This window comes from Sceloporus undulatus, unplaced genomic scaffold, assembly GCF_019175285.1.
Source record: "Sceloporus undulatus isolate JIND9_A2432 ecotype Alabama unplaced genomic scaffold, SceUnd_v1.1 scaffold_19, whole genome shotgun sequence".
Lineage (NCBI taxonomy): Eukaryota > Metazoa > Chordata > Lepidosauria > Squamata > Phrynosomatidae > Sceloporus > Sceloporus undulatus.
In genome coordinates, this window is record NW_024802941.1 from 2,403,996 (window position 1) to 2,476,084 (window position 72,089).

The window sequence follows — 72,089 nt, forward strand, 5'->3', positions numbered from 1 at the left end:
TCACTTTATTGCACGTGAAGGTCCTAAGCCTCCAGCAAATGATGCTGTGGTGCCAAATTGCAGCATGAGCTGCTCTAGAAACCATCTATAATAGTGTTACAATCATACCTGTATTACCAATGGGAGGCAGGACCAATTTTTCTTTTTAATATTTGCTTTAACTATCATGTATATTTGCCCGTATATGAGTTACAAAGCACTCTCAGTACAGAATTACGTGTGTAGTACATATGCTAGAGAAATTATTTGGCTCGCTGTTTTCTTGCATAATATTTTACTTGTGACATTTCCTCCTGCATCTGCCATCACATGTTGTCGTCACTTGGAAGATATCAGTGCTGCAAGCTTATAAAATAGCATTCCCCATATGACTGACCAGACAATTTTAACACTTTGTTTTAATGTGGTATTTTAGAACATTGGTTTATTTCATGTCCAGTCCCACTTTATTTTTCCTTCTGGAGAATGGCCCTTGGGAATGTACCAATATGCAACTTGTCCAAAGATAATCATGTGAACAGAGACTAGATTTGTGGAAGAATTCAGATCATGGGAATAGCCAACTTCATGAATAAGTTGTTCTAATTAAATGTTTTCATGTGGTTCTGGATGCGTAACAGGCAGATCAAATTCTATGTCAGGGATGGACTTTGAGGGCTAAACCAGGCTCTTGTGAGCAGGCTCCTGGCAATACCAAGAAGCCGCTGTGGGAGGCTGCCAGTTTCTATAGAAGGAAAGGCAAGAACAAAGGCTGCTTAAATCTTCCGCCTCCTCTCTGTTTGCCTGCTCCCATTCCTCACAAAACCACTTGCCCCAATTCCTTGCTCCTTGCAAAAGACATATCCCTGCAAAAGACATGGGGAAGTATCTTTTCTGCTGCACCTGGAAAATTAAGGAAAAAAAGAACAGCAGGCAGGAAGAGGTTAAACACCTACTTTCCTCTGCCACACAGTCATCAGAAAAGGCACATGTCTCACATATCTGTGGGCTCGGAACCCTGTCTGTGCTTTAGTCTGATCTAGTTAAAGGTGGATCATTAGTCTGCCTAGTTTTATTTCAGCAGATTTGTCAGCAGATTTTAAAAGAATGTCATTGTTGATAACCCACACTGTGAAATATTAGGGTTCTCACCCAAAAATAAAGTGGAAACATATAACCTTTGTGGGAATAACCATACCTATGTTTCCTCCACTTTCTAGGGAAAGAAATACTGGTAGAGGGGCTCTTGGTATCCACTGGGGGTTGGTTCCAGGACCCCCCAGGAATAGCAAAATCCATGAATGTGTAAGTCCCATTAAATACAATGGCCTAGTAAATTTGCCATAAAATGGCAAAATCAAGGTTTGCTTTGGGGAATTTATATTTTTTAAAATGTTTTCAATCCATGGATGCTTGAATCTGTGGATAAAAAATATGTGCATTATGGAGGGACAACTGTACTTTAATACAGAGGTAGGCTAAGGCGGTAGAAAGAGAGGAAGACTGCATGCTAGATGGTTAGACTCAGTCAGAGAGGCCAAGGGCCTGATCCTGCAGGACAAGAGCAGAGTGGTTGAAGACAGGGGGTCTTGGAGACATCTCATCCACAGGGTCTCTATGAGTAAGGGCAATTAACAACAACAACAAAGGCAGGCATCGGACTTCCAGAACTTTTTTCATTTTTTGCCAAGATCCATTTATACTGACAGTTGCTGCAAAGGGCACTTGCTTAGAATTAAATAATCCTTTACTCAGTAATTTTTGAGAGCTGGAAGTTAATAGAATGTAGTCTTTCTAGGCAACCCCCCTGTCTCCATTATCTCAAACTCTTCTCAGCTGTCTCATGGTGGGAGGAAGGAATCATTTTGTTACTGATATTTTTAAACAATGGTGAGTCAGAAATCTGTGCCAATCTACTACAAATTACCCAGAGATCTGCTGGAAGAGACATAGCTCATTTCTTGCCCACCCTTGCCCTAATATATGAATCCACAACTCGACAGTCAAAACTGATTTCCTTCAGACTTTTAAAGATGCTTAAGATATCCATGGGATAAGTTATTGGAATAAAGCAACAGGTTTACAGACAGCTTTTTCAAATCTGCAACAGCAACAACACAAAGCAGTGGTGCATTTTGCAGGAGATTGCATAATTAAGCAAATTGCGCAGAACAGGGAACCAATATCAAGCTGCTTAGCAATTGAGTCCTGTAGGCTATGATGAGCAGTAATTATATAGCATGGAGACTAAATGGCTACATGCCTTTACTTTGAATGGGGAATATGATGAGCACTACTTAGACCAGATGGATGTGCAATAGATAGCTGCTCTCTGTGTTTTCCAATTAGGATCCATGCACAATTATGTCAAGTCTCTCTGACTTTAAAGCCAGATGAAGGAGCAAAATGAACATGAGGAGAAAAAAACCAGTTACTAACAGGACAATCCTTGGACTTGTGGACACTGCTTGTCTACTTCTGTGGATGTGTTTTGTCCATGCCATCTCAGTGTGAGGAAGAGAGAAATAATTACAGAAAGAATGATAGTTTTACACATTCCTAAAAATAATAAAAGGATAGATCAGGATTGGGTAGAGAGCCCAGCTTTGCATGACAATAGATGGTTTGGTATAAGTGATTTTGTTACCTTGTCCTCAAAATAAAATAAAGGGCCCAAACAGACAGACCAAGTGCTTTGGGTCACTTTGGAGGTATGCTATTTAAATGATGCGTGTGTCCTAAGAGGCTGGAAGCCGCGCCAAAGCTGCACTCTAGTCCTTAAGGACTCTTCACAAAGGTTTAAAACAAGCAGTTTTGGACAATCAGTAGAAACTGAATTTTATCATAATTTCAGATACAAATAAACAGGACACTTTTAATTTGAATAAATAACAGTTTAATTACACTGGAGAAATAAAATATGGTATGGTAGTAATACATTACAGAAGTACTATTCCGCTATAGGTAGTTTAATGGCAGAAGCTACTTTTAATGACAGTCTTACCAGTACTTGTGTACAAAGTAATATACAAGTTGCAAAGAGAAACATATTGCAGCAGTTGCAAGGATGTTAGTTACCAGCTCAAACAAACATCTAACAATACACTATACTTCAAAGAGAAAGTAATAATGTTAGATTTACAGACATTTAAAGAGATAGGTTTTCCACTTGGAAACAATGAAAATAAAAAGCTATGGAAATCCAACTTTGCTATTTTGTATTATCATAAGGAAAGACTTTTCTTTCTCTGTCATTGCATTCTCAGACCTAGAATCCTTTTTTCTGATGTTACAGCAACTTAACTGATTTTCTATTCTACAATTATAGACTTTGATTTTTGTTAGCCACAGCTTGTATAGGCCATTGCTTGTATAGCTGACATATTAAATGTTTTTTAAATTTTTATTTACATACATTCACCACAGGAAAGGTTTTTATTATACAAGAGGCATTTTGATCAGTGCAAGAAAAAAAAAACGCATAGTGATTGCACAGCATTGAGGAGGTAACATACAAATATACATTAACATGGTTGAGAATCTAACTTGCACATAATACTGTACAGATGGTCTCTGGAACAGATATACACATCACTTCAAGTTAATAAATACACAGAATTGTTAGCCACAGAGCTACTCATTTCATGAGAGTGGGTGGCTGACTATGAAGTGTATGGAGAAGCTGCTAGGCTATTACCAAGGGAACATGGACAATTGGAAAATAGCTTTATCTAAAGGAAGGTTTCTTGTTATAATCTAGATTTCTGAAATGAAGAAAATACACTTCTGTGTACTGTATATGGATGTGAGATTTGCCTTCGTGGGTCAGACTAATGCTTGAGACTAGACCTCAGTCTCCAACCGTGACCAGCTAGATGACATACTCACACGAAAAAGTCACAACAGGGCATCAGGGGAACAGGAGTTCCCTATACTTTGTCCCCAGTGCCTGATCAACCAAGGTGTACTATTTCAGGTATGCAGATAATTCACTGCAGAGTGGTTTGGTATAAGTGTAAGGGGGGGAGAGAATGAGGGCACTGAGATCTGGTGAGGTATCCAGAAAGCAGTCAGTAATCTCACCCTACACACACATAATTATGCCCTTGGGCATCTGTTGAGGGCAGCCAAGATAAAGGGATTTTCATGGCACCATGCAGGTGAGTGGCCAGCAGTGTCCTGTGCAGCTATGCACCACTGTTGATTACTTTGTATTGGGCACTGCCAGCCATGTGCTAGCAGAGCACTTGCATAGTAGCCAATGAAACATGCTCTGCTCCTACCAAATCCCTGATCACACAGTTATGGGTGCCACTCCCTCTTCTTTGTCATTCTGTGATGTGTGGAGTGTGTGTGTTGTGGCAACCACTAAAATCTTGTCCACCACACTGGCTGTTGCTGCATTTGGGTATCCTAGCTCATCATGCCATTAAATGCAACCTCTATGCTCACAGATATTATATGGCCCTAAGTCTAACTAGGACAACACACATACTAATGCAATGATTCCTACATACACCAAGCACCCTACATTGGAATAGAGAATCCTGTTTGCATAGGAGCTCTGGGTATGCCCTGGAGGACACTGGTGTGGGGCAAACATCAGGCAAAGCTTCATTTTGGTCCTTAGCCCAGGAAGAAGCAGACACCAAGAAAATTATATTTTAAAGAAATAAAACGTGGACTACAACATGCTTCAAGAGCCCAGTTAACAGTGGTGTATAGCTTTTCAGAAAATTAAAAATAAATAAATAGGTGTGCCCCACCAGTCCAGAAATGAATATGGAAGTGTCTAAGTACACTTTTAGGCCCTATATTATATATTTAAAATATTGGTTGGAACTTGGAAGGAGGATAGCCTTGCACTAATTGCATTGATTGGGAGGGAGCAGAGTGGAGTTTGTACTGAATATACCTTCCTAAGCATTTTTACAGTCTTGAGAACAAGTACTCTAAAGCATGGCTTAAGTAAAGCTAAAAGTAGAGTATCTAACAGCAGTTATATTTAGCATTCACTTTGTAGGGACTTCATAGCTAGCTGAGTTGAGAAATGGTGTTAGGACAATATCCGCAGTAATAAGAGCTTTTTAAAAATTAAAAAAACTCCAAAAAACTCACATATGTAAATGAAATATACTGATGACATTATAATATTTCACAAGATGATGTTTCTTATTAGATCAATAAGCACCATATTTAGTGCCAAGACAGCCCCATTGTCCCATAGTTTATTTTAATTACATAAAAGTTAGATCTCGGATACATAAACAGAAACCCATACAAGTAAGCACTGAAGTCACAAGAAGACATTTTTAAAAATGGCTCTGGAAATACCGTTTCATTGTCCTTTGGGTTTTCTTTACTGTAAAATGGTTTCTGATTGAATGTATTTAATTGTTAAAGGAAGTGTTTCAAAATACAAAACCCACTGTGAGCATAGCAGCAATGTGCAGAGGAATAACAAAAGATTTTTTTGGGGGGGGTTACCTTCTTCAGTGTTTGCACATAAGAAACTCAATGCAAGTGACTTATATAAAGGACTTATCTTCCTCAAGTAAATGAGAAAGGTAGGGCTGGTCAGGGATGGGCAAGGTAAGATAGGTCTCCCATTCCATGCAACAACCCAGTCTGCCATGTCTTTATATGTGAATGCTGAAGGGGACAGTGGATGTGTGACTCTGTTGTGTAAGGGTGTAGCTCTGGTGGGAACAAAATGGGAGCACTGTCACCAAATAAGGATTCTGGCACCACAATGAAATTTCCCCCCAAATTTCTAGAATTGCAGAGAGACATGAAACATCATTCACACCTAGAACACTTTGCATTCCCTTGGTAACTGTGCCTGCCCCTTTGCTTTGGGTGCCTTGAATGTACTGAAGTTTTTAAGTTACTGCAATGCTAGAAATTTGGAGACTGAAGGAACCTTCAGTTTCAGGGCAGACTCCTTATTGGGGTGAATGTTCATACTCTGTATCCCCTCATAGCTACCCCATTGCTTATAGATAGCTTTTTGAACAGCTGTTGCACCCAGGGTAGTCTTGGATTAAGGCCAAACTGCTCAGCCTCTGGAGATAACTAGTTAAAAAAAAAGAGGGGGGCAACTCTTACTAAAAAGAACAGTGAAGATAAAACAAACTAGTTCAACTGTAAATTAGAGGCATGTTCAATAGACATGTAGAAGAAGGTTGCCCACAAGTATGTGCTTATTTACTTCAGTGGAGAGCAGCTCCATCTATAATACAGCTGTCCTCATAGTTAAAGTAATGGTATATTCCTCTTGGAATTTTGCACAAATACTGGGGCACAGACAAACTAGAAATAATCCCCTTCCTCTGAACTGCCATGCCACATTCTCAAGCACAAGCAATAAACTAGTAATCTTCGGAAATTACTACACTACATTCTTATAGTGTCGCTTCCCACCTTTACTGCTCCAGCTGCCTCCTGTGGCAATCTGGGATTTGCAGTTGAGAGAGGAGCATTTACAATTCTTGGATAGCTCTTAGGCCTCACTGAACTACAAACTCCAGGATGCAACAGGAGGCAGCCAGAGCAGTAAAAGTGGAATAGTAGTACTGTTAAGAGCATAGGGCAGTAATCTCCTTTGACATACAAGTCTGACAATATGCTTACAAACAAACAGAAATGATTGACCATCTCATCTCTCTCTAGTTACTCCTGTTTCACAGGGCAGCTTAATTAGCAGTTTAGGCAATGTTCCCACCAGAACAAAGTTGTTAGATTCCTTAGGTGGCTTGGCTAGCTTGCATGGCTGAACTAAACAACTATTCTTACACTGGGTATGGGAACTGCAAGGCTTTCCAGATTTAGGCTGCTGGAATTAAAAATCCCCCAGCTTAAGCCAGTGTAATTAAGAGTGAGGAATGCTAGGAGTTACAATCCAAAACACCTGGAGGGCCACATTATTTCCACTCCTGATTTGCACCCAATACAGTGGATGGAAATTATTTCTGATTTATATAGATCACACATGAATGACTCTAAATGGAGATGGCAGAGTCACTTCCCATGTTACGTTTAATGAAGATTTCATTTATTGAAATTAGCATGGGTAGTGACAAGGACCCAGTGTTTTACCCAGGACTAACAGCTCTCTGCCTTGCTGGAGCTCCTGTTTCCATAGAACTGACGGCATGAATCAGTCAAATAAACACGTAACAAAATTAAAACTCATCTCCTGGCCTGTGCTTTTGTCTCCCCAACAGACTAAAGATTACCCAGAATCACTGGCCCAGGGCCATTCAGTGGCTAGCATCCTACTAGTAATTTATGAACATGCAAGTCCCTTTTTGGATGAGGGGCAGAAAGCTATTCTCTTGTGCCCTTCCCCTCCATAAAAATTATCTCATGCTTGTCAACTGTCAAGCCCAGGAGGGCTGCTACTCCTGACCAGAAGGAAAGGAGGGTGCTTCAGACCATGAAAATCCAGCTGCCCTAAGCTCCTAGGGGAAGTAAAAGGCAGGTGCACTCTATTTGAGAGCGCACTCTCTTTTCTGTCCACCACCTGAGCTGGGACCTGCTACTTCTCCTTAGCTTGAATTGCCTCCCCTTTCCTTGCTTTTCCTGCAGTAAGTGAAAGCAGGACAGGGGCGCTCCTGGGGCTTGAGAGTTGCCAGGCACTGGGAACATGTGGAACTGCACATGCAGCAGTTTGACTATTAGCAATGTTTACAATGTTTACTATTACTTTACAATGTACTCCCAGACTTCCATCACTCACTGCTTCTAGCATCTGCCCTCACATACTGTAGCCTTTCTTATATTATTATGCCATGTGATCCTGTAGCATCTTTGAGACTGCTTGTATGAAAGAAGTTGTAGCATAAGCTTTTGTAGTCTTGGGCTGCATTTGTATTGCAGAAATAATTTGGTTTGACACCACTTTAACTCCCATGACTCAACTGTAGTTTGTAAACTACAATTCCCATGGCAATTAAAGTGGTGTCAAACCAGACTATTTCTGCAGTGCAGATTCAGCCTTTGCATCCTTCCTCAGATGCACGGAGTGAACTGATGCCCAGGAAGAACTTTTGTAGACTATATGAATAGCCATAGAAATGCAAAACTGGTGGGTATGGTTATGAGGTGACAAGTTCAGTTTAAACTATGGTCATTTCTTTCCAATCTTCCTTTGTAGTCTTTTTGTTCAGGGACCCCTGTTCTGAGGTCAGAGATGGAATGCCCCATGAAGACTGAAGTGTTATGCAACTGATTTTTGTGTATTCCCATTCCTAATATCTGATTTATGACCTGTCCTATGGTTTTCCTTATAGTCTGATTATAAAGGTCTTTCCTGGGCCCCAGTTCACATCATGCATCTGAGGGAGTGGACCAAGTCTACAAATGCTTATGCTTACAATATTTTTCACACAATTAGCCTTAAAGGTGCTACAAGATCCCTGTGCATGCTGATATTCCAGACTAACATGTCTATGTCTCTAATTTTTTTGGTCATATTATGTATATCATATTCAAACATATATGCTTTCCTTGTAAGCCAAACCCATCTGTAAATGGAAGTGTCTTCTGATAGTAACTTTTAGCTGTGAGGTACAAATGAGAGGGAGCTTCTTATCTATGGCCCGTTACAAATGGGCGTAAAGTATGCGCTGAGCACGTACTAGGGTTAGGAAGGGGTGTCCCTTACGGACGCTCCTAACCCTAGTATGCGCTTGGTGCGTAAAAAATGGTGGCACCCGTTCTACACAGGCACTGTCATCTTGACGTAGAGGACGCTTAGCGTCTGCACATCGCGCAGCACTAATGATGTCGTGAGTGTGCCATTGGCGCCTTGCGGCGTCATTAGCGCACCGCAAAAAGAAGTGCCATTTTGGGGCTTCTTTTTTGCGGTGCCAAGGAGCGTAATGATTTGGCCACTGGGCTCCTCGGCGCAGCAAATGACGGCACCGGCAGACCGCCCATTTTGGGTGGTCTGTAACGCACCAAAGCCATAAAAAAGAAGCTCTGCACTTGTCAAATCCCTGGGGGCCACAGGACTACTCTTCCATTTTTCAGCCTCAAAAGGCTCACTTCTAGAGAGACAGTGGCCTGTTACAGACTGCCAAAATAAAGCTGCTTCGGGTCTCTTTGGAGGTATGCTGTTTAAATGATGCATGCATCCAAAGAATCTGGAAGCTGCACCAAAGCTGCACTCCAGTGCTTAGGAATGGAGTGTGGCTTTGGTGCGACCTCCGGACTCTTAGGACCCATGCATCATTTAAATAGCATGCCTCCAAAGAGACCCGAAGCAGCTTTATTTTGGCAGTCTGTAACAGGCCTAAGTGCACAAGCTCTCCTAGTCAGCTTCCTCAGAGTCTAACAACATATGACCTTAAATGTGTCACCTGCACTGATGTCAGGATTTTAAAAATATTTTGGTACTAGCAGGGAGGCAAGACACTAGATCAGTGGTTCCCAACCTGTGGGTCAGGACCCCTTTAGGGGTCGAATGAGGGGGTCACCTAAGACCATTGGAAAACGCCTATTCAATTACAGTTATAAAGTAGCAATGAAAATAATTTCATGGGTTTGGGTCACCACAACATGAAGAACTGTATTAAAGGGTCACGGCATTAGGAAGGTTGGGAACCACTGCACTAGATCTTGGAAGCTAAGCAGGGTTAGGCCTTGTTAGTACTTGGAAGGGAGACCACAAAAGAACATCAGGTGCTGTAGGTTATATTCAAAGGAAGGCAATGACAATCTATCTCTGTGCATTCCTTGTCAAGAAAACGCCATGAAATTCCTAAAGTCAACATAGGTCAACAGGTGTTGTGAAAGAATGTATACATATATACATGGAGGGAGCCTGATATATATCAGATTATACTGCAAGGAATGGGAGATTCAACTTTCTCCCTCCTTTTCTGTTCCTTCCCCTTCTCCCCACAAAACCAGGGAGTATACCGCTGCACACCGTGAACAGTGATAGATATAATGGACAAAATCCAATGGTACACAGGTGGAAATCACATGGCCCTCTAAATAGTTTTGAGCTGCAACTCTCAGCATTTCTCATCAGGCTATGATTGTTGGGAGTTGTGCTCTAGCAAGACCCGATTCCTATATCTGCAACCACTAGCCTCCAGCCACAGGAAACCCATTCATGCAATGGGGTTATATAAGTGCTGTCATAACCATTATTGCATTTAGCTCACTGACTCTCTTTACTCAGGAACCTTGGGTACCTGTGGGGGTTCCCATTCCATCTACAGTTATACTGTTTAGTTTACATTCTGTTGGACAATCAAAGTTAGCTTGGCTATTACTGGTTTGTAATTGTTTCCAATTCTATGTAGCTACTATCCACTGATCCATTCCAGAACTGCTCATGTACAGTGGTACTGTACATGAAGACTGGCGTTCACATGGCTGCTACACAGACAATTGATAGCCCTGGTTGCAGTGATTCTGCCCCCCCCCCCCAAAATTACCCAAGCATTGATTCTGGTGCTGCACATTGCTTCCAAGGGTCAACCCAGCAACAAGAACTGCATAAATGAACCCAGGAAGCAGGGATCCAGAACGAACTTCTCATGCTGCACCTTTTTGTGCATGTAGTACCTCACTGATAAAAAGAGGTCACCGAGTGGAAGTTTTTCTTCGATCAGGGTGACCCGGTTTTCACAATGAAAGGCCTGCCTCCTTATAATATAAAAACAGATTAACATTTATATGTTTCTTTAAATGGGATAGTATTTCAGTTTTCATCTCCTGCATTCTTAATTTGTCAGAGATTGTGTACATTTGGAATGTTTCTCCTGCATGTTGTTTATTTCTGGTTTAATACTAACACTTGTGGATGCCTGTTTTAAGTTTCTGGTACTTGTTCACAGTGGCATTCTTCTTCCAATCATTTTGTAAAGCCTGGGATCTAAAGACACAGAAAACTAGTTAATCATTAAGTGACACAGTACTTTTGCCTTCTTAACAAGTCTGTCTGCTATAAATAATAATGTGTATTTTTATTGTTTATAAGATGTAGACTTGAGTTGACTGACTCAACAGACTCAAGTCACTTCAGTGACTTGACTTGGACTTGGCAATAAATAATGCTCTGACTTGACTCAACTTGCGACTTGTATATTTTTAGTGACTGTCTTGCTGGCATCATTCATTTTGAGCAGCAGACAAGACCTGTCCCCAGAGCATGGAGTGTGTTTCTTGGAGGGGAACAGCAAATGTGTTAGGCAATGAGCTTGAGGTGGAAGGATCTTTCTCAAGTTTTTGAAGCTCCTCTGATGTACTGTGGGTATGGGCTGCCAACAGACCTCAACCGCATCTCAAGCCCGCTGCTTAAGGTGCTTGCTGTTCCCCTCTGAGAAACACACTCCACCTCAATTTTCTGTTAATATTTGGCTTCCAGACTTGAGACTTGATTTAAAAGTACTGTACAAGGACTTGAAACTCAACTTGACACTTGAAGGTAGAGGCTTGAGAGTTGACTTGAGACTTGGGAGTAAAAGACTTCAATACATCACTGTAAGACAGTGTTTTTTGTATGGGTTTATAAATGTTGCGTACTGTATTTTCATTACTGATTGGTTGGAAGATCTCACTTTTAGAAACAGAACTTATGTGCAAAGAATGCAACAAGAGATAGATTGAAAATGTTTTGTCACAATTTTCTTATCTTAATATTGTTGTAACCCACACTTATTTAGTATATATACACACAACACATACAAATACACAGATATCACTTAATTATATATACACACGTTAAAAAGTCTAATACTAATACTTTATCCTCTTGTTTCCGAAGACTGATATTTGGCATCCCACATTTCAAATGTATTGAAACTTGAGACTCAGGAATGCAACACATTTCAAGTATACATCACAGTGATAACTTCATGTGTTTAATAGGACACATGTTGTCTTCAGAATTCCAGTGTTGTTCGAAAAACAGTTTCCAGTTACCAGTGCCCCAATGCCTTCCCTTTGGGGCTTTGCTGATATTCATACCATTTCCAACAACAACAACAAAAACCCCAGCTAGCTGACCTTTCCTCATCTGAACCAATTTATTTTTTTCTCTTGCAAAGTTAGTGTAAGTACTCCTGTTGCTGTTATTCCCATATTTACATGAATTTAAAAACTTAATAGGGATTTCAAATGTGAGCAGAAGAAATACAAAGCCTTTCCTTTGAAGTTCACTAAAAACCACTAAGAATGTAAAAATTTCAAAATACCTCATAGGACTTCTTCAAAATACAGGAAGTTCTTTCATGGTGCGAGGAGGGTTTTACATCATCACATACTTTACATTACTTCCACACAAGTCTACCTAATCACTTTGATTAGACAATATTATTAATGGACAGTAAAACATCATACATCTCACAAGACATGGTACAAAACTTCTACAATCCAGTACTGCCGCTTTTGGGGTGGGGTAGGGTATGAAAACCTACTTACAAACAATTAATGTATTTCACACCAGAAATAAAACTACAATTACACATTATTGTTTCTGATTTGAATTTGCAGTAATTTTCAGTATGTTTATAGATTTTTCCCCCTTCCTTGATCAATGGGATACTTTTATATATGATAACAGAATTTAGCCATTACTATTCAATTAATGTTTGATCAATGGAAAACCCATTTTTGAAAATATAGGTTGAATCCTTTTAAGAAAAAAAACCTGGAAGAAGAGCTACTACCCAAGACTAAACCTCCAACAACTGAACACCACCATTGTTTGAAAGAACAGGGCAAAAAAGATACATATGAAAAAACGCACACTTCTGTAGTAATGGATTTCTCTTACTTTCTCTCGTTTTGTGCTCTCGTGATGCCGAGAGGTTTTTGTTTTACAGTGCCTCTGCAGTTGTGTCTGAGGAAACAGACATGGTCACTTTGGCAATCTTAACTGTGTTTTTAATACACCTTTCAGCAGCCTTGTGGACATTACCTGGATTGTTAGCATGTCTGTGCTGGCAGTCAGACTCCAAGCTGTTGTCAAGTGGCTGTGCTGTCCCTGCACATGGTGGAAACATGCTCCTGAAAGCATGTCTCAGGTCCTGGCTCCTGAGAGCATAGATAATGGGATTCACTGTGGAATTCAGTAGACACAGCATACTGCAGAAGGCAAAGATAGTCTTGACAAGCTTGTTCATCTTCCCAAAGACATCGTAGAGCATGATTGCAAGCAGAGGACCCCAGCAGATAATCAAAACCACAAGAATGAGGACTAAGGTTTTGGCTAACCTGATGTCCATACGTGTTTGGTCAGGCCTGGGAACCTGTTGCACTTTACCATCTTCTGAAGTATGAATGATCATGCTCTTTTGAGTGCCACGCTGAAGCATCCTAACAGCATGGCTATGAGCTTTCCAGAGTATGTACATATAAGCATAAACAATAAAAAGCAAGAGTACAGTGGTGACACCAATCCAGAACAACAGATAGTTCTCGTCAATTAGTGGAAATATGTCAGAACAAACAGAATTGAGCTTTTTGCAGTTCCAACCAAGCAGAGGGAGGACAGCTATGACAATAGCAATGGTCCACATTACACAGAATGCTACAACTGCCTTTGATCGGGTAACGATCCTTTTGTAAGATAATGGCCTATGTATAGATATGTACCTGTCTATTGCAGTGAGGAAAAGGCTGCCAACAGAGGCTGTGAATGAGGCTGTAACTCCACCTAATTTGAATAAGAAAACATTGGGACTGTCTTTTCGATGGAAAACATGGAAGTCAACAAAACTGTAGACAAAGATTACACTGCCAAGGAGGTCAGCTACTGCCAGGCTGCTGATGAAATGATAGGAAGGCCTACAGCGAAGGCTTCGGGACTGCAAGATGACAACCAAGACCAGAAGATTTTCCAGAACAGTGAAGGTGCCTAGGGTAAGGGAGAGTACTGCAATGGCCAGCTGCTGGCTAGGGTTCAGAATCATAAAGCACTCCATATCCATGAAGTTATCTCCACACTGTATATTCTCCTCATTCTCCTTGAATGTGGACAAGGTCTTGTTGTAAAAATCTGTAAGATTTATCTGATCTGCTGGGTGCACGCCCAAAACAGCATCTTCTCCTGCAGTCATTTTTGGTCGGAAATCACCTCGAAAAGAAGACAGAGGGAACTTCTGTGGGTAGTATCCTAACTTGGATGCCATGTCGCTTTTCAAATCTTCGTACTGTATATCGTTAGAACCCATGTAAAGAAGATCTGTTGTAATTGTTCTGAAGGTCGTATCTGCGAGGCCATCTAAGACTGACTTCATAACCCCAGATGTCAGTTATGTAGCCTTGTGGGGAAAGTAAGTGAAGCAATCCTGGTAGAGAGGGGAGAAGACCAAACTTAATTAAATATATGCAAAGTTGGAGAAGATATTTACCCATCTAGTTAGACTGTTTATTTATAGTACAATAATGCTCAATAATACCTTTGTCTTTCTACTTAGTGTTGAATCAGACTCCCATATTTACAACATTCATTCACCTGCAGAATGGCTAGAACATAATGCATGGCTATGGAATGAAAAGGCTGGGAAAGTAAGAGAAAAGTGTAGGAAAATATATTAATGGTAATTAATTTCCCCTAACTAGTTGTGCTGGATGCATTCTGTAAAAAATCCTCCTCTGATTCTATCTCATCTCATTCATTTTAAAATTTCATCAGACCAATGACTCCCTCAGTAGATTAAAACAACTGCAGGTCTTCAATTACAAATTTCACCATATTAAAAAATATAGAGCACCTGATGATGGCTGATCTGAAGGGGTACAGTTACACTGATTGTCCATCTCTATCATGTTGTATAGTGAGCTCTTTTTACGAGCTTAAAAATTTATACATAATTCAGTTAGAAGACCTTGTAAAAGATCATTTCATTGTATAACTCATGGGCTTTGTTGCTAATAATGAGCATGTGCCTCTGGATTCCACCCTAACATTATCACTTATATCTGAGATTATATTTTTTAAAATGCTGATATGTGAAGTGTGTGATTCATGTGTTTTCACTGAAATCTAAGCAACAAGGTTCCATTCTCTGACCAACTTGAGTCAATATGTTCTTTTTGTTAAGAGAATCAATGATGTGGTCATAATATATATTTTTATTATTATACAAATTTACAAGCTCACTAAAGGCAAATCAGAATCCTTATACAAAATATAACAGTTCTGATTCATTAAGTCCTTTCAACATTATTGTATTAGGTATTCCAAATACCCAATCTCTTACTCTTATCCCTACATTCTTTCTTATCTTCCCCCAAACTACTTGCTTTGTTACTGCCATCTTTTCTTGCAAAATTCTGTTATTGGTAACTATTCTTTCTTAATTTTCCCCCCCTATATCTTTTTGGTTCAGCCAAGAAGTTAATCTGTCCATCTCTTTCATGTCATATAATTTCATAAACTAGTCATCTATTGTTGGTAATTCCTGTTTGTCCATACTTGGGGTATCAATACTCTAGCTACCAATGTGGACATTATTAATTGTGAAATATTAGCCCCACTTAAAACTTTCCCTGATAATATTTTTGGTTCACTTAATTTCTGAAGTGATCTTTAAATGTACAAATTTTTTGAAAGTTATGTAACAACTATCTTCATTTTTATTTAACCTCCAAAAACATAAGTTAAGTAAGTACAGGCTGAGTCTCTCTTATCTGGATTTCTGAAATACAGCAAGCCCTTTGTTTCTGCTGGGGTTTGGTTCCTGCCCCCCCCCCCCCCCCCCCCCCCCGTGGATACTAAAATCCATGGATGCTCAAGTCCCATTAAATACAATGGATAGTAAAATGGAAAAATCAAGGTTTGCTTATTGGGATTTATGTATTTTTAAAAATATTTTAAAGCCATGGATGCTTGAATTCATGGATAAAATATCCATGGGTATGGAGCACTGATTGTACTCCAGAACCTAAAACTCTCTTCATGGGTCATTCATATAGGGGCATCTTTGTTTTCCGATGGTTCAATGTACACCAACTCTGTTTCATGCACAAAATTAACTATGTGTATAAGGGCTGCATGAAACAAATAAATTTTGTGTTTAGATTTGTATCCCAATTCCAACATACTTCATTACATATGTAAATTCATCTACAGGTATTCCAAAAATTAAATAATAATAATAATAATAATAATAATAATAATAATAATAATAATAATAAAGAAATCTGAAATCCAAAACACTTCTAGTCCCAAGCATTTCAGATAAGGGATACTCAACCTGTATGTTGCAGTTTCTCAACATCTGTACTCAATTACATTAAAAAATCCACTTGTGAGTGAGAAACTTGACATCATGCACAGTTGTACATTAAATCATCCCAGGTTTATATTCTGAACTTGAAACTTGGGTAAGCAACATTGGCAGGTCCCAGAGCTACAAAAAACTACTCCTTAGAAAACACTGCACCATCACTGAGTTGCAGCAGTATAGCAGCAAATTAGGCCACAATATAGTGCATTTCCAATATAAATCAAGGTACAGAACATATATGCAATTGGCCCTCCATATCTTCAAGGGTTCTGTTACAGACTTCCCCTCGCCGCACGGATACCAAATATTGCGGGACCTCAAGTCCCATTATTCTCTATGGATATGCAATGTGCACATGACAGCATTAGGATGGCCGTGTGCATCAGCACATTGAAGACAACGGGCCGGGGCCATCTGCAGATGTGCCAAACCCCGGATGCTAGGCTGTTGCTATAATGGGCCAAACGTTTAAACCACCTAGGACAGTGATTCCTAAAGTGGGTGGTACACTCCCCTGTGAATGGTGGAAAGATCCAGGGAAAAGGGGGGCGGCAGGAGAGTCTTCAATCAAATTATTGCTGTTCAAGAAAGACAAAGGGAACTAGTGACTTTTAGGACTATGGTGAAGATGAGTTAGAGCACATGGAGGTGGGGAGAGCCAGTGGCAACAAGGAGCTTTCCCATTTGGGACCTAGCTTAAGCTTTGTGAGCTTTGCCAGGACTTGACTGTCAGGCTGGTGCTGTGCTGCTGCCCCTGCTTTTTTTTTTCTTGTTGTTGGACAAGCCAAGAGAAGTAGCAGAAGAAATAATAACTGTTTGGGGTGGGAATGACTTGAAGCTGTGTGGGGAAGGCATGTCTCTGGGGAAGGAGTATCGGGGGCTGATTGCCTCTCTCAGATTGAGAGCACTCCTCACTGGGAAGCCTGTTAAGCAACCAAGAAGCCTCTTGCCCATGCTATTCTTTGCCGCAAGACTAGTACAGGTGAGAGGCTTCTTGGTCACTGCTCAGACAGTTGCTGAGCAGTGACTGAGAAGCTTCTAGTCCATGATGTTATGATTTTAATTGTACAGTTTTAACTTATGTTTATATATGTTTGCCGCCTTGGGTCCCATTTTGGGAGAAAGGCGGGATAAAAATAAAATAAAATAAATAAATAAATGCATGCCACCCTTGCAGCAAAGGCTAGTGTGAGCTAGAGGCTTCTCAGTAGCTACTAACTTTGCACCTGGTCACAGTGAGAGCAGCAACCTAGTAGTCAGACAACTGGCCTTCTTTTTACTGTAAGGCCAGCATGTTTTACTATAAGGCAAGCAAAATTTGCTTTCAGAAAACATCCATGGTGCTTGCACCTTGATTTAAAGGTGAACTTAACAAAAAAGGAAAATAACTTTTTAAATCAGGCAGGTTGTTGGCAACTGATTGGCTACCAAGGAGAAGGATATTGATTTTAGGAATGGGTGATGTACCATTTAACAGATTTATTTTTTTTTTTTTTACAAAATTGCTTTCAACTTGATTATATTTTAATTTGTAATTTGTTTATATATTAAGAAATTCATAATATGTATACTATAACTTAACACACAGTGCATTTTGGCTTGACAACAGTCAGTGGTATCATTCGGGTTGGGGTCACTTGGTGCAATAACTCATGGTGTCACCCTACTACTGATTTCCTCCCATACCACATTATACAGAATCCTTAGTAATGATTTTTGTACTGTTGCTCTTTAATGTTAATTATAATTATCATATATCACTGAATGTAATGGCATAAACAACTAGCAAAAATAAAATTATATCTTTAAATTATAGTATATGCACGGCCTAAATGTATTTACATGTACACTGTTTAATGTGGTTAAAGTGAAAATTTGGTAAGATGTAGTGTTTTTAAAGACAACTTTAAAAGAATATTTTTTAAAATTAAATTTTAATTTTTAAAAAAACAGGGACCTCTTCTTTCTCTACCCAATTCAACCTACTCTCACCATTTCTTCAGCATTTTAAAGGAATGCAGGCAAACACCACAACTCATTTCTGCCAAAAGTCAGATGTTTGGGGAGCAGTGGTGTCACCTCCCCCTTAGGGTGACACCTGGTGCAGCTCGCACACCCCGCACCCCCTTAGTGATATTCCTTGACAATAGTACATCTAGGGGTCTTTGCATACCACAAGCTGAACATGGGCCAATACTGTGCTATGGCTAAAAAAGTCAATGTGATTCTAGAGTGCATCTTGAGGGAAGTTATAATAACATTTTATTCTGCTTTGGTCAGACCTCACCTGCATTACTGTGTCCAAAGGAGGGTAAAGAAAATGGTAAAAGGTCTGCAAACCATGCCCTTGAAGAACAGCTTAGGGAGCTGCATATGTTTAGGGTGGAGAAGAGGGGACATGATAGCCAAGTTTATGTATGTGAAGGGATGTCATAACTGAAGAAGGAGCAATCTTGTTTTCTGCTATTCCAAGAGACTAGGACTAGGAACAATGGATTCAAACTACAGGAAAAGGGATTCCACCTAAACCTTAGGAAGGACCTCCTAATGGTAGGAGCTATTGGACAGTGGAATAAGCTGTCTCAGAGAGTGATGGAGTCTAATTCTTTGGAAGTTTCTATATAGAGGCTGGATGGCCATCTATCAGGGGTGCTTTGATTATGCCTTCCTGCATGGCAGAGGGTTGGGCTGGAGCCATCCACGTGCTGGAAACTATTCCAATAGAGATTTGGAATCAAGAGAGCCAAGCAAATGGAAGACCAAGAGTGGATTCACCCCCTTCCCAAAGCAGGAGATCCACCAGCCACTCCTCTTTGTACCTGCTTTTTCCTCCCTTCAAATCTTGTAGTGATCTGCCCTGAGGCCCAGTTTTGGGGAAAAGATGGGATCAGAATAAAATAAAATAAAATAAAGAACAGCAATTTGTTTTGTGTCACTTGAACAAGCCCATGTATTACCCACTCCTTAATTATATAAATAGAGAACTCCAAGAGAAATAAACCACCTGCATCATTACCTCATATCCTTATCTGCGAACTCATCCAACCCTTCCTGATGAAGCTACCAAAGATGATAGTATTTAAAAGTACTGAATTTGGAAATAGTACAATTATGAAGAGTCAGTGTATACTGGTTTGAGGAAGACATTGGGATTTCAAGGTTTGATTCCATTCCTGGCCATGGAAACCCACTGGGTGATCTTGATTAAGTCACAGTTTCTCAGAGGAAAGTAAAGGCAACTCCTCTCTGAACAAATTCTGCCAAGAAAACACTGTGAAGCACCTTGGAGTTGCCATGAGTTGTCAATGACTTGAAGGCACACAACAACAATAATCATGAAGTGAAAACATAAATAAAGAAACTCATAATCACCTGGGATCCTCTTGCCATTAATTCACTTTAGTCTCTGAACATGTAAGCACATTCTGCTAATGGGCTTTGCGTCCCTTATATAGACATTTCAGTACTTCAGACTGGGTGCCTAATAATACTGCAGGGATTGACTGTTCTTAACTACTCAGTGAAGCAAAGAACCAATTTCCTTGTTTATTGTGTCCCCATATTTTCTTATCTTGAAGCACCACATGGAAGGCTGCTTCACCCACCTGTGAATTAAAAATTCAACTCTGAGAAGAATTTCTAAATTTTCCACATGCTACATGTAGAATCATAAATCATAGTGAGCTTCTGTCACTAATAAACCAATACCATGTCACTAATAAACCCATGTATATAGCATACACACACACACCTCTTGGACTCCTGACCATACAAGCCTAAAGTTTCCCTTTTCTATTTAACCAAAATATTCAGTGCAGCTACATCAATATTTAGAAATTACTGGATTATGCTGTTAAAAAAAGGGGGGGAGGGGTACACAAGCTTTTTCTTCTAGTATTTTTGTCATGGAGTTGAGGTACAAAGCTGGCTACCCATTGATCACAGCTCAAGGATGATTATATGTAAGGACCGTACCAGAAATTCTCACATGGAAACATCTGGCATGAACTTGGAAATAAATTTGGCATGAAGGTACAAAAACTGAACCCACCTGAAATAGGAGTTTCAGTTTCTTCGCTTTCATAAATATTAAATGGAGTTGCCTTTTTTAAATAGAGGCTGGATGGCCATCTGTTGGGGATGCTGTGACTGTGTGTTCCTGCATGGCAGGGGGTTGGACTGGATGGCTCTTGTGATCTCTTCCAACTACAGTGGTACCCCGGGATACGAATTGATCGCGTTACGAAATTTCCGGGATACGAAAAAGTTAGATTGGAAAAAACTGTTCCGGGTTACGATATTTTTTTCGGGTTACGAAAAAAATATCGGCACGAAATTCAAATGCGAAGCGCGGCTAGCGGCTTTCCAGCCGCTAGCCGCGCTTCGGAAAAGCCTTTTCAGGTTGCAAAATGTATCGGGTTACGAACGCCGCGGCGGAACAAATTAATTTCGTAACCCGAGGTAGCACTGTATATGATTCTATTATTCTTCTGTTATTCTATTTCAGGTGACTTGTCACTGATACTCTAGTGGTCTTTTCTATCTTGTCCTTTCTCCAGCTTAATGTTAGCTCTGTACCTCTTTCTGGCAGTGAGCTTTTCTCATGGCAAATGCTTTAGGCATATGGTCATTTGGGGATATTCTGGGGCAGAAATAATGGCTGCCACTGGCACCTTTCTTATGGTGGTGGTGATGATGATGGACACTACTTTTCTCCAGGATGCTTTAGAAGTGTACCCAATATAGGAAATTTGAGATGAGGAAATAGTAGTCGTTCACCATCACCATTCGATGACCTTCTTCAGAGATTTCATATACTGTAGATATTAAACTGCAAAGAAAATATGACATCCTGAGGAACCCAGTAATATATGTGCTACATAACTCAATAGTTTCTTCCCAGCCCCACCTTTTGAAAGTGGCCATTTAGAAGGGTGCAGAACCAGTCAAGCACAGTGTACTCAGTTTCCAAAACTGACACTCTATTTAGAACACAGTGGTGGATAGTAAATTGCCAGTGAGCGATCCAATGGAAATAGAGTGATATTGCTCCATCCAGATTTCAGCAGTGATCCATCTGGATGATCCAGACTGATTTGATGTCAAACTCTCAGTCCCTGAAAGCCAGATGGAAAAGTATCTAAATATGTTTCACCCAACTGATGGTATCTAGTTGCCCAGTGGTGTCACCAGGTGGGTGCACGAAGTACAGATCACACCAGGAGAATCTCTGTTGGGCCCTCCTGCTGCTGCAAGGTATATATGCATTGCTACTGTGCCCATCCCTTCTTGTCTGTTGCCCTGGCTCTCTCTGTGAGGAGGAAACCAAGACATCATAGGAGGAGGGACAGCATGAGCCCCTTCCATCCCCTCCCATTGCCACCACACCTAACACCCTGGGTGGGAAGCAGGCAGATGGTTTGGCCAGCAAGTGAGGTCAGGATAGGCTCCCACTGCCTAGCAGCACTTTCCTGGTCTGGGGCAGCAGGGGAAGAAGTGGGAGAGGAGGGGTGAGTACATGTGTCTTGTGGTTTTGCCACTGCCCTGGCTATCTCCCTGAGGAGGGAACCAAGGTGATGGTGGCAGAGGAGCCAGCATGCCCCTCCTGGCTTCCCTTCTGCCCTGGCTCTCCCCCCAAGGAGGGAGTCGTGGTGGCAGCAGCAGAGGGGTGGGCGGGTGAACGCACAAGTGGGGGAGGCAAAGGAATCTGCCACCACCTGGCTGCCTTTTCCATGTCTTGCTCAGGATGAGGGACAGGCGAGCAAGGCTACCCCCCCCCGGAGCCTCCCACACTGGGTGACACCACTGTGTTTGCCCATGTTCCTTTTAATGTATCTGCAACCAGCAGTGTCAAGGTCCACAAAGAACCCCCCAAAGAAGACCATCAAGCACCTTTCTCACTTGCTCTCTCCCATTTTTAACCTCATGAATCTTATCACTAATACCTCAAATGACCCTTTTCCATTTTCCAGACTTTTTTAATCTTCAAAATTTTAATGCCATTATCTTTTACCTCTCCTAGGCGTCATTCCCACTTACAAATAAATCACTTTGCGATTTGAATCGATGGATCGGTTTGGCAGTGGGAGCAAGGTTCACACTACATTTGCCCTGATCACATTTTCTTGCGGTAAAATAAAATAAAATAATCCACTTGTGGTTCACATTGGCAAATGAATCGGTTCAATTTAAAGAGTTTTCAGCAGGATTTTCGTTTTCCTCTGCCCATCACTGCAATTGCATTTACATATTTCCATAAGAGGGTTGAAGGGAGGGTGAACACAAGTTGTTAATTTCCTCTTCCCCACCTGGCGACCCCTTATCACGTCATAGTAAATCGCTTCCGATCTGTATCTCGTACACACTGACATTGAATCAATTCTTGAAGTTGATTCTAAGCCACATCTGATTTACACTTGCACGGAATCGATTTATCTAAAAAGACGTGTCAAAAATCAGAATCAAAAACATGCGTGTTAAATGGGTCTAGCTCATGCCCCCCCCCTCTGAATCGCTTCAGCAATGTTTTTTGTACTGTTAGTCATAAATTATAATAGTGGTTTAGTAGTGACATAAACAACTAGCAAAATTAAAATTATACCTTTAAATTACATTATCATATGCATAGCCTGAATGTATTTATCTATGTACATGTAAATACATTTAGGCTGTTTTATGTGGTTAAAGTGAAAATTTGGTAAGATACGACGCTTTGAATTTTTAAAAAAAGAACACTTTTTTTTTAAAAAATTAATTTTTTAGAAACCTGGGGCCTCTTTTTTCTCTTTCCACTGAACCTCGCTCTACTCACACCATCTCTTCAGCATTTTAAAGGGACTCAGGCAAATGCCACAGCCCATTTCTGTCAAAAGGCAGATGTTTGAGGAGCAGAGGTGTCACTATTCCCTTAGGGTGCCACCTGGTGCAGTCTGTACCCGCCACACTCTTGGTAGTGGTGCCCCTGGCAGAATATTAATAATTTCATCATGTAAGAAACTCTGGAAAGGCCAAGATGTTTATTTAAAAAGCAACTGTTTAAAAAATGAAGTAAATATATTTATTACTAATCTGGTAAGAATATATTTGCAGTAATATGAAAAGTATCATGATTTGTATCTAACCTGAAACTAGCTTTCATTTCTTTGACCTGAAATGGGAATGCTTCTTTGTATGTGCATAGAGAGATCTTGTAGCACCTTTGAGACTAACTGAAATAAAGTTGGCAGCATGAGCTTTTGTAGACTTCAGTCTATTTCCTCAGATGCATATTGTATGTGTGTACACATGCATGCATACATATATGTAAGTCTGTACTTGCACAGAATGAAAGATCTTTTATATCTATAAATACTTGAGCGGTTTTGTTGAAAAAATAAAAATCAGAAAAAATCAGTGTCAATAAGATCTGTTGTGAAACTGAACTAGACAGATTTTATATTTCATTAACTGATTTATATTTCATTAATGAGAACAGTTTTTTCAATAAATGTACTTGATCAAAAGTTAATATGTTTATACCATAATACAGTTTTCAGAACAAAGAAAAAATTATCTGGGCTCTACAAATATGCAGTAAGTCAGGGTGTAATGGTTGGGGTATCACTTTTCGTTTCTGAATAAAAGTGATAGCTGTAACTACATTCACATTTAAGTGAGTAAGGGGCAAAGCAGACCAGCATAAAGAGCCAGCTTCAAGGTGGCATGGGGCGGCCACAACGCTGCCCCCAAGCTGGCGTCACACCGCCCTGCTGACCACACATTGAGCGGTGTCATGGTGTTTCTGTGGCACGGTGTTTACCCCTGCATAAAGCTCTTTCTATCTACAGGGCTCTCTCCCCAACTCTCACTATTCCAAATGCAATCTTTCTCGAAACTATAGCATTCCAGGGAAACCTGCTGAGAAAACCTGCTCTAGACATTTTGGACTTCCATTCCCCAAAGGTTCAGCCAGCATTGCTAATGGTCAAACGAGAGTGAAAGTCTGGGAACAATTATTCTAGAATGTTCAGGTTAACAGATGCCAACATGTGTGCCCACCATGCCTTTGAGCATTTATAGTAAACTGGCCTTCCATATCCATGGAGTTTTATCCATGGATTCAATCATCCATGGCTTGAAAATATTTTTTTAAAAATACAAAAAAAAATCTCCCTCCTACTATAGAGTCCTTTCCTCTTTTCCCCAACTCTGTTGATTTTATCATTATAACGTTTTATATTGTAATTTATTTAATTTTGTTTTATAATTTGGGATGGGAGGTTGGGAGGGGGATAATAGGATTTGATATATTACACATTGTTTTTACATGTTGTAACCCACCTTGATTCCCCGTGAAAAAGCAAGCTATAAATAAATCATATTATTATTATTATTATTATTATTATTATTAAATTCTAATAAGCAAACCTTGATGTTGCCATTTTGTATAAGGTATACCATTTCATTACACCATTGTATTTAATAGGACTTGAGCATCCACGGATTTTGGTATCTGGGTTGGGTGGGTCCTGGTATTCTAGTGGATACCAAGGGCCCATTGTACAGGGACTTTGGATAGGGTGGGAGGAAGGAGATTTCTATGCTCCTGTCTTCCTGTGAAGGGATGCTTATGCTGCGATACTGGATCTGACCATCAAGGTAAGATGCACATTACCCATCTTCTGGTTAATTATTCTGAATTGGTTCTTCGTGGATTCAGCTGCCTTCGGCACGTTACAGACCGCCCAAAACGGGTGGTCTTATGCCGCTGCCTGTTGCTCCGCGAGGGAGCTGCAGCAGCCAAACCGCGCGGCTCCCTTGTGGAGCAAGAAGAAGCCCCAAAATGGTGCTTCTTCTTGCGCCCCAGGGTGCGACATGCAGACGCTATGCGTCCGGCACGTAAAAATGGTGGCGCCCATGTGCATAGGGTGCCGCCATTTTTACGCCCCTGTCACATGTTAGGGGTGAGGCCGGTGTGGACTCTAGGTCCTCAGCCAACCCCTAGCACGTGACGGGGGTACCACAAGGGCCCGTTTGTAACGAGCCTTTGGTTCACTTGGATAAGGCTAACTTTAGCAGACATTAATGAACACATGTCATACGAGTTGGTTATAAAACGTGGTGGTATGGAGAGTCTATTCTTAATGTTAAACTGAGCATATAGAAAAAAGGAAGAGAAACCAACACTCTCCATGCTTCAACATGTTTAAACATTCATTTGCCTCCCCACCCTCACAGCCGAATCCCAAAATTTGAAATGTCCTGGTCTGGAGAAAACCATCTCAAGGCAACAACAACTGCACAGCTACTGTTTATTTAAATTACAACCTGCCTTTCTCCCCATACACAACTCAAGGAGGTTCACACTAAAGGTTAAAACAAAATATTTATTTATGAAATTTATATGCCACATTTCTCCCAGCACAGGTTTTAAGGCAGCTTACAGTTAAAAACACAGTATAAGGTGGCTTTAAAAAAAACCCTACTAACACAAAAGTTAAAACACAATTAAATCAAAGTTTTAAACTTTGTTTAAAGTTTAAATTTAAAACAAAATTAAAAGTTTTTTTAAAAGTACAAGTTAAAAACAGTTTTAAAACACATTTAAAACACAATAAAACAGAAAAACAACTAGAAAAAACAGCCCCAATAAAAGCTCCATCCACCACAGCATACAGCCCAAAAGGTTTATATTTAATTTAAAAAACAATTAAATAAGCTATTCTATTAAAAATGGGACTGCTTTAAATCTGTGTGAAAACATGAAAAACATAGCAACAAGGATAAAAGTACAGCACTGACACTAAAAGACCCTTCTGCAACAGAGTTAAGTAGCCTTGTCTAAATAAAAAGACCTTTGCCTGCTAGCAGACAGAAAGCAATGAGGAAGCCTATTGTGACATTGGCTTATCCAGACCAAGCTAGACTCCTGTAGAGAGGATTCCACAGATTGCGGATATTCATCCAGAAGGCCCTTACATTTCCTCACCAAGCATGTTTGTGATGATGGTGGGATCAAGAGTAAGCCCTCCCCAAGGATCTTCAAACTTAGAAAGGTTCATATGGAAAGAAACTGTTGCCTGGATGCAAGCCTATTTCATCTTTTTTTGTCCCTGCCTTGTTTTAAGAAGGGGGGAAATAGAAAAGTTACAAATAGAAGATGATGTCATTTAGCCCCTGGTAAAATCCTGGGGAAAAGGCAGAAAATTGTATGTTCAAAGCATCATCTGAATTTGGACATACTGGCTTGCCGTGGCCCCAATCCACCTTGAAGCCAGCCAAAAAAGGAGCAGAAAAAGCAAAAAAGGTGGCAAAAGGCAGTTTTTCCCACCCACCATGGCTGGAAGACAGCTTTCGTGTGACGTGTAAATGCCGCTCTGCTGGAGCACCCGGAAGCCAATCTATGTGTGGGCAGCCAGGTGGATTGAAGCTGGCTTCCAGGCGTCTGGGGGGTGTGTGTCATCTGTACACCACGCCCCCAACCGGGCATTTTATGCCAATAATAATAATAATAATAATAATACTTTTTATTTATTCCCCGCTCCTTAGTTACGAATTGCCTACCTAACTTAAATAAGCTCAGATCTGCAGAACCAGATAAACTGCATCCCAAAGTACTGAAGGAACTTGCTGAAGTACTCTCTGAACCCCTTGCCTTCATTTCTGAGAAACTGTGGAGAACAGGTGAGGTACTACTTGACTGGAAAAGCGCAATCATTGTCCCTCTTTTCAAAAAAAGGCAAAAACGAAGATCCAGGGAACTACCAACCACTCAGCCTAACTGTAATAAAAGGGAAAATATTACAACGGATTATATAGAAATTTGTCTGAAGTATCTTGATGACAATGGAGTGATCATTTGAAGCCAGCACAAATCTTGTCAAACTAAATGTGGAATAGATGGGAATACTGTAAGATGGATCCATAATTGTGTTCAAAGAGTTGTCATCAGTGGCTGGGCTTCAAACTGGAAGGAGGTCATAAATGGAGTCCCTAGGGTTCTGTCCTTGGGCCATTAATCTTCAACATTACTGTCAATGACTTATTTGATGGGGTGGAAGAAATCCTTATCAAGTTTGCAAATGACACAAAACTAGGAGGCATGGCTAACAGATTGGAAGACAGGAGCACAATTCAAAAGTATTTAGACAAACTAGAAAATTGGGGAGAAATTATGAGATTCAGTATACACAAATGCAAAATTCTACATTTAGGCCACAAAAACCAAATGCACAGATACAGGATGGGGGATACATGGCTCAGCAGTGCTACATGAGAAAAGGTCCTTGGAATTATTATTGGATCCTAAGTTGAAAATGAGTCAGCAGTGTGATGCTGTAGGAAAAAAAGGGAATGCTATTTTAACCAGCATTAATAGAAGCATAGTTTCCAAGTCGAGGAAAGTAATAGTCACCCTATATTCTGCACTGGCCAGGTCTTAACTGGAGTATAGTGCTCCATTCTGGATTCCTCATTTTAAGAAGGATATAGACAAGCTGGAGTGGGTTTAGAGAAGGGGTATGGAGGGATGTGGTAAGAGTTATTGGAGAACAAAACCTACGAGGAAAGGTTGAAGAAGTATGTTCAGCATGGTGAAGAGAAGACTGAGGAGTGATATGATTACACTGTTTAAATACCTCAAGCACTGTCAGAGGGCAAGAGCAGGACCAGGTCTAATGGTCTGAGGTTATAAGAGTACATTTCGATTAGAACTATCTTCTTGACAGTAAGAGCAATTTAGCAATGGAATCATTTGCCTAGTGAGGTGGTGTGTGTGTGTGTGTGTCTTCTTCTCTGGATGTCTTCAAAAAGAGCCTGGCCCATGAGGCACCTTCCAACTATGACTCTGTGACTTGCCCAAAGTCACCCAGTGGATTTCTGTGGCTGAATAGTGATTCGAACCCTATTCTCCAGAGTTGTAGTCCAATGTTCATTCCACTACACCATTTAAAACAGTAATTTAAAAGCAAAGAATAAAAGTTCATTTAAAGGCCATGTTTAGTTAGACCCTTGATCACTTTGTCATCATGTTCCCACTTCACGTAGCTGTTTAGGCCCTCAATGTTTAATCCCAGCCATATTGGCAATTCTCTCCCTTCACAGAACTTTCAATGCAAGCTTTCTTAGTGTGTTCCCAATGTAAACTTTAAAACTGTTAACTTAGGCTCTGTGCAGACTGGCCATTAAGGCTGGCCTGGGGGCAGAGTTGGGGTCCACATGATGCACACCCCAACTCTGCCCCCAGGGCGCCATGATGCCATGTGCTGCTTCTCATGGCATGTGGCATCATGGCGCTCCTTTGGTGCTGCATCCACATGATGAAGCACCAAAAGAGGACCTTCAAGCTGCGGTGGCACAGCTATTGTACCCTTTCCAGGGTGCAAAAAGGAGCTGCTTTTTGCAGCTCCTTTTTGCACCCTGTAAAGGCCGGATTGGGGCCACGGTGTGTGGTTGCCACAGCCCCGATCTGGCACATCTGAAGGCGGCTGCAGGCCGCCCCTTAAAAGCTGTCTGCACAGCCCCTTAGTTTTTGTTTATGGAAGGCATGCAAGAAATATTGTTTGTGTCAATTACCAAAAATAATGAGAGACTACATTTGGCAAATGGTTTGGAATGAAATCTCACCATGTCTCATTTTGACAGAAAATGTATTTTTATATCTGTGCATGATGACAGTTGATTTCATGATGTTCATGGTTTGTTTAAAATTAAGGTAGAAAAGAGTAAGTTCTGGCAGTATGGGGCATGAGATACCTACCTTAGTTTCAGCACTGGCTCAGCACTGGCAAATCCTGGTTGATGCTTTATCTTTTAAAATTAACTCAATAGCGGAATCTATACATATCTATTTAGAATTAAATTCTATTCAGTTCAATGAGGCTGATTCTATTGTAGGAGAGTAAAACATTACAGCCTTATTGTATCCAATATAGACATACCATGTATACTCGACTATAAATCGATCACATGTATAAATTGAGGGCTGGTTTGGGGGCCAAAGTTATGGATTTTGATATGACCCATGGATAAGTTGAGGATAAAATTTAGGGCCATGTAACAAAGGATGTAAAAGTTGAAGGAAAGGAAAACAATGCCAAAAAAGTTCCAAAATTCCAGGAAGCATAATTGTTTGTGCTCATATTAAAAGCTGGATTGATGAGAGAACAGAGGGAAGTCACTGTTTCCAGGACAGATTACTCTCTTGTTTTTCACCAGGGGATGGTTCCTACACACACACACACACACACCAGTATATATGAGTTAAAGTACAATACTTACATTGACCCATGGATAAGTCAAGTCAGTTTTTTGGGATCAGTTTTTTTCAGTCACTTTTTTGACTAAAAATGCTAGACTTATACTGTACATGAGTATATAGAGTACATGATTCTCAAATATATTATTATGAGAACCAGGGGCATCACTATTGGGGTCTGGGGAGTATGGACCACACCAATTGACACTTTAAGGTGGGGTGACACCATTGTTGCCCAAACATCTGCCTTTGGGAAGAAACAGGCTGTGGCTTTTGCCTGCTTCTCTAAAAAAATGCTGAAAGATGGCATGAGTGAGATGAGGCTCAGTGAGGAGAAAAGAGAAGGATGTTTGTTTTTTTTAAAAAAATGAAAATAAAAATTTAAATTCTTTTAAAAGTGTCTTTAAAAACACCACATCTTATCAAAAATTCACTTTAACCACATGACACTATATACATTTAAGCAGTATGTATGTAATAAAATTTGTATCTAATAAAATTGAAATTAGCATCTTTTGTTTCCGGAGAAGCTGGACTGCTTATGAACATTCAGTGCCACCACACCAGCTCAGCCAACTGGTTTCATCACCATAAGCATAATATGAGATAAATCTGCCTGGAATCCCGATTGTGTAAACAGAAGAAGGAATGCAACGTTTATGAAACTCGCAACACAATCTCTTCCCACACTCAGATGTAAGTCCTTTCAGTGGGAGTTTCTTTCAAATTAAACCTAAGACAACTTCTGAAGTAGCAGGTTTAAAATATGTGACAATGAATTTGTAACTAATGCCACTTGCATCCACAAATGTTCAGAATTTGTTTTTATAAAGCATATAGGCAATTACTGTATAATTAATTTCCTGACAATTAACATACAACCAATTCTAAAGGGAAATGCACCCATTTATAACACAGAGAAATGCTACTAGACAATTCAGGTCACTGGGTAGCCACCCCATGTGCACACACAATCCTCTTACTCGTTTATAATACAAGGGGAGTGTTTTACAAGATGTTTTCAATTAAACCTTTAAAAATTTATAAAAGTGACTGTTTACTTAATTGTTGTCTATGCTTATTTCTATAATAGAAGAGTTTACTGTTTAAAATATTCAGTAGCAGACAAGGTTAGGAATAAAAAAAATCAAATTTTAACGAAGTCAAAACAATTCAGCAGCAAAGCTGCAGTGAATATGATTTGCTGGTAAACTCAGGTTAAATAGAATTCCCCTATCTTTAAAGGACAAAAATCTGCTAAATTAGTGTCCTTGTTTAAAAGAAATGTCTCCAGATTCTTTACTTCATTTTTAAAAGTTTCCATCCAGAGAGTTTTGCAAAATACTATTCTGTATGCATGTGCTGTGCCAGCACCATGGTTAATGGGATCATGACAAGCAATCCCACTCTGCATTTCAATGATCCTTCCCCAACACCATATTTTTGCATTCAGCTTTTTATAGTAATTTCCAAGTTATTGTATTTGCAGAGAGAAATTTCTTTTTAAGTACTAGGAGTTCATTAGTTTAGACTTTTGGGGATGCTACCAACATTAGTTCTGTTTGCTCCTGAGAATACCATAACTGCAAATCACTGTCACTATTGGAAAATGCACCAATTAAAACAGCAGTGAAAATTTTATTAAAACTGAATCAAAACAAATCATTCAAATTTGAGTGAAAGGCATTTCATTGGAGGTTTATTTATACAGATTAGGTAAGAACACCTTGAAATTATGATAAACGACAAAAGTATTTCAAGACTCATGATTGACTGGAATAGATAGCACACATCCTCGTCACCTTTAATATGATTTACCCCTTCCCAAACCAGTTTTTTGCTAGGTGCCAAGCTTCTGTTCGCATGTCCCAGTACCATTATGTTATTTTCAAAATGGATGGCAATCAAAAGTGGAAAGACCCAACACTTGTCTTCTTTTAGAAACACATAAAGAAGGGAGAGAGAACATAGATAGCCTTTAAAAAGGTAGTGCAACCAAGTGAGCGGTAATGACTTTAGGGATCATGCTGCAGGCTCACTCCTCTGCATATCCTCTCCTGTCCCCATCTCCCTCAGACATGATTCCTTCTTGTCACCTACAGTTTATGATAGTCATAGCTTGCAATGATGTCTGAATTAGATAAGCTATAGTTAATGCTGATCACAATTTTTCCCCAAGTCATGACTTGGTATATCAATTCAACTGCAAAGTCAGGATTATCCATGTTGTTGTATTTCTGATTTCTATGAATGGTTGTGAAAGTTTGATAATGAAGAAACCTCATAAGAAGAGAAATCTACTCACTGAAATGTGGTGCTGGAAGAGAGTTCTATGGATCCCATGGACATGGACAGCCAAAAGGACCAATAAAGGGGTCCTAGAGCAAGTCAACCCTGAATTCTCCCTAGAAGACAAAATGATTAAATGAGACTACAGTGGTCCCTCCATATTCACTGACATTACAGGTGAAGGACCCCTGTGAAAGTGGGAAAACCACAAATAAAAAAGCACTATTCTTTTTACCTAACAGAATACCTCTCTAGGAACCTCCAAGTCTTCTAGTGCAACTCTATGGTCAACATTTGCCAGAAGTTCATCATAGAATCATGCTGGAGAACCGACAAATGCCTAGAGAAGTGTTTTCTTTAAGAACTTCTAGATTCTTCAGCACAACTCTATGGTCAACTTCCAGCAGAGTTCTCTGAAGAACCTAGAGATTCCTAGAGAGAACATATTAATCAAAACTGCAAATAAATCTGCAAAATTCAAAACTGCAAATGTGGAGGGCTAACTGTATTGCACCTTGGACATATCATGAGAAGACATGACACATTCAAAAAGATAATAATGTGGGCACGTCAGTAAGAAGTAATGAGGACAACCACATTACAGGTGGTCAGACTCAATCAAGGAAGCCATGGCCCTGAATTTGTGACACCTGAGCATGGCACTTGATGACCAGGGTTGGGAGTGGGGAGTCTCTCATTCATAGCATTGCCATAAACTGAAGTTTACTTGATGGAAATTAAGAACAACAACATGGTTGGAATTTGAATGTGAAATGATAAACACAATATGACTGAATCCAAACTACGGTGGATATAAAAGGGCTGGCAGAAGTGGTCTTTCCCAGCCCATGTTCCCCATCACAGCCCCTCTAGCTCCTGCACTACATGCTTCACAGAAAGTCCCAGCATGCTGGTGAAAGGAGAATCCCTCAAAACTGAGCAGAGAAAACTTCTGTCGGTAAAACTCTTCCACTGATGAGGGACAGATCCTGGATCTAATCCAGTTTGCCTGTTTCAAACACAGGCTGGTATCCTGTTGTTAGTCCCAACTGGAGAAGATCCATTCAATCATTTGGTGAATTACAAGTCAACATATAGGTAAATCCCACTGATTCCATGGGTCTAGTCTTGTCAGGACTAGGGATAGAAGGAAATTCACCAATTTGGAAGTTCCCAGCCCCTTAGGAAACCTATACAGGAAGAAATGAGATTAAGGGGGATGACAGGTTATATGTTGTCAATGCTATAATGGTGTTTTATGTATTTATATAAATAGTGGTTTTCTCTCATTTTTCTTTTTCTGTTTTCCCTTATCTGCTTCTTGTTTTCTCTTCATTTTGTTTTTGTTACGTCTATTGTGAATGTTTGTGTTACATTTTAAGGTTATGCAAATTAATAAATTATTTTAAACCAAAGTTCCTGAAACTTTGTGGAAGTTTTTGTTTGTTCATTTGTTTGTTACAATACATGATAAATTGCATAGTTTTGATCTGCACAGGAGTTTGAGAAACACAGGTCTAAGAATGGGATTTAGGACATTATGACAAAACTATGGTTGGTTATTATAAACCAAAGAAGAGAAGGGAAAGGGAGCCTATTGTACTGGTCTGGAGAGGTCAGCATAATATCTGGATTGGGTTTCTATGGCGGGTTACAGACCGCCATTAGGGACGTCCTGAGGACAACCCAGTTTGAAAAAGGGGCATCTCTTCCAGACGCCCCTAACCCTATCACGGACAGAGTCCGTGACAAATGGCGGTGGCCATTCCACACGGCCGCCGCCATATTGATGTAGCAGTTGCTGTGCGTCCACACGTCGCGCCCCGGATGTGACACCACGAGTGCACGACTAGCGCCTCACGGCGTCTCTTCCGGGGCCCAGGAAGGAGCTCAATTTCCGCGTTCCTTCCTTGGAGCGTCCGGGAGCCGCACGGTTTGCCCGCTGCAGCTCCTGGATGCTGAAAGCAGAGGCGGAGCCAGACCACCGCAATCCGGCGGTCTGTAATGCGCCTATGTTCTTCATGGAATAAACTGTTGCTTGTAAATACATATAATGACCTGAGTAGAGTTGTTAAAATGCTTTTGATGTTGCGCAGCACGTGAGGCAACACTCCAACGTTTAGCACCAGATTTTCCCCCTTCATGGCTGTAAACAGCAGCTTGTGAGCTGGAGAAACATCTCTCCCTTTCTCAATGAGCAAAGAGACTCTGGTGGGGTACAGACTGCCAGAAAGAGGTGGCCAGTGGCCGCCTCTCTTTTCTGTGTAATCGTGCTGCAGCATCCAAATTGTGCAATGCAGCTACGTAGAAACAAAAGGATCGCTAAAAAGCAGCTCCTTTTAGTGCCGCTGCAAACTGCCTACAGCAGTGCGAGAACATCACTGCTGCGCACACCCATCTGGAAGGTGCGCGGCAGTGACGTCACAGCTGTGTGTGCCATGTATATGGCGCCGCACAGCTGTGATGTCCTGGTGACATCCTAGGGTTGTGGGGTGTCTGGAAACGGCACCCCTAGGCAACCCTAGCACGTCACCAGGACGTGCTAAAGGGTCCGTATGTACAGGGCTCAGTAAATTTCTCTCAGATGAGACTTTTATTCTTAGAAGAAGTTTCACTGTGTACAACAATATATACATCCATACCATCCACCATCCACACTAGTCACAACCCTCTCTGAGGTACAATGCTCTTCACTACTCTAGAAAAAGCTCCGTGAGGCTACTAGGCCTTGCCTCTCCCTCTGCCTGAGTGGCTTCTCAGACTGGCGGCACTCTACAGGACTTTACAGAACTTGTTGACTATCTTTTTGATGTTGCTTCCTGGTTAAATGCCTAATTATTATGGCTCACAGTAACCCTTTAATGCCTGGTTACTATTAAACCCCACATTGTACATTTTCCTTGTGACTCTATACCCCAACAAGAGTTGTGGTAAGGTGAGAACTTGTTTCATTTCCCTCACATTTCCAAGTTTGCAGAGAGTAATCCAAGTAGAATATGGAATAACAAAGTTAAATGGAGAAAGGAAAGCAATATCTGTTCAAGCTGTTCTATGCCTCTATACGAAATTCACTTGCTCTAAACAACTCAACTTCACAAATGAAGTAATAAATATTTAAAATTATGCAAGTTTTCAGTCTGTAAACTTGTATCATTACTACTCTCTATGAAAGCTGAATATTTAAGATTTGGGGATTCAGACAAAAATCTGTATGATTCCAGCAATAACCAGCCAAATGCTCAGAAGCATCTGAGAAAATCTTTTGATTAAGCCATGATGATGCCAGGCTAACAATCTCTTCTTTATATCCCAGACTGCATGGCCAGAGCGCAAGACAGAGGGAGAATTCTGAGACCCGGTGTCCAAAAAATGGTCATTTTTTCCAAGCTCTATGTTCTTCATGGAGAACTTCTAGTGGACTTCTAGTGTTCCTAACATGGAAGCTGCATCATGGCTACAGTCACTTATAGATATGTCTTCAGCTGACATGAGTCACATTAAGAGCTGAATCCAATTGTTACTCCCAAATTGATACCCACTGAATCAATATAGACTTCACATAACTGATGACTTAAGTTCCCATTTATTTAATATGTGTACTCTAGTTGGCACTAACAATTGGATTTAGCTGTAGGTTAGGAACATTTTAGGCTCTGTGAAATCAATGAGACTTGCATTAGTCAAGATTAAAGAGGGAAATAAATAGCTGAGTTCTTAAAAGGATTTAGTCATAAATGAACTTTGCACTGGGGTGAATAATGAGAGACCCAACAGTTTGTAGAAGACACCAAATAAGTGAAGGTGAAGACAACTCAATAATTAGTCTGGATCCAACCCAATGAACTTATCTACTACTTTTTATAAAAATCCATCTAAAGTTAATTAATGTCATCTTCACATTCTTTGGTAATGAATCCCATAAACTAATCCTGGAGTAAAGGAATAAATATATCATTTTTCTGTCTTGAACCTACTATGACATAAGTTTATCATGAACCTTTGAATTCAAGTTTTATGTGACAAGAAGAAAAAGTTTAGAGAAAGCCTTTTGGCATTCTTAATATTTCTCTCTAGCTTCACTTATTTGTTGTTCTCCACAACAGTGGTTCCTTCACTGTTCACCCTAATGGAAATTCATTTATTACTACCAGTACATTTTTTAAAGAATTCTTCTATTTATTTCTCTCTTTTGTGAAAAGTATACATTACACATTATTATTCTCCTCTGCTTCCTGGTTTTCAAAGAGTTGCCTGAATATAATTAGCCCAGCTGTTGCTTTCAATTATATATTTTCATAGGAGTTTTTGGTAACCAAGTTAAATCATATAAACCACACAATTCCTATTATACTACTCTTTTCTCTGCCGCTCTCATTTCTCTGGTTACCTAAATATCACCAGCTGAGCTAGTGTCAGACAGGCATAAATATGTCCCTGGTACTATATGAACTTTTTGGCTTGGAATTTCAAACCATAATGATTCTATATATGATTACACACGCACACACACACACCCCTATGTTTCTTTTGAGATTTATAATTTATTTAACTAATTTGTCTTCCTACAAATATAAACTAATGCCATTTCTATCACTGACTCCATCTTGTTATGCTGGCTGGGAATAATGTAAGTTGTTGTACAGCATATCAGGGGGCATCAGGTTCATGGAAAGCTGCTCTACTTTATTATTTCTGAAGATCAGGCTCAACCCCTCCCATTGTGTTTCCAATAGCTCAGTACATCTGTCTTCTTCTTTAGAATTAGGCATTCTAATCCATCTTTATATTGAAATGTCTGTTATACGTGTTTCCCCCATATGATACTTGTCTTTTCCAATGTATTTATTGCAATTTCTACTTTATCGTAATTATTAAGATATCATTTCTACAGGATAAATAGTCTAGAACTGTATGTTCTTTTGCTTCCTGTCTGCTTTGCCTTGGAAATCAGATGAGCTCTACAATAACAGATGTTCTGCAACAGGAAAGTTCTTTCAGAAACCTTGGACACAATCCACTGCACTAGACAGGATCTCTATGAGTCTCAATGGAATCCTTTCACTTCTGCTCCTCTCCCCTGCTGAACTATGCCAGGCACATGTTGTGCTGAGCATCTGCAACCTGGCAAGCCATTACCTGTCATAGATCTGTGGGCAACTCATATAAAGTGATCCAGCTCGTGTTCATTGCACAGGTTGGAAGTTCTTTCCTTACTCTATGGTCAACCTTAAATTATACATATGTACACCATACATTTTACTCTACTACATGGACCTGACCTAATTGGCTATCACACCTATGAGTCTTTACACTCCATTTACCAGCTAGCTCAGAAACTCTTCAGTTACTGCCATAGATGTTTTTTGTAAGCAATTCAAGAGTGATTGTGATTGCATTTAAATGACTAATCCAAAGTAACTGGGGCTAAATTCATGGCTAGTTCAAATGGAATTGTCACCTTAAGGTGGTGCCTGCCAAAGTACAAGTGGCAGTAGGTGGCTTCCACATTAGTGGGGACATAGGTCAGCTTTGGCTTTTAGTCCAAACTTTAATGGAGCTATTCAACTATATCCTAGGTGAAGTGAACCTAATTAATATTTTCAATGTGAAAATAGAGATTTATTGTTAACTGCCATCAAGCAGACTTCAACCTATAGCAACCCTATGAAAGAAAGACCTCCAGAAGTCCAGATCCCGTTATCATCAACAGCCCTGCTCAGATCTTGCAGACTCCGAGCTAGGGCCTCCTTGACTGAGTCTACCCTTCTTGGATGATGCAGCAGATAGCATGTTTATCAAATGTGTAGATGACAAAAAAATTAGGATGGATATCTAACACCCATAGGACTGGATCAGAATTCAAAATGACCTTAATAGATTAGAAACCTGAGCCAAAACTAAGAAAATGAATTTCAACAGGGAGAAATGTAAGGTACTGCACTTAGGGAGAAAAAATGAAATGCATAGATACAGGTTGGGGGACACCTGGCTTAACAAGACTACATGTGAAAGTGATCTACGAGTCCTAATAGGCTATAGGCTGAACATGGAATATTGTGTCCAGTTCTGGGCATCACCAATCAAAAAGGGTGTTGAGAAGCTGGAGCATGTCCACAAGAGGGCAATCAAACTTGCGAAGGGTATGGAAACTATGTGCTATGAGGAGAAACTTAAAGAGCTGGGTATGTTTATGAGGAGAGGTTAAGAAGTGATATGATAGCCTGTTTAAAAATTTGAAGGGGGTGTTCTATTGAGGGTGGAGCAAGCTTGTTTTCTACTGCTCCAGAGAATAGGACTCAACTGTCAGGAGTATGCTGATTATGTATTACTAGCGTGGCAGGGAATTGGACTGGATGGCCCTTGTGGTCTCTTCCAACTCTACGATTCTGTGATCTGTAATATGGTCTTCCCCTTTTCCTACAGGGGAAATTGAGATATTCTAAAACAAACAAGCTAACGGTCAAATGAACAGACAGTACCTTCTCTTTAGTCATAGGGCTCAATTCTTATAAGGGTCCCTATAAGCCTCTTCAGGCTGATGCCTAAATGTTGGGATTTTATACTCTGAAGCCATGGTTTAATCAGCATGATTCATTTATTTCTTTATCTGAAGCAGGTTTCTATGCTGCCTTTAGGAGGGGACCTTTCCTCAGTGGTTTTCACAGAAAACTGGGACATCAAAAGAAATTAATAATAAATTGGTTAAATACTGCAAAGCATAAAACAAGATCTGAACAACATTCCAACCCAGCACAGCAAATCCACTAAAACAATTTAAAATGGAGGCAGTATCAATGTAAATAATTAAAAATCCAGCCCAGTAACTCTAATTGAAGAACAGAATGATTTGATATGTGCCTTGATTGACAATGCCTGTTTCAAGCACTGCCAAGCATGCTGCTTATTACTCTCCTCATTCACCAAGTGAATTTTTAACTTTCCCTTTCAACTCTCCCAGTCCAATTAATGGGATTTAAATGTGTCTGTGAGAGTATATTGTTGTTGTGTGCCTTCAAGTTGTTTCCAACTTATGGCTAAGTTTAACCTATCAAAGGATTTTCTTGGCAAGCTTTTTTTAAGAGGATGTTTGCCTTTCTTTGGCCCATTCCGGACGGGCATACAGTACGTCCTCAGGATGTACTAGGGTTAGGAAGGGGTATCACTTCCTGACGCCCCTAACCCTAGTACATACTGGGTCCGTACAAAATGGCGGCACCCGTCCACACAGGCACTGCCATCTTGACGTCACGGACGCATACGTCCGGACATCACGTGGCGCTAATGACGTCGCGAGTGCTCCATTGGCGCCTTGCGGCGTCATTAGCGTGCCGTGAAAAGAAGCGCCATTTTGGGGCTTCTTTTTGCTCCGCGAGGGAGCTGCGCGGTTTGGCCACTGCGGCTCCCTCACGGAGCAACCGGCAGCGCTGGCAGACCGCTGATTTTAGGCAGTCTGTGATGCGCCTTTCTTTCTGAGGCTGAGAGAGTATGATTTGCCCAAGGTCACCCAGTGGGTTTCCATGGCTAAGTGGGGATTTGAACCCTGGTCTCCAGAGACACAGTTCGACACTCAAACCATTACACCATGCTGGCACACTAGATGTCTATACTAGAACAAAAATTGTGACATGGTAATAAGGAACAAGCTGGGTGTCAGGTGCCCTTTGAGGTCCCCTGCCACAAATATGAAATAAGGTTAAATATGATTAGAGATATTAGGATTGCAGGTCCCATATTATTATGGTTTCTGCAATGAGCCAGAGAGAGAGAGAGAGAGAGAGATCTGGGAATGTGGTGGAGAGTACATGCATTGAAGAAGGATATCATTGGACCTATGTTTTCATGAATGCTTCTATGTTACACTGCTGTTATACTTGTTATGGTTTATTTGTTATTAATGGATCAACGTTAGAATATAGAGTTTGATTAAAGGAATGGTCTGTATTAAGCAAATATATTTAGTTAACCTAGGATGGGGCAAGGTCCTGAGAAAGGGTGATTATTTGTGAGACAGCAGGTGCAATGCTATCACAGTGAGAAGAGGGAACTATTTATGGTTCTAGGCATCTGGAGTCTGGCCTGTCTTGAGAAGATGAGAACAGAGAAAGATGTCTATGTGAAAGAATGCAATGTTTGGGGAGTTATAGTACAAACAAAGTGATTGTGGAACTGTGATGAGAAAGTTGTTTGAGTGGGAAATTCTGGTGTAACTGATAATGGTTGTGGAGATGTGACTGTGGGGTGGAATCTGACAATTGAACTGTATAAAACGGTATGTCACTCAGTGTGCCTCAGAGCTGACAATATTTCAAAGTCATAAGTTGCCTGTTATTCTATGGCTTCTTTACTTCAATAAACCGTTCTGAGAAATACTCCAGAGGTTGGTTATTGTTAAAAGAAGATCTTGCTTTACAGTGAATGAGACACTGGGTGATGGCGAAGAAAGAGTAATAGCATCAAGTTAATCAAGCCTCTCCTTTTAATGTGTGAAAAAGATGAGCCATGTTTTTTTTAAAAAATACTGGTAACTAGCTCAATTATACTCTTTAATAAATATATCTATTTTATCTAATCTTCATCAAAATACTTAAGACACAGCAGTGGGGGACTGGAGGCTTGTTTTTAAATACCAACTCCATCTTAAATACAAACTCAGAAAATCAGCTGGCTAATGTCCCCCAGAGAACCAGTGTGGCATAGTGGTTTGACCCTTAAGCCTATTACTCTAGCGACCAGGGTTCGAATCCCAGCTTGGCCATAAAACCTACTGAATGACCTTGGGCAAGTCACACTCTCTCAGCTTTAGAGGATGGAAATGGCAAACCCCCTTTGAAGCAACTTTCCAAGAAAAAAACCCATTACAGGGTCACCATAAGTCAGAAAGGACTTGAAGCACACAACAACAGCAACAAATAGACCCCCAAATTATTTGCACCCAAAATCTACAAAGCAATTACAAATTGCTTTGTGTAATTAGAGAATGCTAACCCTGCACACCTTGGGTCTCACACAGAACCCAGCTGAAGCTGATCACAGGAGTACAAATGATCACACACAGAGAACTAATGACAGAAAGATTGTTTAACAATGCCTTCAGGTTATGATACAATATCTGCTGTTTATGGTTACTGAAAAAAGACAATTTCAAAAATCCAGTACCAATCTCCTAGTGAAGTGTTAGTCTCAGTCTTCCAGTAAAGTGTCAACCTTTGGCTATTTTTGCTTTATTTCTTACTTAAAAGGAATGATTAAGAATTTCAAAGGTTTGATAATATAGTGGGCCCCTGTTATCCGTTGGTGTTTGGTTCCAGGACAACAACCCCCCCCAATGGATACTAAAAATAGTGGAAGCTCAAATCCCATGAAATATAACAGCATAATAAAATGGTGTTGCTCATGTAAAAAAAAACACCAAAGTTTGCTATTTGAAATTTATTCTTTTTAAAAATATTTTCAAGCCATGGATGCTTGAATCCATGGATAAAGAATCTGTGATACAGAGGGCCAACTGTACAGTGTACCTGTAATATATCTAGTTCTAGTAACAAATAAGGATATAAATGAAGATGACCATGGTGGTGATGGTTATATATCCTACAAATGTACTAAAATCAAAAGTTTTAAAAGTTGTTTCCATGAGCAAGAACATTTTTATTAAAAATATTTTTCAGTAGCCCCAAAAAATAGATGTTCCTAAAAGCAATGAGACACACCTTTATGATGTGCTCTGTGTTCAGCATAAATACTCTACAGTGATCTATTTTCATTCTGGATTGATACATTTTAAAAGAATAAATAAGATGTGACATAGCTGGTTAATGGTGTATACTGCATATGTATATGTATCTTCATATAAATATATATGTATATCTGTCTTCTTAGAGAAAAAGTCCAGTTGTGTTCAGCAGGGCTTACTTCTACAGTGATTGCTGCCCAATCCAGTAAATTTCTACAGAAAAATTAAACTGGGTATATTCAGTTTTGGAATAAAATGGGATATTTCCCATTTTAACTTCCACAGATTTGCTCTGATCACAGCATTATCACCAGACAAGAGCTGGTTTAATAGTTTTAATGGACTGTTCAGAGCCATGCAATTCTAATATGCAACTAGTGGTCTTAGTATGTTTTAGGAGGAATGTCAACACCAGTTATTGTTTTCTGTGATGTAGGAGTGTTCTAGTGTAGGATCAAGATGGTAGTGTGGAACACATAAAGAAGGAAACAACAGAATGTAAAAAAAATCCCCTAAATTAACATGTTGATGGCTGACTAAAGACAGTGCCTCGCTAGTCAGAGGAGTATATCACACAGAGCTTTTTGGTGCTGTTGTGGCTCAGTTCCAGTTCACTTCCGAAGTGATTGCACTTCCAATGATGCGGTTTCACATCGTAAAGTGACTGTTTTATTAGACGCCCTTGATTTCTATGGGAGCTGCTTGCGAATTGCTTCAGCAGTGTTTCTGAAGTCACCCCTCCTTTTGGTAAAAATGGGGAAAAAGTGACTTCAGAGAATTCGCTTCCAAGCTGCCTTCGATTGCACTGCAATTTGGTCTGGTGTGGAAAAGTAGTCCGATGACACCCCTCTTGGCCCCTGCGTCCTGCTCCGTCATCCTCCTCCTCCTCCTTTATGCCATCTCCTCCTCTCTGCCAACCAGCCGATCCCATCATCCCCTGCGTCCCCTTAGACCCCTATCTGCTCCCCTCCTTCAGCCTCCCACCAATCCCATCATCCCCTGCCTTCTCCTAGACCCCGATCTGTTCCCCTCCTTCAGCCTGCCACCAATCCCATCATCCCCTGCCTTCTCCTAGACCCTGATCTGCTCCCCTCCTTCAGCCTCCCATCAATCCTATCATCCCCTGACTGCTCCTGCATCCCAATCCTGGCCCCAGGGACCCCCAGCGAGCTAACCCATCATCCCCTGACTGCTCCTGCATCCCAATCCTGGCCCCAGGGACCCCTCAGGGAGCTAACCCATCATCCCCTGACTGCTCCTGCATCCCGATCCTGGCCCCAGGGACCCCTAGAGACCTTTCCCATCATCCCCTGACTGCTCCTGCATCCCGATCCTGGCCCCAGGGACCCCCAGCGAGCTATCCCATCATCCCCTGACTGATCCTGCATCCCGATCCTGGCCCCAGCAAGCTATCCCATCATCCCCTGTCTTCTCCTAGACCCCGATGAAGGATGACAGCTAAGGAGGGGGCAGGGAAGGAGGACAGCGTCCAGAGCCCCACTGAGCATGTGCAAAGGTGCCAATTCGAATTGCTGAACCCTCAAAGTATGCTCTGGTGTGGTAATACAATGTGCACTCACTCCCCTTTGCTTGAGTCCGCATCACGTGACTTGCCTGGAGTCGAACTGACTTCGCTTGCCCCTCACTTAGGAAGGACAACAGAAAGGCAACCAGGTGTGGAAAAACATGATGTTTTAACCTCAATCCGCATTGCTAGAGAGGAGTGACTGTGGATCTGGTGTGAAAAAACATCATGCTTTGCATTGCTAGAACAAGAGTGACTGCGGATCTGAGCTGCAAGCCCCCCCATGTGTGATAAGGTCTAGAATTTAATCCAACAGTTGTAAGGTTATAACCAAGGGGATGGGACAAGAAAAATAAAAGATGCTTCAGCTGGCTTAAAGAAGGCCTCCAAAAAGAATTTTTAAAGGGCAACTGGAAAGAACACAGAGTATTTGTATCCTGTAAAAACACACAAGAGTATTTGAAGCTTTGGGAAGACATTTCATATTTGTTTATTTAAACTATATTCTATCTGAAGTGTATAAATGTGACACAGTATCTTACAAATATTAAAAGCCTCAACTATAGATCTTATAGTCAAACAAGAAGGGTACACAAAAGTTTGAGTGTTGGTCTAGGACTCCAGGACACCAGGGTTCAAATCCCCACACAGTCATGGAAACCCACTGAGTGATCTTGGACACATCATAGTCTCTCAGCTAAGAGGAAGGCAGTGAGAAACCAATCTTGCCAAGAAAACCCTGGGATACGTCACCATAAATCAGAGCCAACTTAGAAGGACATAACAACAACAACAACAACAACAACAACAACAACAAAGGAGCGGTGTTCTGAGTCAGGCCAAAAGTTAATCTAGTCCAGCTTTCTGTTCCTATAGTGGCAAATCAGATACCACACAGAAAATCATAAGCAAGGCATGAATATAACCCTCTCATATTCCACAGCAGCAACTGCTATTCAAATGCATTCTGTATCTGATACTAACTAGAGGTAATTTATAGCCATCATGACTAGTGCCACTGACAACGTTAAACTTCATTAATTCATTTATCCAGATTCAGGCAAGAATAGATGGGCTCTGGAAGGAACATCAAGGTGATCCAAAGGTCTAGACTAGAAGAGTCCTAGCAGAAAGTTGGTTTCTCTGCTAGGGCAATCCTAAAAGAAGAACACAGAAGCAGCCCAGGATCAAGCAGGCTCAATATAACAAAGGACAGATCATCAAAGGAGATTTCAAGTAGTGGGTACACAGTCTTGTTCAGCAGCTCTCCCTGCCTGAGAATGAGAGTCCTAAAAGGCTAAGTTCTCAGAATCCTACCAAGGGCTCAGCTGCAGGCTATGGCAGGCATTCAGACAAAAGAGCCTTGATCATGAGGAGTCCTTTACTGAGTAGTGAACACTCTTTGCATAACTGCCAGCCCAGCCCATATTTTTAGAAGCTAGCACTATCAATGGACAGGAGAAAGCTCAGTTGCATCCTCCTCCTCTGGAGCAGAGTGTCCACCACTGCGGGAGGGGACATCCATAAGCTTTTCTCTTGAGATCCCAAGGGTTTTTGGGACCAGCTTGTAGGTTCTTTGGCCCATTGGGTTCCTCTTTGCTGTGTGGCCCAAGGAATTACAGTTTGTTCCCTGAAAAAGATTCCTCAGAGGAGGGTGGGTAGAGGCTGTCCCTGATCTGCCCCAATCCTGGTATCAATCACTACCTCTTGTGGTGGTGGATTCCAAAATTCAGCTATGCATTAGGTGAAGTAGCTCTTCCTTTTACCTATCTCAAATTCCAAATAACGATGCAAATGATGCCTTTGCCCCAGCTTAACTGCTTACCAATTAAACAGTTAAAGGTTCATTGAGGCCACAATAAACCAGTGTGTTTTATTAATACATGCTATTTTCAAAATGTTCTTCTGTTAAACAATAATGATTGGAGCATGGATAAAAATTTCATTAGACAGCAGAAATGAGATGCTGAAGGCCTAAGGATATGTTGCAGATGAAGCGATGAATGGATTTATGAATCTGTGGATGTGAGAGGAAAGGAAAAGTCAGCATGAGGGATGATGTTAGAGTCATAGACAGAAATGCAAGACCAAGCTCATAATGGAAACAGAGAGGAAATGAAATTTGCTTTTAAGACCTATAATACTTCAGCTAATTTGGGTAACAATAGCCCTGGACGTTTCCTTTTTTCTACCAAAAAGAAACAATTAAAAACCCACTGAGGTTACAAGAAATAAATGTTTTTATTTTAAGCTTTTCCTTAAAAGTATTTTTGCAGAACAGTCAACACATGTCATGCAAGCTAATAGCAAAATTACAACAATTACCATAGATTTCCTAGTCATACTTATCATGGAGGTATTTTTTGGATGAAAAGTGTTTCCAGTATATTTTCAGTGCAAAAAGGTTGGCAGTATTAAACGACCAATCCAGATTGGTGTGATTAAAGATGTGCAGATGGAAGCCTCAGCAACAACACAAATAAGTAGCTGAAGTGTTACTATTTTTTACAGGATACAAAAAGAAAGAAAGAACTGATCTGAAAGAGTATGACTACTGATGAGGGTAACTAGTAGTACTGCGTTGGTTTAGTAATAATCCAGAAGGACATGACCTAAATGTGGAGGTAAAAGTTTACAGCAGCTGAACAGAGACGAATTAGGGCATAAAATGATAAAAAGTTACACAGACACAAAATAGTATCTGGTCCATTAAGAAGGGATGTAAGGCTGGTGGAAAAGTATGTCATGCTGCTATCACCTAACCCTTGTTCACCAACAAATGTTGTTAGAGATGTCATCTTCTCTACACTTCTCCAGCTTCTAGGTCAACAAAAGATGGAACTTTAAGTGGCACCTCTTAGGTGTATGAATTTGGTTCAGCGTCAAGTGGCTAGTCGGCTTTTTAGGAGTACACATGGTGATGAATAAAACTGCCAATATTCTTTCCACTAGCCCCTAAGGAGAAAATGGCACAGCAAGTCAGAGTTCTTCATGTCAAAGTGTAAACAATCAGGCCAAAGCATAGTACAGAAAAACTGTTCTATGCATGTTTACTCAGAAGAAAGTCTTCTGTAGTTCAGTGGAAAACATTCCTAGGTAAGTTTGCACAGGATAGCAGTCTAAATGTTTCATAAATTGGCAGATATATTTCATGAGAAATATTTGTGTGAAATCCATGCACAAACATTCTTAAATGGGAGAATATAAAATTGGAGATAAGGTGAAAGGACCCCACTGAGATCACAGTTAGATTAGCTCTCAGTGCACTGTGCACAATACTAAACAGGTATTCCCCATTAGCACACTGCGTTAAAAACAGACAGACGTAGCTAAAAATAGCAATTCTTTAACTAATTTCACATACTCATCAAGAGGAGAAAAACTTTGCAAGCTTTCCTAAAATGCAGGTGTGAAAATCTACTCCATCTGCACTAAAATAGATTTTGATAGTCTTTCTTAATCAGCATCTTCTACTCCAGTCTTTCTAGTGAACATGACTAATGCAGTAAACATGACTGCTGCAGAACTAAGGTTGCCTCTGTAGGCAACCTGTAAATCCTAAGCATCACATTTTTTACTCTCAAATGATGAGTGTTCACAATCAAGATGGGGAAGAAAGTATCTAATTTGTTTATAACCAACATGACAAGAGATCAAGTGCACATGAGAACAAGCTTCCTGATCATACCACAGTTGTGTAGGAGGGTACAACGTTTCTCTTCCTAACAGCATTTTATGATAGGCTGCACTGCTGAAGTTTCCAAAACAACCATAAAAGCATGTAAGTCCTCCACTGTGGCTGCTGCTACACTGCAGAATTAATGCAGCTTGACACTGCTTTAGCTGCCATGGCTCCATCCTACGGTATCCTGGGGTGTATCATTTGCTGTGGCACCAGACCTCTCAGACAGAGAAGGCTATATATCTTACAAAACTGCAAACCCCAGAATTCCATAGCAATGAGCCATGGCAATTAGTGCCAAACTGCATTAATTCTGCAGTGTAGATGCAGTCTGTAACTGGTTACCTTAGCAATATGGCAACAAGTGAAAAAAAAATCAAATGAGTCTGATCATGCTCTCTTTTATGAATACAGCACAATAAAGACTGTTTGAAAATGCATGAAGACAAAATGTAGCTCAGCCTTCAAATGGTACCCTTTGTCAATTTAAGCAAGCAAGCTTTATAAAAAGCTCTTCCAGATAAGTACAGTTTGGGATACATTTTTGTAACATCTTCCAGTAAGTAGATATTTTGGCTACAACATTTTTTTTTAGAAATAAATGGTTCAGATCACTATTATCATCAACAATAACAACAACAACAACAACCTCTTCATTACAGTCCAGAGATTCAGCAAAAGATCACTATTATCAGTACTAACATCTCTGAATGAATGTTCTCAGAAACACAAATTATACCCACACAACTATAATCATATGCATACAGTTACAGATCCATAGCTCCTAGCAACATATCCACCCAGACTGGTCAACAGTATAGGAAAAGACAACTTACTTTCATATTGATAGCATAATGCGGTTTTAGGTCTATATTGGTACATTTGCAAAGCTGCGCTTGAGTACAAGGACTTGGTATGCAGTCCATTACAGAGAGGAAAACAACAACAGCATTGTTATCGTTAAAAGGGTCTATTTTTCTCTGGCATCTGTATCTATCTGTACAGTTGCTTGAACCTGGCCATAACTCATTGTTAGGGCAGCTGGTAACAAACATTTTAAATCCATTATCAGCTGTACAATATCCATTTTAGAAAAAAGAAGGAAGAGGGGGAAAAAATCAAGTTTTCCATTTGTGCATATGACAATGAAACTGACATGTGTGAGAACTGCACTACAACACCCCATTCTGAAAATGAACAATTTCTAAAACTAGCTATTAACAAAGAGAAGAAGAAAGGCCCACACCTAACGGGAAAAACTGAATTCCACAGATGCTCTGAAGTATGATTGATTTGCTGGAGAGAATTCATGAAATCAGTTTATCTGAAAAGAACATGAATTGCTTAGATTGGGAGGGAAAAAGACACCTATTTCTCATAAGAAATTAGTGAGATGTGTGGGAGTGAGTGGATGAAACAGACTTGTGCAGTCACAGAAGGAAAAAACAGACCCTCTAAAATGACAGGCAAAGCTAAAGAAGCATCTTTTACATCCAAGTGTTTTATCTGCTAGGTAAAGGTAAAGTAGCCCTCAAAGTTTCAGAAAGGAAGCAACGTTGGTATTTTCAATTTGATCCCAGTCTCCAGTCTTTCTTAAGTAAAGCTAGGTTTACAAAATGTTAAAAATCATACAGATGTTAGTTGGATAATTAGAAATTTGTATTCAAAAAGAGAAAAGTAAAGTATACAAGATATGGTATTAAGCCAAGCATTAACATTGCTAAGAAAGTCCTTTATCCACCTGACTCAAGACAATTATGTGAAGAACAACTACTAACAAGTTCCAAGGCAAGTTGCAGAACAATCCAACACAATTTTACTTGGAAGCTGATCATACTGATTCCAATGAATTTAGTCTCAAGTGTGTATTTAGGAATGCAATCTAATCTATAAAATCTTGGGACACCGCCCACCCCCAATATTATTTTCCCAGTGTATCTGAGAAAATGGTCTTCTACGTTTGGACAACCCCTTTTTTTTCCAGAACTCATTAGTTTTGAAATGAAATTATTTGTTCTAAAAATTCTGTTCAAGATCATTTTATTCACATTTTTTCTACATATCATTCTAATATATTCTGAAAAAATGACTCTATATGTGCCACTGCTCCAAACTCATTTCAGGTTAATGTAATTTAACATGTACATATTTGGCTTGAAACTAATTAGGCACTCATGCTCTTTCTCCTATAGTTAATTTACACTTGCTGCATAACATGAGCTGTCACCACACTAATGAGCTTTCCCCCATCTACAGTTTCTATCATGTTTAAATTTTAAAGTAATATACTATTGTCAGCTAATTGTCATGGTGTTAGCCACCTTATGACTTAAATGTTATTAAAGAAAAAACATGCTATTCTGGTCATGTTCTTCAGGTCAAAAAACAATTGTGATAACACAAACAACACATGGAGGTGAATGGTTGGTGTTTTTTATTCTAAGGACAAAGAAGAACACAAAGAGTGAGAAAGAAAACACACCCTTGTACTTAAGCTTATGGGGTTTTTTTTAAATGCACAATTATGTTTTAACATATTTAATAACCCTGAAAGAGGCGGTTTAAAATAAGGAGAGAATTAAACCATATTATAAGCTTTACTTTCCTTAAAGTAAAATTCATAGTTTTATTCAAGAAAAGGCAATAATGCTCATGCTCTAACATTATTGTATACTTTTGATTCAATCAGTTTTGGAAAAGTGGTGAAAGACAGCATTATTCCATCTGCAACTTGTTACATGCCTCGCCCAGGGAACGCTTCCCTAGTAGACTGGCTTGTGTATTTCTCAAGAAACCCTCCCAAAGAAGAGTTTGCTTGTCAAAATATCTGACACTTAGCACTACCATTTAATCACTCCATGGCTGCTGTATTTAAGGCTGGGGCTGAATCCTGAAATGTCTAGAGCACATGAAATGCTTAGGGTTTTGCTTTTCTGATACTTGACAGAACACCTCTCTGCCAAGGATAACCAAAAGACAAAAGAAAAGAAAAATGCATGGCAGCTTTTTTCTTTACTCTTCAATATCTTAGCTGTTGGAAGCGGGGGCGGGATGTGGGTGGAGAAGAGATAATACAGGAAAAATCAATAAGAATGTCTTCCATTATTAATCACCAAAGGGTTAGGATTAAAGATGAAACCCTCTATATCAGACAAAGTCCTAAGGGAACCTCGGAGGTTGACTGCTCTGAGAGGCTGTGTGTGGAGAAGAGTGGAGGCATATTAACCATAAAACGACTGGTCTTTAGCATGTGGAAAGTTGTCTTTTTTCAGATCTTAGGTTTCCCCCTCCTCATTAAAATCACATCCATTCAAAAGACTAATGACATTGAGAGAACATACATTTTGCATCCACTCAGTCTTGCCTTATTATTACACAGTCCCTCTCCCCGTATCTCTTCTGGATCATACTACTCATACTCCAAACACAAAGGTCAGGAAAGAGCAGCATATAGTTTACCATGCAGGTGAAAACCTGTTATTCATATACATGCCCCCCACAATTTTTGGTGGCTTCACTTTTTGTGGTGCAGTGTTCTGGCAGACAGAGTCCACTAATGGAGTGGGGCCATTACAAATAACAATGATTAAAAACTATCAAGCTTTATAGAAGCCATTTAAACACCACTTTGCCTCATGTAGCCTGAGGTCTCAGGTCAGTGTCCGGAAAGAGTACCCCCCCCCCATGTAATCACCAATTAATGCTTAGTTGTGAATTTGCATAACTCAATGGACATTATTTTCCCTCTTAACTTTTCTTGTTCATCAGGTGCTGTTGGCTTTTATTAGAAATTACTCTGGTTTTTACTTGCAGATCATTCTCTAAAACAGAGGCGTACATTGATTCCATAGAGTCAAGCCACAGTTGCAAAGCACAGACTGTGCATACATCTCATCTGTTCTTCTGTGCCTTCAAATTGTTTTTGACTTAGGGTGAGCCTATCATGGGGTTTTCTCAGCAAGGTTTGCCATTGCCCTCCTCTGAAGCCAAAAGAGTGTGGCTTGCCCAAAGTCACCCAGTGAGATTACACGGCTGAGCCGGGATACAAATCCTGGTCTCCAGAGTCTTAGTCCAGTGCTCAAACCACTACACCACACTGGCTCATACATCTCATACTGTACCTGAATTACTGTGAATGCTTCTCCATCCATATAACTATATAGATCATAGAGAGTGCATAGCAAACTACTGACCATGGCTAAACACAAGCAAACAATACACACACACACACACACACACACAGACACAGTGAGCAGATATGGCAGATACATAAGCCACCTGAGCTCCTCCAAAGGAAAGATTTGTAATCCCTCTCTATATACATACACACAGAGATAAAATAGGAATTGCTCCTGCATTAATCGGCACCCAAATGCCATTATTTGGCACCAACTTCGATCGGGGTTGAGGGCACTTGTCTAGATACAAGGAGACCTCTCCAAACGGGGTTGGTGGCTCTCGGGGGCAGTTGGACTGACCTCTTCTGTGTCCGGAGACTGGAAAGGACAGAGGGACCGCGAAATGTAGGACTTTGGGGGGAAATGGAGGACACGGCCAAAAGAAAGGCTGCAAATGTCAACGCATGCTTCTGAGCCATGCTCAGAGTGGAAGACACTGTGGAATCCCTCCTGGTCAGAAAAGTCAAAGCTAAAAATACTCCTAGAAATGTAAATGCATGCTTCTAGTGATGCTCAAAATGGAGGACGCTTTGGAATCCCCCCCCCCTGGCCAGAAAATCCAGGCTAAAAAGGCCCTCGTACAAAGATAAACCCAGGCCCCAAGTGGAGGACACTTAGGAATGCCTCCTAGAGAAGAAGGGTAAAATGTAGGGGTCTCCTGGAAAAAAGAGGACCTCTGGTCGTCCTGTCCGCTCCCTCCAAACCCCTCTCCCCAAAAACCCTCCACAGACATGTCCCCTTAAAGCCCCCCCACTGCCCCCGACCTGCCCAAGGGCCTCTGCAGGGCGCCAGGGCAATGCTCTCTCGCCCTCCTGCTGCCCCAAAGAGAGAGCCAGGCGGTGGGGAGTCCGGAGAGGCTTTGCTGTCCCTGGCCGGTCCTCCTTACCTTTGTTCCCCTTCACATGGCCCTCCTCCTGTCCGTCCGTCCCTTCCAGGCAGCAGCGGAGGAAGCGGAGCCAAAGGAGGGCTTTGCAAGGAGGGCGCCTGGCTCGTTGGGGCTTTGCGCTTTGCGCCTCTCTCTCTCTCTCTCTTTCTGTGGGTCTGAGGCGCCCGGCTCCTAGGCTTCAAGGCAAGGAGAGGTGGGACCCGGAGGAGGAGGAGGAGCCCCCGGAGCCAGGAGGAGGAGGAAGAGGAGGCAGGCTCAGGGGGGTTGGCCAGGCTCCCTAACCACCAAAGAGGACAACGGAGGACGCCTCCAGCCAAGTGGAGAGCAGGACCCAAAGAAGAAGAAGAAGAAGAAGAGCAGTAACAGCAATAGCTCAAAAGGCGCCTAGAGACCTCAATGCATGCTCAGGAGGGAGGACTCTTTGGGATCCCTCCTGGAAAAGCCAAGAAGAAAAAAGCCCAAAGCCCTCAGAAGTAGAAATGCCTGCCGCTTCTTAGCCATGCCTCCTGGAAAAGCAAAGCCAATGCTAAAGTCCCTCAAGAGAGATAGAAAGGCTCTGGGCTCCTGCTGGGGATGGAGGGCAGGTCCTCCTGGGCACGGAGGCCCCGGGGGGGGCCCTCCCTTGGCTCCTCAGCCACTCCGCGGGAGCCAGCAGCAGCTTCCCTGGCCCTGTGCGCCTTCTCCTCGGGGAGGCTGAGCCCAGCGCCTTCCTGCTCTGCCTGGTGGGCTGCTTCTGGGGCGCCCGGCCCGAGGTCTCCCCTTCTTAAGCGCCCCCTCCTCCTCCTCCTCCTCCTGGCCCCCGTGAGGAAGACGCAGCGCTTGCCATCACCACGTGCCCCGGGGCCTTTGTCCTCCTGGCGCTGGCAGCACGGAAAGCGCGGCCGAAGAAGGGGACCAGCGCCAAAGGAAGGGAAAGCAGCGCCAGACTTTGCGCGCGCGGCAGATTAGGCCAAGACTGAGGTGGGGGTGGCTGGGGGGCAATTGGGGGGCTGTGCACGTGCCTTTGAGGGCAAACGTCTGGACAGGGCAAGGGGAACTGGGGCAGAGGGAGAAGGACGGAGCCACCTTGCCCTCTGGCACCAGTCCAACCCCATTCTGCCATGCAGGAAATCTCAATCAAAGCAGCCCCACTGATAGATGGCCATCCAGCCTCTGTTTAAAGACTTCCAAGGAAGGAGACTCCACTAGACTCCGAAGGAGTGTCAAAACAACCCTAATGCTGAGGTGGAATCTCTTTTCCTGGAACTTGCATCCATTGTTCCGCATTCTAGTCTCTGGAGCAGCAGAAAACAAGCTTGCTTCCTCCTCAATATGACGTCCCTTGAAGTATTTAAACAGGGCTATCATATCACCTCTTAACCTTCTCTTCTCCAGGCTAAACATCCCCAGCTCCCTGAGTCTTTCCTCATAGGGCATGGTTTCCAGATCCTTCACCATTTTAGTCGCTCTCCTTTGGACACATGGCTCCAGTTAAAGAGACATCTTTACCTTCATATATCTATATCTTTGAAGATATAGCTGTGTTAGTCTGTAAAATCTGTATGCAGAGAGATCTTGTAACATCTTTGAATCATAGAATCATAGAGTTGGAGGACTCACCAAAAAAAAGAAGTTGGCAGCAGGAGCTTTCCTAACTTAAGTCTCCTTCCTCAGATGCATTTGGACCCCTTTGAAGAAATCTTGCCAAGAAAACCCCATTATAGATGCTATACATCACAATCCTGGTGGTATTTCCATAGATTGCAATGGAAGTATCCCTCACACTCCAGATATTTGACTATTGATCAGGCTAGATAGGGCTGCAGTCCAAGGTATGTGGAGGGCATCAGATTGCCCACACTGGTTCAGAAAGGTTTTATATATAAACACAACTGTTAGAAGTAGATCCATTTTTTACTTAAAGTAGGTTGATGACCCTGGGCAAGTCACACTCTCTCAGCCTCAGGGCAAGGCAATGGCAGACCTCCTCTGAAGAAATTCTGCCAAGAAAACCCCAGGATAGGTTCGCCTTAGGGTCTCCATAGGTCAGAAAGGACTTCAAGGCACACACCAACAACATGTGTGTGAATGAGAGAGAAAAAAGAGAGGCCAAGGGTGCTTCGGGGTCTTCGTTGTGTGTTTTCGCAGGCGTTGTGTGCCACACTTGGAAGGTACCAAGGCGCCTGGATGGGAATTGAGGGAGTTGGCTCCTCAAAGAGTTCGATCAGGGAAGGTTTAGGGAAAACGAAGCTCTGTACGTGGAACGATGGAGGACGAAGGGGACAGATGGGTCCAAAGAAAGCCTTTCCAAGAAACAGTGGGTGCCTTGGGAACAGGGTGACCAGATGTCATCACTGTAAAAGAGGACGAGCCACTGCAAAACGGAGGGCATTCAAGAACAACAGAAAACCTATTCTTTATTTGTTATCTTTCTAGTATCCCGCTCTGTCCCCAGAACTGGGACTCAGAAAAGGGAGGGCGTTCTCAAATCAAAGCCAAAAAGACTCCTGTCAATATAAATCCAGGCTTCTTAGTCATACTCAGAATGGAGGACGTTTTGACATATTCTTCCTGGGGAGAAGGCTGAAAGGAAGGACGTGTCCTGGAAAAGGAGGACGCCTGCTCCCCCTGCCTGCCAACCCAGGGGCCATCGGAACCGTCGCTACAATCACTTTTACAATTGCTGTCGTTGTCGCTTGCGACTTATGGCGACCCTGAGGCAAACCAAATCATGGGGGGTTTCTCGGCAAGATTTGTTCAGAGGAGGCTTGCTGTAGCCATCCCCTGAGGCTGAGAGAGTGTGATTGGCCCAAGGGGGGTTTCCATGGCCGAGCCAGGACTCGAACCCCGGGAGTCCAATGGGCAAACCACTACCCCGGGCTGGCTTTAGGGTGAGAGAAAGAGTACTTTCCAGGGAAACAAGGGGTGAGATGGTTGTGTCCCTGGGAAGCTTCGCCTGTACAATCATTGATAATAGAATGTAATTAATAGAATATAGGGCGAAATAATCAGGGGGCGCCAGTCCCGTTTTTCCCTCTCTCTCTCTCTCTCTCTCTCTCTCTCTCTCTCTCTATATATATATATATATATATATATATATATATATATATATCTTCTCCAGTTGAAAGGCAGCCTACCCCTCCTCTGACCCCTTTCTTCTTTGCCAAGCTGATGCTCTTCCCTCCATTCATTTAGGTTTAAATTATTCATCCTCCTAATGATCACCGCCTCCATCGTCTGGGCGGTCTTTCTCGTCGGAGTCGGGAGAGAATACTGTCATAATAATCTCGTTTTATTCCGCAGTCTTCCTTCCCTCACATCTTCCTTTCTCCTTCCCCTTTGAGTGGAGTGACCCCGTTTCCTCAGAGTCCGCGCTTTTTGCAGCCCCTCAAAATGGGGGAGTGCCCCCCTACTATTGCTGTGGCACACCGCACTCCCCATATATTCCTCACTTCGCCCCATACAGACACACACATTTCTCCACTGCAAAGGAGGACAAGTTCACTGCAAAATGTAGGGCATTCAAGAGGGGGAAAATATGGGGGGGGCATTCCCAAATCAAAGCTAAAAACCCGCCTATCAGTATAAACTCCCTGCGTCCCACCCTCTAATCTTGCCTTCCCTCAGGTCAGCCCTCAGCTTCCTCAAGAGGCAGGAAAGGAGGTCTCCTGCCAGTTCTATACTACATTTTCTGGTGACTTGTCCTTCTTTACAGTTAGGACGTCTGGTCACCCTATTCCCAGGGCATGACCACCAATGGATAGTGGTATTTGAGGGAGGGAGCTGGGAGACACCCAGGGTGCAACTTTGTTGTTGTTGTTGTTGTGTGCCTTCAAGTCCTTTCCAACTTAGGGATCGAAGTCAAACCTATCATAGGGTTTTCTTGGCAAGATTTCTTCAGAGTGGATTTGCCATGGAGCCTTCCCTTGAGGCTGAGAGGATATCACTTGGCCAAGGTCAACCACTGGGTATCATGGCCCAGTCACCAAAAACCTGGTCTCCAGAGTCATAGTCCAACACTCAAACCATTGTGCCACAGGGAATAAAGAGCTACAAAGTCCAAGGTGGGCAAGCTGGCCACCCTCCACCTGAGAACTAGTTCCCAAAGGCATTCTCAGATGGGAGAGCAACCAACTTGCCCACCCTGGACTTCAGTCCTCAGAGAGTTCACGGGACCTCATTTCCCGCCTGGTGAGGAAGCCTGGTTTCCACAGAGAATTTGCCCTAGCAGTGGATAGAATGATATGCATCTACACAGCTGAAATAATCCTGTTTTGACACCACTTTAGCTGCCCTAGCTCCATCTTATGGAATCCTGGGATCTGTCCTTTTACAAGGTCTTGAGTGCTGGTGCCTCAAAAACTAAAAATCTAAATCTCTGAAGAGGCCAGTCACAGATGCTGGTGAAACATCAAGAACAAACTTCTACAGCATGGCCACATAGCCTGAAAAACCCACAAAAAACTATAAAAATCCTAACATTCTGCAAAATGGAGCCCTGGCAGTGAAAGTGATGTCAAATTGCATTATTTCCACAAAGTAGATGTGTTCTATCATGAAAGTTTCCTGAAAGCCAGCATGGTGAAGTGGCTTGAAAGTTGGACTATGACTCTGGAGACAAGGGTTCAAATCCCCTCTGAGCCATGAAACCCACTGGGTGACCTTGAGCAAGCCACACTGTCTCAGCCTCAGAGGATGGCAGTGGAAAACCCCCTCTGAAGATATTTGCTAAGAAAATCCCATGATAGGTTTGACTTATGGTTGCTATAAGCCAGAAACAACTGAAAGGCACTCACCACCACCTTCCTGTTACCTCCCTCACCACTATCACTATCACCACCACCTCTCTCAATACTGATCAATAGTATAAATACAAATAGGCTGCTTTGGGGTTCCTGTATCCACTTCTGCCCCACTAGCCTATCCTGCTTGGTGTGGTCTGTTTTTTATTGATAGAATAGCCTGGGAGCACATGGTTAGCCCTATTTGCACACAACATGTTTTATAGTACTGGATTCAAAACACTTCACATATATCATCTTGATCATTCTTTACACTGCAATGCTTACAATAATCTTGTAAGTTAAATCAGTTGTACAATCAACCCTCCTTATCCATGGACTTTTCAAATCCATGGATTCAAGCATCCACAGTTTGAAAATACTTTTTTAAAAATATAACTTCCAAAAAGCAAACAGTGATTTTGCCATTTTACTAGGGCATTGTATTTAATGGGACTTGAGTATCCACATATTTTAGTATTCACAGGGCAGTGGTCATCTTAGAACCAAAACCCAGTGGATACCAAGGGCCCACTTTATGTATATTCTCTTATTGTTGGTGGGTTGGAGGTGGGGGCTTAAGGAATAGTGGTGAGCTTGCTGAATTTGTTCACTTTTTCCCATTCCCTCAAAAGCACTTCTAAATATATTTGGTTTCCCTGGCCTTTTCTTATGTTCTCATCCATTAACATGTAGTGCAGTCCTCTACATGTTTCCTTGAATGCAACTCCCACTGTGTCTGATAGGGCTTCTTCTTGGGTAAGTATATTAATTTCAAAGTCCTTTTTCTTGTTGTCTGTTCTTGCTTTCTTTATCCTTTTTCTTCTTCATTTGCCTATCCATTTTGCCTGTATTACTATTGTTAATTCTGCTTTATGCTGTGAAGGATCTTTTCCTTTAGGTGCCTAAGAAATAATGTATATTATTCCAGGAGACTCAAGGTTTAAATATGGGACCTTTAGATCCACAAACCCTTCTCTTTACTCTGCACTGGGGGGGGGGGGTCCTCTGGGCCTCGGGAAGAGTGTATTCCGCCCAGGCGGCTGGATATTTCCACTGCCCACATGGCCATTTCTCACACTTGTGGCCATTTCTCCTGCCCACGTGGGCACTTTCTCAGCCTGTGCAGGCACTTTCCTCGCCTGTGTAGTGCTTCCTTTGCCCATGCAGCCATTTCTTCTACCCACTTGGTCACTTTCCCAGCCTGCACAGGTGCTTTCCCTGCCCATGTGGGTGCTTTCCCCTCGCCCCACAAGTCAAACCAGAAGTCCCACCCAGAAATCCAGCACCCAGTAGTCCTGCTCCCTGCACTGGGTGATATCCACTGGGGGATCCCCACTGGACTTGATCTTTATCTTGGTAGGAGATCATTGGGAACCCCATATGAGCTACCTGGTAGTTTTGAAAAGAAGAGAATTGAAATATTCAGTATGACTACAGTGGTACTTTTTCTCACATTTTCCATTCCCTAAGTGTGGTGATGCTGCACAGTGATTTCATGAATAATAATGCCAATTTAGGGTTGGATCCAGCATTAAGATGGTTGGAAAAAGTACAATAGATGGATGTTTTTAGGTAGTGGCTTCATAAGCAATTACAGAACATGCAACATCCAGAGTAATTAAGTCTTACCCAAAATGCAAGGGTCCTGAGAGGGCACCCTCAATCAATATATGAAGGGGGATTTAATTAGCTCAAATGATGGCTGCAAGAGGGCTTTGGATAACTAAAGCCAGGGTTAGACCTGTATATAACAGTTCTGAAAAACTGAACTTCCAGAATGCAACTTCCAAATGTAGTTTTATTTATAACAGCAAAAGGGGAAATCAACTTTCAAACAAAAACACACACTCATACACACATACAAGAACTAATGATATAACAGGTGTTAGAAGATAGTGATTTTCAGGACTGCAAAAAGGAATATTGTACCAGTTCCAGAAGTGAAGGCTCTGATCAGGGATTCTATAAAATGAAATGGCTCAGTGACTGCCTTTAGATCCAGCAATGCTGAGGAGTCAAGGGAGATACTGACAGGGTGTCTGACTGACCTCAGTCCAGACCGAATTGGAACTGCCTGACTGGGCACATATATAGGGCAATTTCTATCTCGGGGCAATTTAGGAACTTGAATGAATTTTCTAGGTGAGAGAATGGGCAAGGAAGTTGAGAATTGCCTGGGCATCCATGCAGATGTCTCTAGACAAAGGCATATCTCTCCTGGAGGGAGATACTCTTGAACTTCTGTTTTACTTGCGAGCACAGATATTGCACATAGCATTGTTTCCATCATTGAGGGGGTTATGCAGACTTCAATCATTGGCAGTTTCCTCTGGGCTTTGAGCTAAGCGCTCCACTGCTGAGTCTTCAGGATCTCTTTATATCATCAAAATGGCTTCCTCCACATGGGACACTCTCAGGACTATGAGCCTTTTGCCAGCCCCTTCAATATTAGTTTTGTATCAAATGGAGGGACCATGTATGAAGGGGTGATCTTTGAGATAACATAATCAAAATGGGTTGTTTAAACAAGGCGTGCATTTGTTTGTGCAAGAAGAATAAAAATACTCAATATAACACTTGCTGAAGAATGAAGTAGGTTTCTGCAAGCAATAAAATGTTTGCACTTACAGAATAACACCATTGAATACAGCCTATCAATGCTAAGTTGTGGATATATCAGCCAGGTGCTGCTGGGGTTGCCATTTGTTGATGATGTATACTGGAACTGTTTGCAGTTCTTGGAGATGACCTCAGGTTTATTGAATTACAGGTTACCTTCAGCCTCAGTCCATGATTCATCAGTGCAGATATGTGACTTTATCATGAATGAGGAACAGCAGGATCCTGTGGGGCAGCTCCTAGAGACATTTCTGATCCAGCTAGATAGAGGAAAGCCAAACCTGTACAACTTTACTCCTGGCCAGTGAATTCTCACAAATTCTACAAAAGTTGGTTGTAACACAGCTAAAATGGATCTCCCCTAATAAGTGCAAGCCTATATACAGTACTGTACTGTTATTTTCCTAACCCCATTTGCAGGCTGCAAAGTCTCCCAGGAGACCCTCCCTCTAAGCCCTCAGGCCCCCAATAAAAAATTTTGGAGTACTTTTTGGCAGAAAACCAAACTGCCACAAAAGAGGGGGGACTGGGTATTTTTCAGCCTAAAGCCAGGGCAAAAAGTGACATTGCAGGCATATCCAGGGGTATCATTAGGAAGGTGCAGAGGTGCAGACTGCACTGGGTGACATCTGAGAAGGGAGGTGTCACCCTGTGCACTGGTGGGAAAGGGGTGTCTTCCCAGTCAGGTGGCTCTGCAGATCTGACAGGAAAGCAATCTTCCTCCCTTTCCCACCTGGCCCTGCCAGACCCTGAAAGGTTGCAGGGTGTAACAACAGCCTACTCCCACCAGAAGCTGGTGGTGGAAGGGGTACCTTCTGGGTCTGGTGGCTTTGCTACCCAGCGAGAAAGCAAGTCTCCTCCCTTTGCCATCTAGTCAGGAGGCAGGGTTTTAAAAAATGATCCACACTGTGTGTCAAATATATTAGATACACTACTGGGCACATCCAGACTGATAGAAAAATCCCAGATTTTGTTCCTGTTCTTTCCAGTTTTATACTGGGTTCTGGAGGCTTAAATTCATTTAGATTACAATAAGCTGACCTACAAATCTCTGTTCATACCAAGAGCTCACCAAAAATTTTCTGGCGTAAACAAAACATGTATTGATCTCCAAAATAAAATCAGAAAGAACAGGCCCAAACCTGGGACTCTCTATTCTTTCTAATCAGTCTGAACTTCACTTTGAATCACACTAGAAGTGATGCTGTAACTTATGAGCAGTGGGGGTGGGGGTATGACAGGAAGGAAGAATGACACTAATCCCTTTCAAAGTTTCCTACCTCTGTTTAAATAGATGAGGAGTAATAGTCTCTGAATTCCAGTCAATGATTCTTGCTATATAGTATATAGATAACATGTTCATTACTCATAATCATAGCACTGAATGCAAGAAGAATTTGGCACTTAGAATCACAGAATTATAGGATCATAGAATGTGTTGGAAGAGACCACAAGGGCATCCAGTCCAACCCCCTGCCATACAAGAAGACACAATCAAAGCATACTCGACAGATGGCCATCCAGCCTCTGTTTGAAGACCACCAAAGAAGGAGACTCCACTACACTCTGAGGAATCATGTTCCACCATTGAACAGCCCTTACTGTCAGGAAGGGCTTCCTAATGTTGAAGTGGAATCTCTTTTCCTGTAGCTTCCATCCATTGTTATGTGTCTCATTCTCTGGAGCAGCAGAAAACAAGCTTGCTCCATCCTCAATGTGACACCCATTCAGATACCTAAAAAGGGCTATCGTATCACCTCTTAACCATCTCTCCTCCAGGCTAAATATACCTAGCTCCCTAAGTCTCTCTTCATAAGGCATGGTTTCCAGACCCTTTAGAATGTTGGTTGCCCTACTTTGGACATGCTCCACCTTGTCAACATTCTCTTTGAATTGTGGTGTCTAGAACTAGACACAGTATTCCAGATGAGGTCTGACCAAAGCAGAATAGAGTGGCACTATCAATTCCCTTGATCTAGACACTATACTTCTATTCATGCAGCCTAGCATCACATTGGCCTTTTTAGCTGCCACATCACATTGTTGACTCAGGTTCAACTTGTGGTCTCCTCGAACTCCTATATCCCTTTCACTTCTATATCCCTTGTTAAGCCAGGTGTTCCCCATCCTGTATCTATACATTTCATTTTTTCTGCCTAAGTGCAGTACCTTACATTTCTCTGTGTTGAAATTCATTTTGTGAGTTTTGGCCCAGATTTCCAATCTATTAAAGTCCTTTTGAATTTTGATCCACTCCTCTGGCGTATTAGCTGTTCCTCCTAATTTGGTGTCATCTGCAGATTTAATAAATTTGTCCTCTATTCTTTCATCCAAGTTGTTGAAAAAGATGTTGAATAGCACTGGAGCCAGGACAGAAGCCTGTAGCACCCCACAGGTCACTTCTCTCCAGGATGAAGAGGAGCTGTCGGTGAGCACCTTCTGGGTTCAGTTTCTAATTTCTAATCCACCAAACAGTTGTATTGTCTAGCCCATATTTTACTAGCTTGTTTGCAAGAATGTCATGGGGGATCTTGTCAAGGGCCTTATTGAAATCAAGATAATCTGTACCTACAGCATTCCTTTTATCTACAAAACTGGTAATTTTGGGGCTTGACAGACTGCCCCAAAAGGGCAGGCTGGAGCTGCCCGTTTTTGCTCCCAAGGGATGCTCCAGCAGCCAAACCATGCGGTGTCCTTCCGCACCAAAAAGAACCCAGAAAAACCGCATGGTGCATGCAGCCAATGCAATAAGTACACCATTGGCACACTGTCAGTGCATTGATGATGTGAGAGCGAAACTGCGGCATGCGAACACTGCACCTTGCTTGCGTCATCATGATGGTCCCCATGGGGACAGGAGGCTGCCATGATGGTGGTGTCCGTATGGACTAAGGTTTGGGAGTGTGCAGTCACTGCGTGCTCCCGAACCCTAGAATTGGCGCCAGGATGGCACATCTCACCTGTTTGCACCAGGCCTTTGTCAAAAAAAGAGCTCAGATTAGTCTGGCATGACTTGTTTCTCAGAAATCCATGTTGACTTTTTGTGATTATGGCATTCCCTTCTAAATGTCCACAGACTCTGTTTAATGATCTGCTCTAGAATCTTTCCTCATATTGATGTCAGACTAACTGGGTGATAATTGTTGGGATACTCTTTTTTCCCCTTTTTGAAGATGGAGACTCCTCCAGACTGCTAGGACTTCTCCTGTTCTCCAGGAGTTCTCAAAGATTATTTCCAGTTGCTCTGAGATTACATTGGCCAGGTTTTTTTAATACCCTTGGATGTAGTTGTGAGAAGGCTGAGGCAAAAATAAATAAATGTTGAGGCACTTATTAAGGCAGTGAACTTATTAAGGCAGAGTCAGAACTGTGTATAAAAATGTTGCCATGTGGAAATAACTATGTTTACAAAAAGGAAAATATCCCAGTTGTACTTTTTGTCCTTTCACCATTAATATCTTTAAGATTGATCCAGAAATTCATAATCAGAAAACTAGCTGAATGGGAAACCTTCTAGAAAGGACTCTAACATACTCACTAAGGGGCTTTGCATGCGGAACACCGCCCCTTTCCCTGCTGGATCAGGGATACAGTAACCACATGCCACATCCCCAACCTGGCAGGTCCATGGTGCAAAAAGCCACAAAAAGCAGCTTCTTTTTGCATCACAGAAAGGGCGCCATAGCTGCTGGAGCCACAGCTTTTCGGCACTATTTTGGTGCTGAGATTGTACATGCTGTGCCAAGAAAGAGCCATGACACCTCCCACCATGTGATGGGGCACGTGGCATCATGCTGGCATGGGGGAAAAGTCAGGGCTCACGGTGTGCAGTTGTCACACCCTCACTGTGCCCCAATGTCAGTGTTTATCACTGGTCTGTTTAGGGCCTAAGTCAATGACATCCTAATTTTCTACATGCATTTCCTATCCACAAGCTTCTTGCTGATGATAATCTACTTATTAAAAGTGCAATGACAATAGATGCATATTTATTTAAAAAATGATTTTCCTACTTGGGGGAAGAAAAAGCTACCCAAGAAGAGGATTTGTGTGTCTTCAGGTTCTTCAGTCCTAGCGATGCAAACAATGGATCCTTATTTCACATAGCACTAGATCATAACTACAGTATTTCCATGGTTTTATGTTTCTTATTCTCCTAAAGGGACTAGTCATTTTTATTTGATTCTTGTTCTAAGTGGAAATTGCCTGCAAGGTTTGTTGTTCTTTTTAATTTCATTTAAAACCTGTAAGGCTCTGCTTGCCTCACCAAGGCCCACCTCTTCTTTTCCTGAAGTAAAACATGTTCGATGAATATCAACAGACCAGAACCAGCCCACAGAGAGAGCTCAAGGGCATGCTTTCTATCAGTGGCTCATCCCTCCTCCATGTTCACAGCTTGTTAAAGAGCCACAACCTGAACTCACAGGACAGGTTTCAACAGCAGGATAATTACTCCCCCTCCCCCACTTCTAAACAGCAACACAACAACAAAAGGCTCTTTACTGCAGACATACACTCTTTCTTTCTTTCTTTCTTTCTTTCTTTCTTTCTTTCTTTCTTTCTTTCTTGTGATTATGGATTTGGTTTAGTGTAGAGCTGTGGGAGATCACTCTAAGGGATGTGGGATATTGCTGGATAAGGTTGTAAATATATTGAGAGAACAGAGGCCATCTTCTGCCAGTTAGCTGGATGTAACAAGGGAGGAAGCCTTGTAGAAAAGATTGTATACTGTAATTGTGTGGTATGGGAGAGCTTAGTACAGTCTTTTCCTACCTGTGTGGTTTGTTGAAAGACTGTATGTGGAGAGGCAGCAAGGTTTCTTATTCCTTTGTTTCTTACACCATTCAGTCATATTGAATTATGGTATAATAGTATAATTCAATATGCTGAATACAATTCATTTTTGACATGATTCAGGTAGCAGAGAGGTGGCAGTATCATTTGCAAAACTGATCCCTCTGCACTGGGGTCACTTGTATCTCAGTACTTATGCACTGAAAAATAAATTTACATTTATGCTGACACATCCTTTATGCCTTATGGAAATTTTTTTACACCACACAGTCCTGTATCGGTATTCAGCATTTTTCCCCCAGTGTAATGCCAATATTCTGCAGTGACTACTTAGTTACATGTACATAACTAACGAATTTAACTAAGACTTACCTCTGCTGCATTGAAGTCTCTTTTGAGATAAAGTTGGGTATTATCACATGCAAAATGCTGCTGATGCTGCCACCCAGCTGAATCCTGACCAACTTCTGGCTAGAAGCAGCGCTCAGCTGGCTGGTTTGCAAAGCCAGCATCGGCAGCATTTTGTGTGTGATAATACCCAACTTTATCCCAAAAGAGACTTCAACGTGGCAGGGGTAAGTCATGTTTTTAAGCCATTCAATAAACTCCTTGATAAAGTCTCCTGGCCAAACCTGCTCCTCCCCAGACCTACCTTAATATTCAGCCACCGAACTGGGTGAAGGACGTCTGTTCAGCTGCCAATTGGGGTGTAAGGAAGATGGCATTTCTGGCCCCCTCTCACCAGCGACTGAGGCTCCAACAAGGAACTGAAACTGTGGTCCTGCTTCTGATTGTCACAGAAATGTCATCTTCTTGCATCACGATCAGCAGATGAGCAGATCTCCTTTGTATGATTTGGCTGGTAGCTGTTAAGGTGGGCCAAGGGGACAAGATGCTATAACCACAGAAGAGGACAAGGCACTGCAAAAGGTAGGGCATTCAAGAAAAATATAGGACGTTACCCCCAAAAAACTAAAAGCACTAATATAAATAAAAATTTCTTCTTGGGTTCATTTTGAGCATGACTTAGGTCTGAAACACACTGCAGAAATAATTCAGTTTGAGACCATTTTAACTGCCCTGCCTCAGTGCAAGGGAATCCTGGGAATTGTAGTTTATTGTGGCACCAGGGTTCTCTGACAGAGAATGCTAAACGTCTCACAAAACTACAGTTCCCAGAATTCCCTAGCATTAAGCCAGAATAGTTAAAGTGTTCTCAAACTGGATTGTTTCTGCAGTGTGTTTTGGACCTAGGTTACAAATCCATAACTGCAATTCGTAATGCCAGTGTTTCCTCAAAAGTAAGCCACTGTTAGTTCAAGAGTGTCTATTCCTGAGTAAAGGCTCATAGTATCTAGTTGAGATGTTCCACCCATCTCACTATGTAATACAGACACCACTGACTTCTGTTTCCAAATAGGGAATGATCAGTGTGTACTCATCATCTACCACACAGAGTATATAGGTCAGATATACTCTTTAAAGTCCTGTTTCTCAAAACATTCACACTGCTGCTGTTGATCTAGTGGTAGCAGCTGTTAGAAATGTATACGCAGAGAGAGATACAGTAACTATTGTAGGCACAAAGAGATTTTTTTCAGTCTACTAAATAAAACTGTATTTTTCTTTGCCTCAGAGACCAAGGGTCAGCAAACTTAAGGTCTGTTGAATATAGGTAGAGCCTGGCCTCTGGAATTAAGGCCCATCTGGTGAAAATGGCTGAGAATACATCTCTTCATTAAACAATGAACTGTTAGCTTCAGTATCTGGGCTGACTACTGCAACTGTCATGGCAACAGACAGAAAGAGACAGTTTGTAAGGTAACATCCATTCTGGGTTGTCTACTTTTTCAGTCACCTGTGTCTCTGCTATTGATTTCTTTAAGCAATTTAGGCAATACTGTAATACCTTGCAGATCACATGTATGCACCACTTTTTGGGTTAGTGGGGGTTCCCCTTTATAGTGCATTGCCAAAGAAAACTCATTAGTACTTCTGGATTCAGCCAGCCACTTGAACTCAAATGAACAGAAGTTGAACAAAAGAAGCAGAATAATGCTTCTGTGAAACTTCCAGGGGGATTGCAATAAGAAAAGTTAGCCAGAAGTTGCATCCAATGGCACTCTCTTTAGGTGCTCAGAAGGTACTGTTCAGAACCTTATCTCAGAGGCCTGTTGGACCTGCTGAGAATGTGTAATTGGCTACAGTCCTAAGCATGAATAGATGTGACCTTCCTTTTGAATAAACATATTTGAAATTGATAAAGGTGCTTTCACCTGGGAGAAGCAGGATTCTTTGTTCTTCTCAAAGTTTGCTTAGGTTCTAGAAACTGTCTTTCATTCCTGTGTGAATGCACTGTTTCTGAGTGCTGTCTTGGGACCTTATCACACTAGATGAATCCTGCTCAGAAACAGGATTTAAAAGTAGAAAAAAACCCCGCAAATGCAGGAAGTTTTCCAGATGACATTTCTTCCAAACAGCAATAACGTAAAAATAAAGCAAACGGAAAGTGGATAAAAAGACATCTTTTTTACTTTTGGGAAGTTCCCGAAAGTAAAAAGGTGTCATTTTTGTCCACTTTCCGTTTGCTTAATTTTCACATTATTGTTGTTTGGAAGAAATGCCATCTGAAAAACCTCCTGCATTTGTCTTTTTTTTTTTTTTTCTACTTTAAAAATCCTGTTTCTGAGTGGGATTTATCTAGTGTGATAAGGCTCTTAGAGTGCTTTGGTAACAGAAGTTGTCAAAGCAAGCCAATCCAAAATAGTTCTCTTCAGATAAAATTTTGCTCCCATCACTTGTGTCAGAGGCACACCCACAAAATGAAGCAGACACAAAAGTGACCCTAGCATCGAGGAGCTGCTGTGATGAATTATTTAATAGCACAAAAGAGCTGAACAATAGGAAACCATTTGCATTTTGTAAAGTGTTTTGAAATGCTTCTTTCTGTCTTTTATGTGAGTTTATTATTTTTTTTCTCAGAAGTGCTCCATTAATTACATGAGTATTTATGGAGCATGTCACAAATATCCAACCAGTGTTTCAAGTGATGTTTCCATGCCATTTCAGGCTTGGGGGTAGGGAGGGACATAGTTCAAGGTTGCAAATTCACACAAAGAACTACTATCACATCAGTCATATTTTCCTGCCTTCAGCAGAACAGCACAGCTAGGAGTGGATTCCAATTGGTGCCTGTATATCCAGTAAATATACCAAAGTACTGCTGCTGTCACAGAGGTGCCAATTAGACTGGTAATTTTTGTAACGTGGATATCAGTTTATTAGGACAAAGACTGGGACAGTAAACTCACAGGGAAAGGAATGGCTATCATATGTTAATGATTTCCTACTGCTACTGACCTGAAACAGATTAGAACCAGTGATGCAGGCATTAAAGCCTCTCTTTCCCATCATTAACTATACCCTGAAGCTACCTGGCCCCCCAATTTTCTTCTCTTCTCTCTTTTTTTGGTGCTTTGTCCTTTGAAATTGAACCTGCACAATAGTATACCAATTTAGCTGCCATTCTTGATAATATGGGCTCTTCATTCACTGCAACCATGAAGATAAGTAAGACACAAAGCATCGTTAACAGATTGTTTTTAAAAAGTCAGTTTATTCCTAACAGACCTGTTAATAGGTAGGCTGATTCAAGTGAGTTTGGAAATAGTCATGTGTCAATAGATGTTTGAAATGCACATTTCACTATTTGGTGTGAGATGCTATTAGTAGTGGGCTTTTTACTGCTCTGATGATGGTGTAATTGTATTTTCTCATCTTTCTGGCTCTCTCCTCCTGTCCATATTCTTTTACACAGGGAAAAGTTTACACTTATCTGAGTGCAAGTGCTTGGGAAAGTTAAAATTAATTGTTATTTACATATATATAAAAATGATTAATATTTTAAACATTTTAAACTAGAATTTGAGAGCTTTCTGGTATTTCTGTACCACATGTTCTGCCGTAGAAAACTGCAGTGGGAACAGCATGATTTTGTGCTGCAGGACCATCCAGGAGCTGCATGGATTGCCAAACCACAACGACCCCCCCCCCCGCCCCCAGGCACATACGCAGGAATGCTGAAAGTCTATCTTATTGTGAAAAATTTGAGGGATTCCCCCCCCCCCCCCCCCCGTATTAAACACTGACTCTCCTAAGTACAATTCACCCCTCCTTTTTTTTCTTTTTGGCCACTAAAATGGCAGTCCCGAGAATCCCGTGGGGTTCAGGAATTCAAAAAAGTCTTGGGTGACACATACAGCATCAGAGCCATGCCTTGCCCATCACTGATCTAACAACTCTTTGCTCCTTTTCTCCTCCTCTTCATTGAGGGGCAGCATTTGTTATTAGTGCCATGTCAGATTTCACCAGGTGTGTGTGTATGTGTTTTTAGAACGTATTTTATTTGTTTACTAGTATTTATTAACCAGATAGCCGGCATGGCATAGTGGTTTGAGCATTGGATTATGACTCTGGAGACCAGGGTTCATTTCCCTGTTTGACCATGAAATCCACTCGGTGACATTGGGCAAGTCACATGCTCTCAGCAATGGCAAACCCCTCTGAAGAAACTTGTCAAGAAATGCCATGATAGGTTTGCCTTAGTGTCACCATAAGTTGGAAATGACGTGAAGGTACACAACAACAACAACAACAATTAATGAGCCACTTCAATTCAAAACTTAGGCCTGTTACAGACTGCCAAAATAAAGCTGCTTCAAGTCTCTTTGGAGGTATGCTGTTTAAATGATGCATGCATCAGAAGAATCCAGAAGCTGCACTCCAGTGCTTAGGAATGGAGTGTGGCTTTGGTGCAACCTCCGGACTCTTAGGATCCATGCATCATTTAAATAGCATACCTCCAAAGAGACCCGAAGCAGCTTTATTTTGGCAGTCTGTAACAGGCCTTAGAAAGCATTAGATAGCAAAAAAGACACCCCCCCAAAAACCCCACAAATATACACAATACACAAACTGATAAGCAATATTTATTTATGACAGCACTTATAAGAAAAGACAGTAATGCTTGGTAAGGTGGAAGGCAGTAGAAAAAGAGGAAGATCTCATGGCCATGTCTTCTCACGGCCATAGTTTTCTTGCCTGAGTCTATCCATTACAGGTGGATAGATTCAGGCAAGGATGCCATGGCCCTAAGATTGCAGGACCTGAGCAGGGTTGTTGGTAACAGGGTGACTTGGAGGTCTGTCAGTCATAGGGTTTCTATAAGTAGAAGTTGATTTGATGACATTAAACAATTTTTATGTGGGTCATGATACATTGAACTGTACAAGGAAGGCTTAATTCTTTTGAGATGTAGTGCTGGAGAAGAGTGCTGATGATACTGTGGACATCTAAAATGACAAACAAGTGGGTCCTTGAGCAGATCAAACTTGAAACCTCCCTGGAAGCCTAGATGATCAAACTGAGGCTGTTATACTTTGGCCACATCATAAGAAGGCATAACAATAATGCTAGGAAGGGTAGAGGGCAGTAGAAAAAGATGAACATCACACACTAGATGGATAGACTCAATAAGGGAGGTCATGGATCTGAATTTACAGGACTTAAGCAGAGCAGCGGAGGGGTCTTGTAGGTATCTCATCCACAGGGTTGCCATGAATCAGGATCAGCTCAAGGGTAGTTAACAACGACAACAAAGTACAAAAACAGGAAAGAAGAACAAACAAACACAAAGCTAGACAAATACCAAACTAAAAATTTCCTTTAAAGGGAATTTGCTCCTTTAGGCATGAGGAAAATGTAGGCAAATTTCAGCCACTTTCTTGGTGGGCATGGATTCCTCCTTTGCAGTAACCTGGAATGGACTTTTATGATAAATATCCAATAGTCTATTCTCTGGTTGTTGCAAGAGGCAATCCACACAGACTGGGACATACTCAGTCTATCCAAATGATGTTAAGAGTCGGTTGTGCCTGGCTAAGAATGGCAACTATTCTCTGAAGCACCATTCTGTTAAGGCAGCATCTGGTGACTTTTGCATGTCTATTTGTAATGTCCTGTGAATATAACTGATGTACTCCAAGTGGCAGTCTTACAATTTGCTAGTAGAGGAGCATTTTGAGAAAATGATGCACATGTCCAGTGAGCTGTTGGGTATAAGAGACATGTGATTTTTGTGTGTGTGTCTAAGGCTAATGTGTAATACACTATAGTTACCCCTGAGTGGTACAACATGACAGTCATTCCCACTCACAGCAGTCCCAGATCTTTTTTCTGAGGGTATGATTCAGGATAGAAGTAACACAGCTTTAATTCGTGCTGTTTAAAACAACCTAGTTTTTTCTTTATCTTTGTGTTTACTTGTGTGTTTAACGCTCAGGTTATAATTGCAGTTGACTTAGTGGTCGAGGTGGATTAAGATGTCATTTACCTCCTTGTGTTGTTTGCCTGTGAACATTCATAGATTTGCATTGTTTCTGCCTATTCTCACACATAAAGTGGGCTGCTCCTAAACACTGCTAGAAAATCAGGAAATATGGCCAATGCTGAGTTTAGCTAGTAGCCTTCAGGAAGACTGAAATCGAGAAACTGCTGCTGATTTGGGGCTGAGTGCAGAGTCCAATAGCAGCTGCAGGCAAGCCAGTGAAATAGAGGTTGCTCAGAAAATGATTACGAAGAAGCACAAATGGGCTGTAGACAAACGCCACACTACAGCAAAACCTATTAGAAAGCAATACCTGCCACTCTGCACACGTAGTTTTATTTTGAGCTTGCATTACAGTGACATTTCCACTGTTGACAGCTCCTGTGGAACTTCACATATTCACCTAGCATAAGGTCATGGAACAAGTTCTGATTTCTACATGGCTTGGCATGGGGAATGATGCGTGTCTGAAATAATGAGGATGATGGTTATAGCAATACAGATAGGACTGATGTAGCCCACCCTTGCATCAACCTGAGTTTTCTCAGCCCATTCCTCACTTCCTGCCAAGTAAAATGGAAGAAGATCTAATCTCCATTATGATGGTGACCAATGACTTTTAGATCATAGAAATGATGAGGTGAGTGTGCATCTGCAAGTTGATTTATTTATTTATTTAAGGGATTTATATCCTGCGTTTCTCCAAAAATGAGATTCAAGGCTGCTTAATGGACCAGATATGATTATAGGTGGCAGCTAATCAGAGAATAGGTACTCTCTCAGTAGGTATGATGCTGTGTCCATGTAACCAAAAAGAAAATATTAAACTGAATCTGCCCCAGAATTAGGAAACATAGGAAACTCAGTCCCAACATTGATACAGGGTAGAACAAGCCTCTGTGGTCTAAGGTGCAGAACCAGTTCAAAAATAATGCAGGATAGCCCCAGGAAGGGATACTGTGTAGATTGGTCCCTTCTCAGAAGAGTTTGACATCAAGACGTTATGGCAGTTAATAATATCCACACAACTCTCCTCCAGCATCACATTTCAAATAAATTGAATCTCTTTCTGTCAGCTTTCTTCACTTTCTTGCTTTTACACCTGTACATAGAAATCAGAAATGCTATGGCACAGATGATCTTTACATTTGAGAACCTCATCTAGTTCTCTCATACCCAACCTTCCAAGCCCAAGTCTTCTGATTATTATTTTTTTGTCCCACCTGTCTAAATTCCTGTAGAGAATTGTAATGGCATCTAGTTCACAATTCAGAAACTGGAAGGGCAGCAGTTTTCAATACTGTGAGTGGGCTGTGTTTAGCAGGCAAGAATGTGGCCTCTGCTCTGATATTTTGGTCAATATCTGATTTATCAAGCTCTAGATAAGAAGACAACTTCTTCTTCTTCTTCTTCTTCTTCTTCTTCTTCTTCTTCTTCTTCTGGGTATATCACCTTTCCTACCGTGTGTGTGTGTGTGTGTGTGTGTGTTTGTGTTTGTGTTTTAATAGGCAGAACCTGTGAAGAAAATAAAGTCACGCGAGAAAAAGTGAGAAATCATGGGTGGGGAGATGTAGAGAAGATACAAGGGAGCAGAGAGTAGAGAAAGTACAAGCAGAGTAAGAATTACAAAAAGGAGGCAAATTGCTCGGGATTGGAAGATAGCTCTGTCCTGGGTGAGGCAGGGAAGGAAGGTGATTTGTTTTTATTTATATACCGCTATTCCAAAGAGCATAGCGGTGAACAGCAAGTAAGCTAATTAGCAAGTA

At 41.4% G+C, this 72,089-nt stretch overlaps 1 protein-coding gene across 2 annotated transcripts; it reads right to left on the bottom strand.

The window, feature by feature from the left end:
- Positions 1-11,164: 11,164 nt before the first annotated feature.
- On the bottom strand, positions 11,165-52,104 carry LOC121917479 (cannabinoid receptor 1). 2 transcript variants are annotated; one of them, XM_042443493.1, is made up of 3 exons: positions 51,763-52,104; positions 31,775-31,874; positions 11,165-14,291 (listed from the first exon to the last, which is right to left on the bottom strand). In XM_042443493.1, the coding sequence occupies exon 3, from the start codon at positions 14,238-14,240 to the stop codon at positions 12,819-12,821; it is 1,422 nt and encodes a 473-aa protein (XP_042299427.1). In that variant the 5' UTR covers positions 14,241-14,291; positions 31,775-31,874; positions 51,763-52,104; the 3' UTR covers positions 11,165-12,818. The 2 variants fall into 2 exon arrangements, with proteins under 2 accessions (XP_042299427.1, XP_042299428.1); XM_042443494.1 differs by lacking the exon at positions 31,775-31,874.
- Between the last annotated feature and the right edge of the window lie 19,985 nt (positions 52,105-72,089).

What these genes read in the sequence shown, in the direction of transcription:
- LOC121917479 (XM_042443494.1), bottom strand. Translation starts at nt 14,240, where the DNA reads ATGAAGTCAGTCTTAGATGGCCTCGCAGATACGACCTTCAGAACAATT.